General features: G+C 44.6%; 5 protein-coding genes across 7 annotated transcripts in view; 3 read left to right on the top strand and 2 right to left on the bottom strand.

The window, feature by feature from the left end:
• Positions 1 to 216, top strand: part of LOC142563235 (uncharacterized) — a 7,654-nt gene extending 7,438 nt beyond the window's left edge. Inside the window, exon 8 of the mRNA XM_075673787.1 lies at positions 84 to 216. Coding sequence (XP_075529902.1) covers positions 84 to 216 — 133 coding nt within the window. The remainder of the gene's footprint in view (positions 1 to 83) is intronic.
• Positions 217 to 3,229: 3,013 nt separating this feature from the next.
• LOC142564603 (uncharacterized) lies at positions 3,230 to 5,198 on the top strand. The gene is made up of 2 exons (XM_075675661.1): positions 3,230 to 3,529; positions 4,944 to 5,198. Exons 1-2 carry the CDS (start codon positions 3,265 to 3,267, stop codon positions 5,171 to 5,173), a joined length of 495 nt encoding a protein of 164 aa, XP_075531776.1. The 5' UTR covers positions 3,230 to 3,264; the 3' UTR covers positions 5,174 to 5,198.
• Positions 5,199 to 9,562: 4,364 nt separating this feature from the next.
• Positions 9,563 to 12,236, top strand: LOC142564049 (uncharacterized). Its single transcript, XM_075674867.1, has 2 exons — positions 9,563 to 9,889; positions 11,564 to 12,236. The coding sequence occupies exons 1-2, from the start codon at positions 9,625 to 9,627 to the stop codon at positions 11,785 to 11,787; spliced, it is 489 nt and encodes a 162-aa protein (XP_075530982.1). The 5' UTR covers positions 9,563 to 9,624; the 3' UTR covers positions 11,788 to 12,236.
• A 7,877-nt stretch (positions 12,237 to 20,113) lies between these two features.
• LOC142564565 (uncharacterized) lies at positions 20,114 to 30,404 on the bottom strand. Its single transcript, XM_075675613.1, has 4 exons — positions 30,291 to 30,404; positions 23,686 to 24,051; positions 22,375 to 22,470; positions 20,114 to 20,467 (listed from the first exon to the last, which is right to left on the bottom strand). Exons 1-4 carry the CDS (start codon positions 30,367 to 30,369, stop codon positions 20,151 to 20,153), a joined length of 858 nt encoding a protein of 285 aa, XP_075531728.1. The 5' UTR covers positions 30,370 to 30,404; the 3' UTR covers positions 20,114 to 20,150.
• A 12,478-nt stretch (positions 30,405 to 42,882) lies between these two features.
• Positions 42,883 to 60,708, bottom strand: LOC142564894 (venom protease-like). Of its 3 annotated transcripts, XM_075676086.1 has the most exons (9): positions 60,547 to 60,708; positions 60,344 to 60,406; positions 59,576 to 59,649; positions 53,977 to 54,074; positions 52,055 to 52,196; positions 47,282 to 47,396; positions 46,006 to 46,145; positions 44,267 to 44,329; positions 42,883 to 43,158 (listed from the first exon to the last, which is right to left on the bottom strand). In XM_075676086.1, exons 3-9 carry the CDS (start codon positions 59,576 to 59,578, stop codon positions 42,961 to 42,963), a joined length of 759 nt encoding a protein of 252 aa, XP_075532201.1. In that variant the 5' UTR covers positions 59,579 to 59,649; positions 60,344 to 60,406; positions 60,547 to 60,708; the 3' UTR covers positions 42,883 to 42,960. The 3 variants fall into 3 exon arrangements, with proteins under 3 accessions (XP_075532201.1, XP_075532203.1, XP_075532202.1); XM_075676088.1 differs by lacking the exon at positions 44,267 to 44,329; XM_075676087.1 differs by lacking the exon at positions 59,576 to 59,649.
• Positions 60,709 to 71,292: the final 10,584 nt, after the last annotated feature.

Here is a 71,292-nt window from a genome sequence, read left to right as displayed (position 1 = left end):
GCAACCACAGAGGTTGCCGGAGGCTACGCTAGTCTTTGGACCAGTGATTGAAAGTTTTCTCGCTCCTCGTCCAATGTGCGCAGGATCAATGGGGCCCTCTCCCAGTACGCACCGTTTGCCGTAAGCTTCTTCTGTCCCTACGGTTCTGCTTTGGCCAAGGAACCATGCGAGCTGTACCGTCGGAACACAAGAGCAACTGACTTATCATTAAAATGAAACCGTTGCCGATGATCAGACGATGATTAAGAATGTGGGCGTTTTTTTTTAATTCCTTACCTGGTTTACATGTGCAGGATAAGCAACGGGTTAGTATACTTTATCCGTTTCTTACGCTATTAAATAGATGAAGACAATACTAAAATCTGTAAACAATGTTTTTGAGGCCATGTTCTTTTAATGTTCTGAGATAATCAGTTTCTTGCTTCACAGCGTCATAACGTCGCAGAGAGTGGTGCCAACCATCATCTATACCCCCAATGGCTGTGGCGACATCATCTTGCAGCAGTGAAATGAGCCAAGTCGTTGACACTACCGGGTCCACTCGTTTTCAATTGACCGAGTATAAAGAACTGCTGGTGGCAGATGCTATCGCGCGTGCTGTCGCGGGAGTTCTTCGTGGAATCTGAAGCTTTAGATGGAGTGCTCGCGGGTGGCGCGATGCCGTGTCCACTCCGTGGTCACGTTACTTCGCCAACTGTACTGAGTTACGGGGCCCGTTTTTGTCGACAAAGCCCACTGCGAATATCTCTTTGAGATGCGCTGTTTCGTACTGCAGGGCAAGCGCAGCTTTGCGTGATGTTAAAGTGACTGCTCAGAGGTGTATGCAGCCTTCGTCGGATAAAGAAGCACAGAACATAGAGCAGCTGCGCAGCCGTTTTTCGTGCCATCGTCGCCATGGTGTCGGGGTTCAATTGCCATCATACTGTCCTGGCAATGCTGTCGTCATTGCCACATGCCCGCCGTCATCTCCGTCGTCCTCACGCCGTTGTCCTTGCGCCACTGGGGCCGTTGTCATTGTCACGTTGTCATGCCAGCCAGGAAAACATGTGTACAATAATTCGTGCCACCGTCGTGAAGCACCGCTATCGAGGTCCGCACTATAATGCGGATGTAATGCTAATGTGTGCATTTCATTTCTGTAAGCGGGCGTAAGCTGATCGCTTGTTTGGCTATGATAATACATAGTATTACAGTGCATCAACGCTGGTGAAGCATTCAATGGCACCCATACGCTTAGCGCAGCGGTCGTAGGTCCGAACCTCGCTACCGCCATAAGTTTTTGCTTTCGAATATATTGACACGTATACTTGCTTACCTTTTCCGGGTGACCGCTTGTCATCGCCTAACAAATGTTATCGCACAGCACAAGATGCGCCTGCATGTATCGGAAGTTTCTGGAATGTTATGGATGCATCTATCCGCTATCTGTCACCGAACCTTGTGTAATCTGATTGCATGTAGGCGCGACGCGAATAGTGTAGAACTTTGTGGAATACACGTGGGTCCCAGCGATTACTCTGGGACATTCGACGACTGATGTATAAAAGCCAACGCGCCTGTCCCGCTGATCAGCTTTTAGATTTTCGCCGAGTGTGTTCGCCACTATCGTTGTTGATTGAGTGCAGCCTGCATTTGAGGGTACAAGTTCGCCCAATAAAACACCAGTTTCCTTAATCACTGTTTTGCTGCCTTCATCGTCACTGCTACGTGACAATATTGTTTTTTTAAAGATTAATTTCTGCGTAGCGACTGCCGCGGATAAGTTAGAACGCATGCGAGAGCTTGCGCGAACGAGAAACGCACGGTTAACTCAGGCTTCCGAGAGCGAGAGCGAGGACGACCTGCCGTCGCGGCGAAGCATTCTCCACTCGCACATCACCTGGCGCCATCGCGGCAGCAGGTGTAACCTTTCGTCCGCTCTGCTCCGTCAAGGCGCGCACGTGGCGTGACGCTGCAGCCACTCGGTCTGCGCTGGTCTTCATGAATCTCTTTGGTGCCGACTCGGGTCGCTCTAGATGTGCCAGTTGGTATGGGCTCCTTTATAATGACAAAAGGATCCTTTAAAGCTCTGCGATGCTGAGCGGAACAAAACCCCTATCACAAGAGCTCTTCAAGAGCAGCAATCCGACGCCATAGCACGCTGTGTAACAAACGCCCTTCGCACTTATGTGCCACTTTTCAATAGACGTCTTTCTCCTCCAAGGTTAGGCGAGTTGCGCCATGAATCCACCGGGTATGTGTCGCTCTTCAATGAAACTCTCGCCAACATCGGTCACTAAGTATGTGTCGCTGGGTGCGCGCAAAGCCAAGAAACTATTATCGACGTTCGCACTCGCCGGCTTGCCGCTCCTCTCGCCTCGATGGCCGCGCGCAGACTTTTCGGCAGCACCACCACATGGCGCAGTTTGTCCAGAGATTTGCGCGAGGGAGGAACACGGATGCCGCATGACGCGTTTGTAAGTGTTCGCACGCACACGTGTGTTGTGCATTTTAAAGGCCACGCGCAGGGTCCGCGGTGACGGCGCTAGATGGCGTCGTGTGTTTCTACGAAAGTGCGACAGAGGAGTCCCTCTGCAGCAAAGGTCTCATGCAAAACTTGTTTCGACGGTGTCAATACGTTGTGTCGCTATACTAATTCAATGCTAAACGCATTACCGTCGATACTCGTAGTGAGATGGGCTCCGCCGAATTTCGTTTCAGTGTGTTCGCAGAACTAGTTTGGAATCTGATCGTAATTGAGCTAGTTCTACAGAAGTAAATATATATAGTTTTTAGTAAGAGTAAACCTTTTACTTCGTCTAACGTTTGGCACATCTTAATTAGGGCCGGTCTCCAGAACATGGGTACGAGAATACGGTGCGCTTCAGTTTGTTCCGTTTCTTTTGTGATGAGTAATTTGGATCTCGGACTGATCCCAACTTCCTCGTCGAAAGTATGCACGAACCAACCGTGCGCTCCTTTACAATGTACGTGGATAGTTGATGTATTAAGTACATATTCTTGCCTCAAACTACAGTTGGCAGTAGCATTCTTGATCCGCATGTGTTCTTTCTTAGAAATTTTCTTGCTATATTTCAAGAAAGTCTGGAACTGGTCCTGCAAACGTCATATCTTTACCCTTGCCTTGCGACTTAAGAATGGGTCAACAGTATAGACAAAAGTCATTTGTCAACCACCACCACGCCAGAGCCACTGTACCGTGGAAGCGAGGCAAAGAAGAAGTGGAAGAGAGCTCGCTCCGCCTCTCAGACGAAGCCAGCAATCATGGACGAGGAGCTCTCGGAACTTGAAAGCAGCACGGTGATGAGAGACCATACCCTGGATATGATGAACGTTTGCTATCTCGACCTGCTGGACCAATCGTCGCTCAAGGGCGAACAGCAGCAGGTGGCCATGGACACTGGCGCTGAGTGGTTGCCTGACACCACCACGCTGCTGCCGACGGCATCGGAAAGCAGCCTACCTCTGCGACGAAGCCTCTGCCACACTGCGCTTCCCGGTGACAATCAGCGACTGACCGATCAACAAGGTGAGTGGACCTGCACGACCAACAAAAGTGCTTAGAGTTAGGCACCGTATGGACTACTCAATACATGTTCCGAATGATAACCATAAGTTAAAATGCACGTAGAGGGCGTTAGATGAAGAAACTCATGTTTCTCTACGATTTTCGATCAGCGGTGGTGCCTTCTTCATGCGCGGCTATTACAATGTGCGGTCGTGAACAGCTCAGAATAGAAGTATTTGAATATTCACACTTACGATCCTACATGTGAGTTTCGCAGGTCGCTTTGTCTTGAAAAGCGCACGGCATCGAAACATATCATTACCGTATTGAGGTATATGTGAATATAATATACTGCCTAAAGAACTAGGCTGATAATACGGCCACTCTTCCCTATGTTCCGTGTGCGAGAGGCATATGACATCTTTTGGGATCTTGTAGCCTATTCAAACTACTAAAAACTGACCTAATGTCCGCATTAAATATACATCAGAGATCACTATGTCTTGAGCTACTATACGTATACTTCGTCCATAGACTCGTTCCTCCAGCGAGCCCCTCGCAACTAAGCCAGTTTTAACGTTCCTGTGAGGCACTGGACTGGGATACTTTAATCACTTTCTTATGTTGCACGTGGCGCTTTTTGTGTGTTGTCTGTGTATGACGGTCACTGTGCGCATCATTTCTCGTCATTTTATTTGTGGATTAGTGTGCTTGTGAAGTATACTTCTGCGGTTATAATTGAAGTTTCGTAACACATTCTGTTGCCTATCTTACACATATAGATTGGTTATAACGTTTTTACCTCTAAAAGACAGGCGGGTCATTGTTTCGAAAACTAAACGTATTTCTGTCAGGTGTGGTCGAATCATGTTTGGCGTGCTGGAAACGGCGAGTCGGCCTGCTATTTTTATACATGGTTTGCTGCATATCTGGCAGTATTTCAAGTTTGAGTTTATGCCGCGTGCGAGACACTGTGAGTGCTGGGGGATAGCGTAAATGAATTAGGAAAAGGTTAGAGTAGCATGAAAAGTCAATGGTTGCGGTCGTGTGACCTTCTATTGCATGTTCAAGTTCAATTCCATATGTTAATAGGGACATCTAAAACATTCATCGGAACCACCTAATTAATCAACTTCAGATTCTGATACACATTGCTGTATTCTTAAGTATCTCCGAGAGTATAGGTCTATTGAAAATGGAATTTTAAGATATTCAGGTGAATAAGGCAGGTATGTTTGAAATGTCTAGTCGATACAAGTTGCTCTTTTCTCAAAATTTTTCTTTCTTTGGCCTCGTCAAATATTGATCCGGACTTATTTTGTCGCTTACTTGAGCGGTATTTCAACTCGCATATGTATTAGGGGATCTTTCATTGTACGATCTGTTAACGCTTTCGAACAAACAAATCAAGCTGTCGCAATGTTTTATTCGGCAGGCGACAGTGCGGTCACGCCGAGCAAGTCCGGCGAGTTGAAAGCCACGGCCGGATGGCGATCCTTCCCGAGCAAGGCTCCCCGGCCTGTGGTCCTCATCTGCATCGTGCTGGCTGTAGCCATCGCGATCGTGTTCGCGTACGGGATCATTACCACCGCCCGCGTTGCTCCCGATCGTGCGAGGCAGGGCCTGGTGCAGTCATTTAACAACACGGATGCCGCTTCGGGCTAAATAATGCGCACCAATCCGCATAAAAAATGTCAATCCTTTTCGAAATATACTTTGTAATGATGAATATGATCTAAGACGCATCCATTTCGTTTTCCAATTAAGGATAGCACTTGACTCGAAGATGCTGTAACCAATTAGGATTAATCTGAAAGCGTTCACAGCGAAGGATATATTAGGTGTCGGATTACAGAACTTGGGAGTATTTGCTTACAAAATTGTGCTTTTCTGTGAAACAGTGAAAGTTGTTTTGGATTGGAATGTTTAAATGTTTACCTTGCTTTTCTTCTTCGCTTATCTTACCTATAACAATTATTCGTCGTAAGAACATGATAGCTTTTGCGGGAGAATATTCTCATATGTTGGTTGGACTGCAATATTTATTAAGGTTTATTATTTGCTGGGCCATTCAAACGTGTCCAGTGTTATTTACTTTTAGAAGCGAGCAAGAAGAGATTCGCCACTACGGATGTTGATGCAGGTAGTGCAACCTGTGAGCCGCCATCCCAAGATGTTTAGTTAACAAAGCTAATCCCGGTAATTAGTGCTGTTCTTGTAACCTTTACACTAGTAGATGCTTTTGCAACGAAGCATTTGAAACCTTATGATTATAGACAATCAAAAAGGAAATGAAACCTGTAAAAACACTCACAGCTTTGCTACAGAGAGTAGCTGAGGCTTTCTGGAGTCGAAAACTCAATATGACCTCCTACCTACGGCACACAATCGCCGCTATTATTTAAAAAATTCACCGCCAATCCACTGCGGTGAAGGTGGTTTGTCAGCGAATCTGAAGATATGTTGCGCCTAATGTAGGGCAACTTCTCAAATACTGATGCCATGATGTGCTCCCATTACGCACACTGCTCTTCAAAGAGATATATGACATAAATGCTGATTTCAATGCGGTTTACAAAGCCTTCTTTATTTATTATTTTGAAGTTGCTGTTATAGCTGCTTTGTGGTCGCTATGATACATACACCTGTATTCCCTTGTTATTTGGGAAATTATTTTGCCTAGAATTAAATCTTCATGACCAGGGTACGCTAGTTGGTTGAATCGCATCATTGACCTAACCGAGGCCAAACTCTTCCACGAAGTGGGTGAATCACTGCTTTGTTTCGGGTTATGATATTTGTGCTTTGTAGTTTCCGACAACGACTGCCGGCGAGGGAATGGCGGCAACGTACGTTGGACCAACACGGAAGTGCCCGCATCTCGCCATCGGTCAAGTGGTTTTATGGCTTTTTTTTAGTTTGCGGTTCGTATTGGAAACCAAAGCTGTGCTGTATGTTCGCTTCACGCTTCTGCCTCACGGGGGTATGAGCCATAGCTCCTGGCCCTGCAATGCCACCCGGATCGGCCCACTGGGCTTTCTGTCGATGTGACGGACGCGAGAACGTCCCGGGATCCTATAGCCATAGACAGCATTGCTGCAATTTGATTGTGTGGTCGTTTTCAGCTTTTCTAGGCGGTCCACATTTTCGCACGAAGAAACTATCGTACTAGTCTTGCCCGACGCTCCATTTTTTTCACAAGAAAGCGATGCACGAGAGATAAGGCTCACACGATATTGAACCGAACAATGCAGTGTGGCTGAGCGGCAAACTTAAGTTTACTTAAGTATTTTGTACATGTGACTCCACTGCAGGTCGACACTTTTTCTGTTGCCTTCATGTATGACATACCGTCAACGCCTACACTAAGTTCACTTTTAATAATCGCAATATGTTTCATATATATTTTCGAGCAGATCCATCGAAGATAATCTATTTTTCCGGCAGCAAAATATTTATAGATGGTACGCTTTCTTGCCGTGCCCTGGTGGCTTATGCGAAAGACGACAGCAAAATAAAGATTAAAGATTCTAACCGTAATGGAAGTATGCGTCTTTCACTGTTTCCCAGAAAAGGTAATGTACTATTCTCCACCTCACACCTTGCTAATGTCGCGCTGTAACTAAGGATAAGGTTTATACAAACTGCAGTTCATATGTGTGCTGCGTATTTTGCATCTGCACTTGGAGAAATTTAAGCGGAGGAGTTAGCATTGCTAGGAAATATAAGTACACAGCGCAGGATTATATATATATATATATATATATATATATATATATATATATATATATATATATATATATATATATATATATATATATATATATATATATGTTGCTACTTTTGAAGATGTGAAGTTCAGTACTTTTAAATAAAGAATACTATGCAATTTTCCTCGGTAAATAAAATTAGTACGATTGCTTATTATCCAAAAGTTTTTATACTGTAATACTCGCCAGCCTATATAGAGGATAATTAAAGTCCATAAGAATGGGGCAGCACAGGCCGCGTACACCATCTTCCGCGAGTCACAGTTGCGAAAAGCCCGTGTGTTGCGGGGCTTAGCACCGCTTGGAGTCACCAGTAGCGCCTTGCTGCTACTGGCGACTCCTAAATGCAACAGTAACCTTCACCATCTAGCGATTAACTAAGGCTACATTTCATGGGAATCAACGAAGCCCGGAACCGCTGCTTTGTGCACCATTGCATATTCGTCAAGAACGCGGTATTCCCAAGCGCCGTACTACTTTGAAACAAAAATCTTCGCCGAGCACATCTCCTCTTCTCGCGGCGATTTGCGTTTCAAATCTGAGCCAAGTGTCCTAAACATTTGCTCATACGTTCTCGAATATTCGACTGAAGCATCTAAAACAACCTTGTATTGTATTACAATACACCGGATTCGTGGCGTCCACAAGAAAACGGGTCTTGTGTGTAAAATTGAAGCAGAGGTGCTAGTGCTGTTCGCCAAAACTGATAAACGTCCACGCACGCAACTAATCAGCACGGTGGTTGCTCCGTTCGCAGTGCCTTCTTGCTTCGAGCGGGCGCACTGAAACTGTGCGAGTCAGGTTGCACATGCGTGTCCCTTGAAAAGGAAAAACAAACGTGATCGGCAATTAGGTTGAGGGTCAGGAATGATTCATTCCGGGAGAGCTGTGTTGTGCAGCTAGCAGCGGCAAGTATGAAATTTTCGTAAGATATCTGCGGGCGCGGCGGTCAGCCGTGTTGCTCAGGTCAGAACTCCAACACCAACTTTGGGCCGTCGAGCAAGCCATGGAGGCCGTACGGGCCTGACAGTTCCCAGTGGCCATCTACGTGGCCCCATGTCCGGGCCTTCGGATCGTCGGGTTCCAAATGAAGTTATCTCACTCATTCATACATAGCGCGTTGCTTGTGCTCTATCCCACTCGCGCTCCCTGCACTGCTTAACACATATAAATTAGGAAATGAAAATAAATTTTCCCGATGATTACACTATCTTATGGACTCACTTGGCTGTGATTAACAAAAACCAGGCCCTTCGGTTTCCCCTCTTCTCGTTCATCGCAACTACTATAAGCAGTGGTTCCTGCTTGAGCGTCTACGGGGCTGAATGGGCGTCAGTGCGTGAGGCCCGTTTCGGCGCGTTTACGACCTCGCTCCGCCAACTCTTCTTTGCTGAGTATCCGTTTTAGTGTCATTCTTAAGCTTCCATTGCATGCCGCCACGGTTTTGGACCAGCTAAGTAACTGGAAGCGGACCAATCGCACACGGCGGCACCACCCTCCGCATGCGGTTATCGATTTTCAGTGCGCTGGCTCGGCCCCATTGAAAGCCTCTCCACTTGAGCGTGCTCCTGGCCTGCTGGCAGCCAATTAGACAAAAGAAGCCGCACAGTGTAGGCAATGTTATTGGTTTTTAAAGGAAACAAAAGAGACATCCTACAAACGAGGAGAACGTTTGATTGGTATCTTCACACAACCCTGCGGGTGAGCGCCCGATGCTTGCGTCGGTGGTTACGCAACTTTGACGTCAGGAGATTGGAACAAAAACATGTTTGAATAGTTTTACATTATAGGGCCCATGATCGCAATTGAGCTAGTTCTATAGAAGTAAATATTTATAAATTTTTAGTAAGAGGCAACCCTCTTACTAAAACGCCTAACGTTTGGCGCATCCTAATTAGGGCCGATCTCCAACAAATGGTTACGACAAGACGGTGCGCTTGAATTTCTTCTGTTTCTTTTACGATGAGTAACTCGAATCTCGGACCGTTTCCAACTTCCTTGTCGAACGTCCGCACGAACCAACCGTGTACTCGTTTATACGCGAATTGTACGTGAATAGTCGATGTATTTAAGTAGATATTCTTGCGTCGAACTACAGTTGACGGTAACATTCTTGATCCACACGTGTCCTTTCTCAGAAATTTCTTTGTTCTATTTCAAAAAAGTCTCGAACTAGTCCTGCGTAGGTCGTATTTTTACCCACCCCTTACGACTTAAGAAGGGGCCAACAGTATAGAGAAAAGTCATTTGTCAACCACCGCCACGCCAGAGCCATTGAACCATGGAAGCGAGGCAAGGAAGAAGAGGAAGACAGCTCGTTCCGCCTCTCTGACGAAGCCAGCAATCATGGACGAGGAGCTCTCAGAACTCGAAAGCGGGGCGGTGATCAGAGACCATATCCTGGATATGATGAACGTTTGCTATCTCGATCTGCTGGACCAGTCGTCGCTCAAGGGCGAACAGCAGCAGGTGACCATGGACACGGGCGCTGATTGGTTGCCTGACACCACCTCGCTGCTGCCGACGGCATCGGAAGGGAGCCTACCATTGCGGCGAAGCCTCGGCCTCACTGCGACTCCCGGTGACAATCAGCGACTGACCGATCAACAAGGTGAGTGGACCTGCACGACCAACAAAAGTGCTTAGAGTTAGGAAGCGCATGGAGTACTCAATACATGTTCCGAATTTTAACCCTAAATGAACATGCATGTAGTGGGCGTTACATGAAGAAACTCACAGTTCTTTTCGATTGATCGAGCAGCGGTGGTGCCTTCTTTTTGCGCGGCTATTAAAATGTGCGGTCGTGAACAGCTTAAAGCAAAAGTATTTGCCTATTCCCACTTACGATCCTATGTACGAGTGTCGCAGGCCGCTTGGTCTTAAATAGCGCACGGCAAGGAAACATGTCGGTACAGTATTGGGTTATATGTGAATATAATATACTTCGTGAAGAATTAGGCTTACAATACTGCGAATCTTCCCTATGTTCCGTGTGCGAGAGGCATATGATATTTGTTTTATCTTGTAGCCTATTCACAGTACTAAAAACTGACCTAATGTCCGCAATAAGTATACATCAGATATCACTATGTCTTGAGCTACTATACGTATACTTGGTCCATAGACTAGCTCCTCCAGCGAGCCCATCGCAATGAAGCCAGTTTTAACGTTCCTGTGAGGCACTGGACTAAGATACTTTAATCACTTTTGTATGTTGCATGTTGCGTTTTTTGTATGTGGTCTGTGTATAACGGTCACTGTGCGTATCATTTCTAGTTATTTCTTTGCGGATTAGCGTGCTTCTCAGGTTGACTTCTGCAGTATTAATCGTAGTTCCTTGATGAATTCTGTTGCCCGTCTTTGAGATATAGACGGGTTATAACGTATTTACCTCTAAAGGAAAGGCAGGCCATTGTTTGGAAAACCGAACGTACTTTTGTCAGGTGTGGTCCAATAGCCTTTGGCGTGCTGAGAACGGCGAGTCTGCCTGCTGTTTTTATACAAGGTTTGCTGCATATCTGGCAGTATTTAATGTTTGCGTTTATGCCGCGTGTGAGGAACTGGGGGGGTTAGAAAAGAGCCTAAACGAATTAAAAAGAGGAATAGGTTGCATGAAAAACCAATGTTTGTGGTCGTGCGACCGTCTTTTGCATTTTGAGGCTATAGCTCCATTTTCCCTTTGTTAATAGAGAAATTTGAAACATTCATCTGAACAACCATTGGGTTAAATTCTCTCCCCCCCCCATTCTGATATACATTGCTGTATTCTTAAACACCTCCGACAGTAGAGGTCTATGAAAAATGGAATTTTAACATATTCAGGTGAATACGATAGGTATGTTGAAAATATCTCGTTGATACAAGTTGCTCTTTTCTCAGTTTCACCCGCCGTGGTTGCTCAGTGGCTGTGGTGTTGGGCTGCTGCGCACGAGATCGTGGGATCGAATCCCTGCCACGGCGGCCGCATTTCGATGGAGGCGAAATGCGAAAACTCCCGTGTACTTAGATTTGGGTGCACGTTAAAGAACTCCAGGTGGGCGAAATTTCCGTAGTCCTCCACTACGGCGTGCCTCATAATCAGAAAGTGCTTTCGGCACGTAAAACCCCATAATTCTTTTCTCCATTTTCTCCTATCTTTGGCCTCATCAAATATTGATCGGGACTTACTTTGTCGCTTACTTGAGCGGTATTTCAACTCGCATATGCATTATGGGACTCTTCATTGTACGGTCTGTTAATGCTTTCGAACAAGCAAGCCACGCTGTCGCAATATTTTATTCGGCAGGCGACAGCGCGGTCACGGATAGCAAGTCCGGCGAGTTAAAGGCCACCGACGGACGGCGATCCTTCCTGAGCAAGCTGACCCGGCCTTTGGTCCTCGTCTCCATTGTGCTGGCTGTAGCCATCGCGATCGCGTACGCGATCATTACGGCCAGCCGCCTTGCTCCCGATCGAGCGAAGCGTGGCCTGGCACGGTCATTCAACGACACGGATGCCGCTTTGGGCTAAATAATGCACACCAATGCGCATAAAAATTTTTTGTTCGAATTATACATTGTAGTTGTGAATATGATCTTACAAGCATAAATTTCGTGTTCGAATTAAGGATCGCACTTGACTCGAAGATGCTGTAACCAATTAGGATTGCTGTAATAGCGTTCTGCGCTAAGGGTATACTGAGTGTCGGATTACAGAACTTAGATTATCTGGTGAATCTCAACGTCCAAAGGAGCACAGCGGCTGCGAGAGAGTGCGTATGGTCGACGTCTTTGCCGACAGACGAAGGTATACGAGGTCTACTCCACGGAAAGGTTTCTACCTAGCGGTGCCTCTTTACGTTAGCCAAAGACTTGGCAGACATGCGATTTCGTATTCTGCAGGGGTGTCGGGAATTCAACCTCCCGGCATTGTGCTCAACAGAAAAATGCCTCGCTCGCGGAACCACCGCAGTGGACACTGTCCAACCTGCTTATGAAAAATACTGGTCATTAATATATATCAGACATAACAATTGCACGCGCCAGCACCGTCTTTTTTGACTGTTCTATGGTAAAACTCGCTTACTTGAATCCCTACGCGTCACTTTATCGGTTATCAGAGCGGATATTTGGCTTATGTGAGTCAGTTTCAAGAGAGAAAAGTGGCGCCATACGCCGGCGAAAGCGCAAGCCTCAAGGAATGCCTTTTGAGGCGCGTTTCACTTTGCGTCCGGCTCCCTTCGTCTCCACGGAAACGAGTCCAATGCAAGGATTACGCCTCATCGAGTTTCTTGCATCCAACAAAATCGCCTCTGTTTTAAGCAAGGAAAGTTACAAAATGGCGTTTTTCTGTGATACAGTGAAAGTTACTTTGGATTGGAATGTTGAAATGTTTACCTTGCTTTTATTCTTCGCGCAACCTGCCTATAACAATTATTCGTCGTAAGAACATTGTAGCATTTGTGGGAGAATGTTCTTATATGTGGATTAGACCGTAATAGTAAGTTTTCTTATTTGCTGAGCAATTCAAGCGTGTCCAGTGTAATTTACTATCAGAGGCGAGGAGGACGAGATTCGTCATTACAGATGTTGATGCCGGCTAGTGCAGTCTGTGAGACACCATCCCGAAATGTTTCGTTAACAACGCTAATCCCCGTAATTGATGCCGTTCTTGCAACCTCCACAATAATAGATGCTTTTGCAACGAAGGATTCTGAAGCCTCATGCTTATAAGCGATAAAGTAAACTAAACCTGTCAAAACACTTAAAGCTTTGCTACAGAGAGTAGCTGGGACCTTCTGGAGTCGACACCTGGAGTCGACACCTGAAGCCACCTGAATGGCTGCTATCAAAAATATCACTGCCAATCCACTCCTGTGAGGGTGGTTTGTGAGCGAAGCTGTAGATATGTTCAGCCTAATGTAGGGCAAGTTGTCAAACACTGATCCGATGATGCGCTCCCGTTACGCACATTGCTCTTCAGTGTAATATATGACCCATGGAAACGCACGCTTCAATGCAGTTTATAAAGCCTTTTTATTTATTACATTAAAATTACTGCTACAACTGCTTTGTGGTCGCTATAATAGACACAGATGTATTCCGTTGTATTGGGGAAATGTTTTTGGCCAAAGTTAAATTGATGCATGACCCGTGTACTGTACGTTGAATTTGATTGTTGAAGTAACCGAGGCCAAACTCTTCCATGGAGTGGGTGAAGCACTGCTTTGCTTGCAGTTATGAGAAGTCTACGTTAAAGTCTCCGACAACGACTACCGGCGAGGGACTGGTGGCAACGTACGTGATCGACGCGAAAGTGCGCGCACCTCGCCATCAATCATGTGGTCTGACGGCGTTTTTTGGAGCTGTGCTTTGGGAGCTGTGCTATATGCTCTCTTGATGCCTCTCCCTTAGGGGTACGAGCCATTGCTCTTGGCCCGGCACAGCTGCCCGGATTCCTCCGTTGGGTTTCCTGTTGACGTGACGGACGTGAAAAAATCCCGGGATTCCAGTCGTAGACAGCATTGCCGTAAAACCTTTATTCTGTGGTCGCTTTCAGCTTTTCTAGGCGGTAAATATTTTCCCTCAAAGAAACTAGCCGACTATTCGTGCCCGACGCTGCATTTTTTTCCCCACGGAAAAGCGATAGGCGAGAAATAAAGTTCGTGCCCTATTTGAACCGATCGATACAACGGGGTTGAGCAGTAAAGATAAGTTCACTAAATAATATTGCACATGTGGGTCCGCTGCCCGCCGCTACTTTTTCTGTTGTGTTCATATAGGATATGCCGTCAACGTCTAAGCTGTTTTTTAATATTCACAATACGTTCCATACACATTTTAAAACAGATCCATGGAAGATAATCTATGTGTTTGGAGAGTAAAATATTTATAGATGGTACACTTTCTTTCCGTCTCCCAGTGGGTTACGCGAAAAACACGAGCAAAAGACAGATTAAACGTCTTAACCCAAATGGAAGTATGTCTGTTTTATTGTTTTAAAGAAAAGATAATGTGCTGTTATCTCTCTTGCCCACCTTGCGAAAGTCTTGTTGTAACTAAGGCTATGATTTACACAAAGTACAACGCATATGTGTGCTTCGTCATTTACGTCTGTATCCGGGGAAGATTTAAGCAGAGGATTTAGCATTGCTAGCACAAATGCGCGGCCTAGTACGGCTCGGTGGTTCGTCGCCTTGTCGGTAATCATGAGTCCAAAATGCCGCATTCACCTTCATCATCCAGCGATTAAAGAAGACTAAATTCCATGCGCCCCCACGAATCAGCAAAACCGCACCCTTTAGTTTGTACACCGTTACACATTTTTCCTGAACGGCATTCTCAATCGGCGTACTACTTTGAAACTTTCGCTGAGCACATCGCCTCTTTTTGCGGCGATGTGCGCTTCAAATATGAGCCAAGTGTCCTAATTAATTGCTCATGCGTTCTCGAATATTCGACTGAAGCATCTAAAACAACCTTGCATTGTATTGCTATACACCGGATTCGTAGCGTCCACAAGAAAACGGGTCTCGTGTGAGAAATTTAAGCACAGTTGCTAGTGTTGTTCGCCAAAGCTGATAAGCGTCCATGCACGCAACTAATCAGCACGGTGGTTGCTCCGTTCGCAGTGCCTTCTTGCTTCTAGCGCGCGCACTCAAACTGTGCGAGTCAGGTTGCACATGCGTGTCCCTTGAAAAGGGAAAACAAACGTGATCGGCAACTAGGTTGAGGATAAGGAATTATTCATTCCGGGAGAGCTGTTTTGTGCAGCTAGCAGCGGCAAGTATAAATTTTCGTAAGATATCCGCGGGCGCGGCGGTCAGCCGTGTTGCTCAGGTCAGAACTCCAAGACTAACTTTGGGCCGTCGAGTTTTAGCCATGGAGGCCGTACGGGACTGACAGCTCCCAGTGGCCATCTACGTGGCCCCAGGCCCGGGCCTCCTAATCGCCGGGTTCCAAATGAAGTTATCTCACTCATTCATATATAGCATGTTGCGCGTGCTCTCTCTAACTCACTCTCCCACCACTGCTTAATACAATTCAAACAGAAAGTGGAAATAAATGTCCCGATGCTTTCCATGAGTTCATTATCTTATGGATTCGCGTCGCTGTGCTTAACAAGAATCGGGTTCATCGGTTTCTCCTCTTCTCGACCGTCGCAACTAATAGAAGCGCTGGTTACTGCTTGAGCGTCTACGGGGCTGAATTGGCGTCAATGTGTGGGACGTTCTCAGTAAAGCTTGCTTGCTGCATACCGTGTGCAGGCTCAATCATGGCACTGCTTTTCAAGCTTGGCAAGTCTCGATGACTTCTGACCTGTCTAGCTTGGAGCTGCTTTTGACAATTTTGGCAATTTCCCGGAAAAAAGAATTGCGGTCCTTGGACGAGTGTTTGCTGTACGTTTGCTGGACACTATTTTATTTCTTATCGGCCACTACTTACGGGCAGGCAATCAAAGCTATAATGCAGCTGGAGCGTCCCTGAGACGTTGAGAAAGGGGGATGAGAAAACAATTCGAACATAATCGGTGTTTTCTCGGTGCATTGGACAGGGAGAAAAGAATAGACACAGACAGCGTGGAACTACTTTATTTTTCTGAGCGCATCTATCAATGCGCTTTGAACCAAGAAAAAAGGAAAAGACAACAAAAGCAATACACAATTAATGCAACCTGCAATAAGCATCCCGCTGTACGTGTCACTTAATTTGCGATGGCAAATTCCGCTTTTCTGGATAACAGAAAGCAAAGCAAAACTGCCAAGCTCACTACCCCGTTTCGCACTTTCTTGCGCTTGTATGATTTCTCCTTCGATTTGCAAGCAGAAATGAAAGAAGCAAAAGGAATTTTGACAATGGCGGAACTGGGGATGACGAGCTGGTCTGACGGCGACAAAAATTGTCGTTGTGTGTCGCCGATTGCGAGGATGGCTGTCGCCAGCGTAACGGAATGTACGGACGGAAGGACAAGGCAAACCCAATATCGAACATTTAACTGTGGTCGCAGCAGAACGGCAAGCAATATCATTAGACGTAGGTATCCTATAAAAGAGAAAATGTCTTTGCAGCAAAATGTACAAACGCTCAGATATTAGTTGCCAAGAAAACGAGTCCTCGACGCAACTGTAGAGAAGAGGCTCAGGCTGCGCTATTGCGTTCAGACAAAGTAAATTTGCAGTTGTTGCAGAGATCACTGCCTCTCTGAAATGTGGAAATGAACGGAATACTCAACCAATCTTCCAGCGACAGATTCAAAGTATTCTGGATGATGAGCATGCAGTGATAGAAGTCACTTGAAATCCAATGCTCAAAAAGAACAATAAATAGATCTTTAAAATGAATAAGCACCAAAGCAAAGTTTTGCAAAAGCATGGCCATCAAAAAAAAAAAAAGATCGAGCTTAACAGCGGTACTCAATGCGGGAACATCACACCTTTTGAGATGAATTGCTTTACAAGGTCGACAGAAAGGGGACCTCTCCCACTTCAGTGCGCACTTACGTAAAATCCTGCACAAAGCTGTCTGCTGGTGGAGCATATCCAATCGAGGCCACATTCCTCGAACAGCTATGCCTGCGCTTACATATGCAGCAGTCTTACACTCATTGATCACGATTTGTACATGTGCATACGTAGCTGGGGAGCAAATACATTTCTGAAATCGGCGTTTTTACTATTTTCGAACGTACAAGCTTTCAGTAGAAAGGCAGATTGGTCGAGCTGGTTGTTTTCCAAAATGTTTAGAGAGCGCTACCGACACAAGATACAGGTAAAGGAATTGCACACACAGGGCATTGACTACTCACAAGTCCGTTTATAGCAAAAGTACGATTGCTTTTTGCGTGCTCGCGTGCTCGATGTCAATAAAAGCATTTTTCATTCCCAAAACATTGCATCATGGTCGCGGGTGATATTAACACTGTTGTTGACCCGTCTTCAACGTGCATATTTCCTTCGAAGATAACGCTATGGGAGTATGACTAACACAGCCACTACCTTTTTTCATTATGCAAAATGCTTGCGTCACTTCTCTTATACTGCTATCACTGTGCACAAAGAGGATTTTTGAGTGATCGAAGAACGGTTTACACTCACATTTGAAACAGTGCTTTGCCTGCCTTGTAGATTTCTTGTCTAAAGAATTCTGGTCCTCCGATAGCTTACCATTAATGTAACGGCCTGTCTGCTCAAGGTACGTATGGCCACAAGACAAAGTGATTTGGTAGAGAAGTGCAATCTTACAGGGTGGGACTTTTTTCCATGGTTTATTTAGGACCTGTGTTCTTTTCTATTACTTCTCTTTCTCTATGGACAGCTGTTCCAACCTTACCAGCTTGATTAAGAGCCGAAAACAAAACTTCCACATCACATATGGCTACTACTTTCTTAAATCTCTGTGGGAGAGTGAACGTAGGGCATTACCGCTACTTTTTTTACTCCTTTCAACTGGACTACTACCCTGCTCCAAGTCACGGGGGAGGGTTTTAACTTTGTGAGGATTTTTCCTGCACATGGGACGAGGACTGGGTCCTTGGAACGAGTCTTCCTGCATGGATGTACTTGTGCTTCGAGTCAAGTGCTGATCTTATGGCGACAAGATTTATTGATTACCACAACCAAGCATCTGACGATAGAATTTTTTACAAGTTTTGAAGGGCATTACCTGTAGTTCAACAGGAACTTCTCGCTCCTAGGGAAGTACAGCCAAAACAAACGATCTTGTTCGAAGGTGAGCTTTAAATCTAAGTATAGCAGTATTCTATGTTGTGGAACTTTATGCCTGAAACTGAGTCGGGATACGTCTTGTATAATAACATCGAGAGCACGTGGCACACTTTCAGGCTCGAGTGAATTGACAATTAGTCGTATTAAGATAAAAGTGAAGGAAGACTGGGCCGGTGAACTTATCCGCATATTTAGGTATGTAGATGATTTTCTTGTGATTGTCGAATCACCGTTGTACCGGAACGCTAATTTCTATTAATGCGCAAAAGAATTAGCTTGCCTAATTCACGATGACGCATTTTAAAGAAAATATGGCATTAACTCTTGCCTGTAATGAACAGTAACAACACAAGTCATATAAATTGAATGCATGTGGAAAGCACAGATTACAAGGTTTCCACACGCTCCAACCGAAAATTGAGGCAGATCATGGTATCCCCCATAGAAGAATAATCAACATTCCGTTTCTCGCAGGTTCGTGCGACTTTCTTTTTTCTCGTTCAGTAGCTAAGGGTAGCCTACAATGATACTATTTAACACTATATCGTAAACCTATAGCACTATATTTTAACTTAAAGCTGCAATATCATATGTAATTGATAAGGCCACAGCTAGAAGGAATATCGGCACCAACCAAGCCTAGCAGCAAACTAAAGAAAACCCCGTAGGAGATACCTTGAGTGAAACTTTCGAAAAATCTCCGACAGGTTTCTTTATTGGGCCCATACTGATAGCTAATTAGCATGCCAACTACAGTGCACAAAGCTACACGCCGATGCCGCGTGACACCACTGTTAAGAGTTTACACAAAATGCACTGCATGCATCAGCCACTTTAACCTTTATACCTGCGAATGAAGTAGCAAAGGTAGCCCATTGCTAGCGTAAGTACGGAATGCAGGATTTGATAATTTGTTGTTCTTCAGGCTGTGAAGAAAGTTCGCGCTTTTCCATAAGGAACACTATGTAAGTTTTATTTCGGTAAGGAAAATTTGTAAGAATATTATTCCTCAACCTGTTTTATGCCGACTACAGCCGCAAGCTTGCTCCCAGCTGTGTCTAATAACCGTATTTTCAGCTGACCCTACTCTACATTTGCAAATTTTGAAGCGAAGTTGTTAGTCTCTCGGTGGTCGCCATTTTTCGCGTCCGTCCTAGAGCCGAAATGATCATCATCAGCAATGGCTGATATCCCCCTTAGCAAGCCAAAATGCAGTGGCTCATCTCCCTCGTAAGGCAGACGCAACAAGTCCTTTGTAAAGTGAAGCGAAGAGTGCATACATTCATTGAAATAATTCATACAACACAAAGAACAGCACGCATATCAATAAAGAGCAAGCTCAAAACAAGCATCCGAACCATCAGTGAAGCATTGCATGCCCCCTTCAGCAGCGGTAGAGGTGGTTTTGCAACAGCTTCCCCGAGCATACGCTTACGCAGGGCGAGGATCGCGAATAAGTTTTCTTATTGACGCCATCGAGTTTTCTGCTACATTATACTTTGTCTAGCAATCTTTGTCACTGATCGCGTTTCTCTGGCTGACAATGGGTTATCTTCACTGGCGTGAGTTTCCACAATTCCGCATCTTCATATCATCCAGCGTTCACTGTATTGCATACAGCCGCCTCAGTGTAACGCGTCCTAGCAAAGAAATCACTGAAATTTTTTAAAGCCGATCCTTTCCCAAAAGGAGATAGCACGCTTGAGAAGTTGTTACCTATGAGGAAAAAAAAGAGAGCACTGTTGCGAGTTCAATTATGCACACATGTTCTACCAAGCACTGGGGAAATGTGTTAGCAGAGCTGAAAGACAAGAGTGTTAGAAAGAGATTTCAGGACACGCACAAGCAGGAACAACGCATTTTTAAACTTCTATAGAAACCAGTGAATCTCGTGAATTTCAGCAGTGAACATGTGTGGCCTTGAATAATGAACTACGAGTGCGACTACGATTGTGTTGTGTTCGTTATCCAAGACGCACACCAGTTCATAAAAAAAACGATTTCTTTAAAGTGTGTAATACCGTCTCACGGCTATCAGATATTTTCAATAGAAGGAAGACAAAAAGCTTGTTAGAGCCAGAATGTATTTTATAAAACTACGCAGCATAATCAATTATCAATGAAAGCGGCGGCATTGTCACCGCACTACGTGTTCCGCAACCTTGTGCAGTCAACTTTTGACAACAGAGACGAGGTTCCTCATGATCTTCATGGCGATGTCTTTGTACACGCCCTTGTGATAGAGAACGATTTGGCCACCGGTGTTATGGGAATCAGGCTCGGGGAAGTAGCCGGATTCAGTGTGTACTTCCGGCTCCGGAATTGAAAGAAAGTCATGTTGAAGGCCTCCGCTCGGAGCGCTCGTGAGACCATTACTGGCGTAAAAAGCTGATACATATGGCATCCGTGTAGTGAAGTCTTGAGACAATAAACCATTGTCAGGTCTTCGTGTCGCTGAATCGCTGTCGAGACCGTGGCGATGACGAACTGAAATGCAGAGCAAAACACAACGATTTGAAATCCGTTTCAGTGGTTCTTCAGTTACACTTAATTTTAAGCCAGCCTTTAGTTTTCAGGAAAATATTTGACGATGACATGTTCAGGCGAGACAAGTGTGATAGTGTTGATGTGAATAGACCATAGAATGTATATTAGGGCAATTGTTCGAGAAATAAAAAATATATAATGCACAAAATAGAGTGCGCTCACAAAGGTATTGTATTATTTTTCCTAACACTGCGATTGATAGTTCGAGGAACACCTGCTAGTGATAATGAGGAAGGACAAGAAACAGGATCCCACATTCAGTACATGTCCGAAAGGAGATGAAAAAATTTATGCGAATCTCTTACCGCCGGTCATGAGGGAATGAGTTCATTGTTCGAAGTTAATTAGCACCCGTCTATCCCGCAGAGAAACTGCCTTTTATATTTGACAAATGCCTTCAAGCGCCCACCTCCCTTTCCCATAGGTATTGTGTAACGTGCGCCATTTTCCTGCTGCACCTTGTTCTGATGCAATTTTGAGTTTTCATGGGCTATATTATTGTACTTGTAGCAAGCGCGGAACGCTTTCTTGAGTGTAAAAACTACTTTTTTCTTTCTCCGCTTTCACTTTACCGATGTTTGTCTAACTCGTAATGTATAATTTTGAACGTTTACTCCGTTTAGGGAAAGTCTTATTTTATTCCGTCATTTTTTTTTCGTGAAATCGTTTATAACCTCTGACGGGTTGTCATTCTGAACTAAAAAATGTGATATATTTCTTGTAACTCTCAAGAGTATTTCAGATGTCCTGGATTTTTAGAGCGCAGCTCTGAGGTGCCTTTTGCAGCGTTGGCGTCAGCGTCGGCATAACCAAGCGAACGAGCACTGCGAAGGATGACAGATCAAACACAGAGTGCAGCGGGGGATGAAAAATGGCGATAGCCACGATAGCGCGAGGTGAAAAGCGGAGGAGGGTTTGCGGAGCGAGAGAAGACAAGCGTAGTGCCGCGCAAAACGGGCACTGCGGCGACGAACGCTACGAGATGGTGCCAGAGTAGCGCACCGTGATCTGTTCGCTGATGGCATGCGGCGATACCAGATGTGGAAACAAAGCATTGCATGAGCGGATATCTGTCTGCGGCGGCTGCTGTGAATCGCGCCCACGTGTCACCCACGCGCTGCCTCTCGCGATCTCCCGGTCAACGAGGCAGTCGCTCAACCTTTCGCTCCGTTTGCAACGTGCCACAAGAGATAGATTATCCGTGCCAGCCAATACATCGCGAAATAAAAAAAAATGCATATAGAGCTGCGCTCATTTTCGCATTAAGGTGTTTTGTAATGCTAGGTGAATTTTTATACTTTCATACAATTTTTACTGTTTTTCTCTGCAATATGTATAGTCACATTATTTTGCCCCATTCTTGCGGACAAGAAAAGTATTTGGATATTGCATATTATACGTATTATGGGATATTCGTAAAGGGCTGATAGGACAATTCTCAGTACGTGTAAGCAAAGTTGGCGAAAAACGAGATAGAATGATGAGGTTATCAGATTACTGAACATTATTGCATTTTAATTGCTGGAATAGTGAACTTTATGCTCGCTTAGCAGCTACAGATTTCATAAGATTGTGCAAGCCCAGTAGACCTAACTAGCATACAACCACGCCTGCTTCTCAAATTACTTCCTATGCTCATATTTACATTGAGTTTTTTATCTGGAATATTATTGGCAAGAAATTTGTAACTCAAGACTCTCCGCCATTGTTCATAATGCAAGTACCTTGATGTTTTTATTTGCTTCTGCAGTTACGCTGGACATTGTCCTTACATATTTTAATGAAAATTAAGTTTGTACTGAGCCTGCCTTAAAGTTATTAACAAATTAGACGCAAACGAATCTTACCGCATGGCACCATCTGGTAGCGAAGTCTGAAGCCAGCGTACACCGGGCGATGTGTTCCATTGCTAACAAAAGTGATGATCATGACCCCAGTGTCCACTGTGCAAAAAAGAAACAGAGAGCAAGCTTCTTGATTAAGCTACTTGTTGAGAAGGGAGTATACGATCGCATATTCTGAATTCAGCGATCTTTGTCTTTTGCAGAATGTCAATATCTTGTCCCACGTACATTATTTTGCATTCTGACGATGAATGTTTTTTTTTGCCAACTGTCACAGTTATCCACTTTTCACTAGGGGCAAGACGCGTTTAGTACATCTGAAAAATCTCTGGTGCCATCGCAGATTCTGTAGCCAAAAATAGCCTTATCTAATCACACTGCACGTGCAACGTGATGACTGTGGTACATCCTAGAATGTATGTGAACTCGAGCGATTATTCTGGAATGTAGGGTGACTCAGGCATAAATAGCAGATTCAATGGGCACGTTGATTATATTTCGAAAAATGAGCGCTGTGCTTCACGCTATCATACCCTTTGACTGTTGCTTCTTCTTGTGTGCCTAAGTTCGCCCGGTAGAATGTAAAATTGTTAACATGGGCTTTAGGCAGCGCGACTATTCAGCATCACTACAAGTAATAAAAATAAAACACGGAAAAAGTAACCCTTTCCTCTTAAGTATACTGTTCATGCTTCAGACACTGTGGTTACTTTCATGAATATCTTCAACACGCATTTCATTGAGCTCGTTCCAGCCAATATCTGTAAAGAATGCACCGATTGCGTAAACATAGCATTCTCCAAAAAGCTGTGATCGAGTAATATAATTCCTAGCGCCTGCACTGTAGACCTATTTGTTTCATTTGAACGAGAACGTATGCTTCGTAAGATTGCAAATAATGCTTTTCTTTCTCTGTACCTTCACGAACACAAAATGCATAAAAGAAGCACATCATAGCAGCTCATCATGCAGCATTATTGATTTTTGCATTCTGGTTGTAGAAAGCATAACCAAGATAAGAATAGTGATGTCCCACCAAACAATTGATGAACATGAAATGGTCGCCAGTGCCCCAGTTTCTGCCTAGTGATTGTAAACGGCATTTTGCTGAGAATTTACACAGTTGATGCTCTTTAGTTTCTCACCATCTACGGCATTTCTAATCAAGTAAACCGATTTCATGACACGGGACGAAAAGGAAAGACATAATCTATGTCGTTTTTTGAGATGAGGCTCTGGGTCTGAAGTGTTTCTCAGGAAAGGTCCCTTTTCACTACCGCAGTTAACAGCGCTGATATTTCCAATACATATTACCAGTTTCGAGGGAGTCTGGGAAGTCGTCACCGCAAAAAGGCTGCACGCCAAGCATCAGAAAGTCTGCCTGAAGCGGTGACCGGAAGCTGAATTCTTCACAGCGGTTAACCACCGACCGCCCTCTTCCCGCGTCCGGGATGTTCCCTTGCGCCGGTTCGGCGTAGACTCCAAACGGACCGTCTTTCGCAAGGCGGAGAGAACACGTTCCAGCAGCCAACCGGAAGCAAATAGAGTAGCGGTTAAAGTTGGGGTAGCCTCTCTCGAGGCGCCCGCTTCCGCTTCCTGCGGAAGTGCTGTCGCTGCCGTAGTTGAAGCTCGATATGATACCCGTGGGGTCTTCGTGGTATTGCAGACAGCCGGAAGGGGCTACGCCAAAAAAGAAAACAGAAAATTCTCATTAGATATTCTATGCATTGGTGCCTTTTACCTTCTCTGTATATGTATCACCATTTATGGAATACCGGAAATGTAGATGTGAGCAGAAGCGTTTGTGGGTCCATCTTCTGAGACTGAGCTAAACCAGAGGGCATTATACTTTTCCTTCGACTAGGCCAAGTCTAACATGGCTACATGATGTATAGGCGCCATCAGCAAGATACTAATTTCCAATGAATGCAGTCGTGATTTTTTCTTTGAATAAAAACATCTCAAAACAGACGTTTCTGAAAATTAATGGCTGAAGAAACCACCGCTTCTTTCTTTATTTATTTACTTATAATACTTCCAGTCTCATATCGAGACTATAGCAGGTGGGCACATGATTATACATACAGTGCATGTTTTATATACCGAATGGTAAGAGAATCAAAACATCTATATGGAAATACATCAAACAGGTTCAACGCACAATTTTACAACACTAATAATATGAATAACAGGAGCAACTCACGTAAATAATACACTTCAGGTTACATGTACGTAAAGATTATTAGAATGTTCTAAAAACAAAGAATGAAGCAAACAAGGTAAGCGTTTAACTATAGTTGAGAAAATGGGAGTTCTGACGATTATATGTGCATAAGAACTAGTTTTTCCTAACTACTTATTTCATCTTCTAATAACTTAACAAAATGAGACTGCGATACTATGCTAGATATATATGCATCTAGGATATTTCACTCGCGAACAACACGGGAGAAAAAGGAAGTCTGAAAAATATCGTTATTACAAAGGAACTCGTTTAGTGTATATGGATGATTATGACGAAGCACGCGGGTTTTGGAAAAGGCAACCTATGCAGAGGCACCTATTTTTAGTCGGCTGTGTAGTATTTGATGCAGAAATTTTAGACAAGCTCATTTTGCTCCAACAGCCAAAGTTGCAAGCCCTGACTGTGTTAGAAGAAGAGTAGGGGAATGACTACGCCGGTATTTTCGGTGGATAAACCTAATTGCATTTCTCTGGACGCTTTCTATTTTAGATATGTTTGTTTTAGTATACGGGAACCATATATATTAGCATACTCAATGACAGGTCTCACAAATGTAATGTAAGTTAAAAGTTTGACGTTAGTTGGTGCCAACCGAAGGCACCTTTTGAGAAAGAAGAGTTTTCGCAATGCAAAAGAAGTAATGCTGGTAATATGTGATGCCCAGTTAAAGTCGGACGTTACTTTTAAACCAACATACTTATGCTGTTGAACTCTAGTCACGAGGCTGCCGTTAAGTGTGTAGTGGAAAATAGATGGGTGCTTTTTTCTCGTTACTGTCATACAAACCGTTTTCTTTGTATTAATGCTCATTTGCCAGTTATCACACCATTCGGTTATTTTTGCTAGTGCATTATAGAGCAGAACTTGATCCTCGTGATTACGTATTTCTCCGTATATTATGCAGTCGTCTGCAAATAGTTTAATTTTACAATCAATGTTATTTGTAATGTCAATGATAAAAACCAAAAATAACAGCGGACCTATTACTGAGCCCTCTGAGACCTCTTATGTGACAGACACTGGAGCAGATGGGATGTTTTCAATGACGACAAATTGGGATCGGTGAGATAAGAAGTTTTTTTATCCATGCAGTAATGGGTCCATTGCCAATCACAGCTGTAATTTTGGCAGTTTGTCTAGTATGGCACACACAATCAAACGCTTTACTGAAATCCAGTAAAAGTAGGTCAGTTTAATTATGATTATTAATACGTAAAGCAAGATCGTGTACCACCTATACTAGCTGAGTGACTGTCGATTATCCTCTTCCAAAACCATGTTGAACATCTACTAAAATATGTTCTTCGAATTATGCGGTTAGGTGTTTGAGAATAATCTGTTCCAAAATTTTACATGATGTGCTGGTAAGTGAAATTGGTCTGTAGTTAGATGGTAGGTTCGTATCGCCAGACTTATGAATCGGTACAAATTTAGCAATTTTCCAATGTTCAGGTGGGTCTGACGCCGAACGTGACTTGCGGTAAATAAAGCCAAGATATTTACTGTTACATTCAGCATATCATTTCAAGAACTCGTTGGGAATATAATCGGGAACGTTTGCTTTCTTCACGTCTAAGTTAAGTAACTGCTTAAATATTTCTGAGCCGTTTATTGTTAATGTGTCAATAGTAGGGAATGATGACGGTGTCAAATATGGAATTGTGTCGTTATTTTTAGTAAAGACTGAGTGAAAGTGCTGCTAAAATTTATCAGTGAGTGCCAACTTTTCCTCGCGTGGACGATATGGTGTCGCTGCGGGGTGTGTGCGAAAAAGTTCCGAAAGCGATTAGGGTTGTGATTAATAAGGTTAGGCAATGTTTCGTCAAAATATATATGCGTCGAAAGCTTAGGGTTTAACTTGAGTTCGTCGGTAGCGCGAAACAGTTGGAATTTTTTGTGTACTTCACCTTTCTTTTTCATACTACGCCGCAAGCGTTTTATTCTGCGCTTGACGTCAGTTATATCGCGTGTTATCCAAGGATACTTTGTTTGTTTGATTTTTTCATTTTTTTGGGGATGTAATGACGCATGCAGTGCGAGACTATACGCTTGAAATGAAGCCAGAGATCATTGACGTGAACAGAACTATTGTTGGCAATTTCATAAAATTTTAGTTATTCGTGCGCTAAATAGGCTAGTATAGCAGAACCATCGGCTATCTCAAAATTAAGGACAATAATTTGAGTAGTTTTGGCGGTTGCATTGCCTCCGAGGGGCAGCTGGCATTTTGATATGTTGTGGTCTGAGATAACGTTTATGATCTCCGAGTTTAGTAGATCAAGGGGGAAGTGGTCACTAATCAATATTAAGCCAAAGATGTTATCGCTTGTTCCTTGTGTTCGCGTGGGAGAGGTTACAGCTTGATGAAACGAGAAATTTTGCGTCAAATCAATGAGCAAATTTGATGAGAGCGAATTGTGGTGCATGGTATTCCAGTCAACATCAGGTAGAGTCTCTCATTAGAACAACTCGGTTGCTAGCATGTTTCTGCATGAAAGCCTGTACAGCAATAACTCTTTCCTGGCCAGAAAGAGGACTTCTGTAAAAGCAACCAATAAGTATTGCAATATCATCGCACATAATCCTGCAGAACACAGCCTTGACATCTGGAACGTCGGACATCAATACAAAAGGTAAGGACTTCTTAATAAGCATAGCTACGTCACCGCGTAGCTGGTTGATCTTTACGGATAACTGAGTAATTTCGGGGTGCTATTTTGTGGCTGTATATTTCTGGCGAAAGCCATCTTTCAGGAATAGCAACAATGTCAGGGCTGTGCTCGAGTAAGATGTTTTCTAATGCTTCAGTTTTATTTACAATACTCCTCGCGTTCACGTTTTGGTAATGTTATTTCTGTGAATGTTTGTGCCTTCGAGTTACTGGTCGATTTCTTTCGGCGCTTTTTTTTTTTGAACTGCGACTCTCACGCTTCTTTCGCCATCCCAGACAAAGATGCTGTCGTTTATGTACAGTTTATCAAAGAATAGGGATACTTTATCACCTTTCTCACGGTTTGGTTTAGTACTTTCCCAGAGTTTTTTCTCTTTTCCCGCATTCTACGACTGAAGTCTTCACCAATAGAGTACTTAGTGTTCTTGAATTTGTAGGCTTCCTTCAGTATCGTTGATTTGTTACTTGAGACAAATAGCTTTAATATGGCCGGTCTCTTTTTATCTTTATTCGGCGCGCCTAAGCGATGTATTCGTTTGATGGCAACTGGCTCCAAGCCAAGGGTATCCTTGATGATTGATTGACGCTACGTTTCAATGAAGAGCTGTTTTCGCCCTCAACCTGGGGAAGTCCGTAAACAATAAGATTTGATCTTCTGCCGTGGTTTTCTAAATCATCAACTCTGCTTTCTAATCTTTTAAAAGGTTTTTCCAAGTGCAGTATGTTCTTTTTCCATGAGATTACTTTCTCTTAAAGGTTGAAGAGGGCGTCCATCTTCTCTTCAATTTCGGTTAGCCGATCTTCTTTGGTATGATTCATATCGGTTGCGATATCCTCTAGTTGTTTAGCAACGTGACATTCATGGATGTCGCTGTTTTTCATGTGTTAGGTATTCAGTGAACTGCAAGCGGTGGGCAGATAAGCTAACACTCATAAATGTGAAAGAAAAAAGACGGCACAATGAACTAGCTTTGACCACAATAATCAGTCACCGTACTTACCTCATTCTGAACCATTGTTTTGGTGAGCGTGAGTGCGCTTGAAGAGCTTGACATACGCGTACGAATATGAAACGTGAAATCTGCGCCGGCTGCGTCGATATCCTGGGCAACTTAGCAGCTCGTACGATAAGGTCAACGAATGCAGTTTAAAGCGTGCGCAACTTTACCATACTGTACTGTTCCATGTCGTTGTAGCCGGCCATCGTAGATACTTTAAATATCATCTATCGAATACTCATAGAAACTTCATAGAAGCCCCAGTAGTCTCTGGCTGGTCTGTACCTGCAATACCCTCACCCCTCGACAAAGATTCTGAGGCTGCCTGATGGCGTTGAGCACAACGATGAGATATTAACTGCACCGCCAGTGTTGCGCGATGTATTAAAGCTCGGGCATGAACGAGACCCATGTGTACCACGGTCTTGTGCAAGCCAACAAGATTATAAATTATTGCACCTAATAGTACTTGGCGACAGCTATATAAGGATAATTTCAAGGCAATTAGTGTCTATCTATTTTTTCAAACGTACCCAAACAATTAGTTCTTCCCCAACTTCGTCTTTAGTTATCGGATTTCTCCGTTCCATATAAAATAATTTACCTGCTGATATTTCTCATGCGTTTCACTTCCTCTAAGGAATTGTGCTTAGGTAGAAGCAGCGTTAGTTGTGCCAAACTTTGCAATGACCAAACAAGACGTGAAGTCAAGCACTGTGGTGGTTACCATCTACAAAGGTTATTCAAGTTCTTGAGAGTTTCAAAGATAGTGGGTTACAAGGCGATGAAAGTAGGGGAACCAAGTTACAATGAGAACGAGGGATAGATCAAGTAGGAATCGGCACAACGCTATGAAAACTAACACGTCGTAACCACGATATGAAGACGAAAGCATGACAACAACGGAACGACAAGAATGTCACGCTAATGGTATGAGGAGATTAAGATGACAAAGAGTGTATGATGACGATGGAATAAAGACTAATGTAAAGGAATACGAATCTTCCATAACAATGATTGCGTGACGACGACAGCGGCATGAAAAGGGTGACATATTCACGATTGAATGGCGGCAGCTAGAATGGCGTACATGGAACGATGGAGGTAGTATGACGATGACAGCATGACGACAATGAGATGACGTCTCTGAAGAGATGATGATGGGACACCGTGGCGACGATGCAACGAAGACGATGTCACGGAAGTGGAATGAAGACAATGGCATGACGATGAGTGTATGCGACGACAGTGGGACTACTGCATCTCGAACACCATATGACAGCGATGAGATGACGACGACAGTATGACGAGAGTCGGATGACGAAGCGGAAATGAAGGAAATAGAATGACCATGACAACATCATGGCTTAGGTATGACTAAGAAGGCCGGACAATTGGATGATCACAACAGTGCATGCGATAACGACGGCTTGAAGACAGTCGGATGAAACAACCACAACAGCATCGCGTCAACGACCACATACCTAGTGGAACAAGCTGGTAGACTACTTGGGCAACAGGGTCGGCGTGAGAGAATAGATAGAGAGGCCAACAAATAGCTCAACCGGCTGATTTATTGATAGATAGGCTGCCAGTGCTTGAACCATTCAAATAATGCTAATCGTATTCAAAATGGTAGTTAATAAGCAGGAAGTGGCAGTAGGAATGAGAGAGAAAGCGTATACAGCTAATATTTCATGCTGGTCATGATCTCGTAGCAAATGCAATAACTATGAAACCGATAATCTGTGGCTTGATGGAGTAACCGAATGAGTGCTAAAGGAATGTATAACAGTCGTTGATGGCATCGAATTATTCGTCGTGAATGAGGTTCACAGAGCTCACTGGAAATCTCTGGTAAAGGACTACGTCCAGCTGCAGGCATGAAATGGGCTCATGATGGTGATGGTGGTGGGGCTAGAGTTCAACATGCATCATGAGCTTTCTGAAAATTAAGTAGAGAGTCAATATGAAACCCAAACACATTGCCGATAAAACTGCTTACCTAATCTCCCGCTGCTGCATGGCAGCTGGATGACCCTAACCTTCCAGTTTCGGTGGGTAGCGTTGGGAGCCAGGAACATGGACAATCTCACAGGGCCACTTGATTGACTGACGCTCACGTAGACTGTAATGAAGATATTAAATTCGCTATATCCGGTGCGTCAGATGGCGCAACTTTTTCGCGGGCATAGCTATTGCACTGAGGTTAGTCGATCTCATTTACGCTTCCCAGCTTCTCTCATCCACTGCATCCTATGTATGTCGCGATAACAATAAAACGCTTGGAAAAGGGCTTGTTTTGGCTTTCTTGTATGGCAGAATGCTTTAATAATACCATTGAATCAAGCGCTACAAGTGGGTAACGTGCCCTTCAAGAATTAGAACTTAAATTTTTTAACGTGCTTTCTGTCGGGAACTTTGCCATCCTGCTAGCTAACTTGGCTGTAGCAACCGAAAGCCTCTTTTATTACGCATCTCGTTTTTTGATAGCATTGGACATCGGGTAGTCACTTTCGCTTTTACGAGTGGTTGAATTCTGTCACTACGAACAACAGTATATAATTCAGATACTATTTAGGACGACGAACGTTTTTAATACAACGCATGGAAGCTCGAGCGTTGTAAAAGCACTTCGTACGAGTGTGAATGAGATACTTACGGCATACCATTTTCTCACAGAAAACCACACGTCCCTAGTACCCGCTTATTTGGAGGCACATGGACCAACGGAGACCCAAGCAGTTTTTTGCTTTCGCAAAACAAATCAAAACAAAACAAAAATTTACGCAAAAAACTCATCTGGGAGCTGTCTAATTATGCGTAAGCATTGTGCCAGTTGCTGATCTCCATGCAGCCCAGTGTCATTATCAATGTTACGAGACCTTATCCGACCCATATAATCGACAACCCTGCGGCGACACAAACTGTTGCGGATGGTGGCGCAAGGTGAATTGATGGCGCAAGGAAACTACTGCAGGTGGTGGTACCAGGTGGACTGATGACGTTCCAATCATTATAAGCTGTTATCGCTCTTCAGCACATTACCCATCCTCGTCGAATTATTGTCAACCGTGAGGAACCGTACTGTTCCAGTGGTTGCGTATGGCGCGGGCGCGCAAGGGATGAAAGCGGGGATGTAGTGCACCGTCTTCCATCGCGCGCAAGGCTACGGGGGGGGGGGGGGGGGGGAGGGAGGGGAGGGGGGGGCAGGCGTTGTACTCTGGCAGCGGATGCATATGGCGCGGCCGCGCGGCTTCTATTTTGAAAGCGATCTACGATTGGAGGAAATTGTGGCGAATGCTGATAGCTTTGTGAACACTGTGTCGTCGCAGCTTAGTTTGCGTTGAAACGAGAGCCGACACTCAGGTGAAGTTGCTCGCAACTCCGGGCCTTACTTGAAAGCGATCGTCAGGCATTACGTAAAGGACGGAAGGACGGAGGAAGCGGCGGATGGAAGAATGGTTTTCCTCGTTGGATGAACATAGAAATGCTGAAGCATTTAAAATGTGCTCGCTCATGTAGAACATTTGTCCGCAGAACGGCACTTTCGAAGCATGAGCATTGAACGGATTTTGCTGTTAATGTACTTGATGCACTAGTAATATTTGGAGTTACTATCAAAATAAGTGTCAAGAATGCCCCTTAGGCCACTTGATTTCAGCGTGTTGCGTTGCTTCATTTATTGTTCAGCTGGCAGTCACAGCTGCATTGGTCCAACGGCTGGGCGGACGGTTTGTAGTGAAACCGATGCCAAAAAACGCTTCTCAAACACTTATCAAGGAGCGAAATTTTTATTTTGCAGTTTCGCGATGCAAATACGAGCTTCAATTACTTGCTGCAGTTTCGGCTACATGTCAAGTGGCATAAAACCGGTCGCGGATGCGAAGTGGCACGTCACGCTTTTCGGATATGTACTGAGTGATACGCGTAAACCTGTGGCCCGATTTGTTCATTCAGCACCATACGCAGTCGCAAATAGTCAAATGCCGTTGTATGCTACAAGACAGCAGGAAGTCTTCTATTCGGGCAAAAACTCATTGGCAAAAATTGTTTACTCAGCAAGACCGCAGCCGCTAACTCCCGCAGAGGGAGAGGGGAGTCGAGGAGGCAAAAGGCAAAAGAGGCTAGGCTCTGAAATGAACGCGGTTAGTTTCCTTGCACAACGTACTGAAAATGAATTACCATGTTGTCCATTGTTTACTCCGCATATTAAGGGTACCACGCTGTTTTCATCTTGACCGCTGATGTGGAAGGCATCATGGCTGCATGTTCCAGACAAGTGGGACACGTCGGGCCCAATCACATCGAAGCGCTCCAGGTTCAGCCTCAGCTGGCATACTGAGGGGTCTGCCTGGCGAGAGTGGAAGGCCAAGGGTCACAGTGGAAGGTATATCAATAATTTACCAGTTTCGTTAAATTTGGAGAATTGTACTTGAGATGCTTTAGAGTTTATGAAGAAGGTTGCTAGAAACGGAACAAAGCGAGCATGCTGATGTATAATTATGCTAACAGACTTACGTTTGGCGAAACATGCTGTGTAAATTTATCATGACGATGTGAATGCCTAGTGTTGATGACAATATATATATATATATATATATATATATATATATATATATATATATATATATATATATATATATATATATATATATATATATATATATATATATATATATTGTTCACCATTCACCCCTTACCATATATATTGTTCACCATCCGCTCGTCACCACCATATATCTGTTCACCATTACACCCCTTAGTGAGGCATATCACCTTTTAAATAACCTTGTTTTGAATCTTGAATTATGAGCAATTCGTTCCTTCGGCGTGGAGCCGACAGTGCAAAAGTTGCAAAAAGTTTCAATTTAATTAAGATATGCCTAATAATTAAAACCGAAGAACAGCAATATAGGTGATGTTTGTTTCACTTGATGAAAGTTACCGTCTTCATCATTTTTAACCACAGACGTGTGAAACGTTGTGAAAGCAAAACATACACACAAGAGTGTGTGGGTCGTCAATTAATTCGAAATTGCACAATGACATGACAAGGATCGTTTTATCAGAAATATTTAGTTACAAAGAGAGAGAGAGAGAGAGAGAGAGAGAGAGAGAAAGTAGAGAGAAAGGAAAGTAGGTTAACAAGATTTTAGAAAGGCGGAGAGCTCTGTTATTGCGTATATGTTCATGGAAGCGCAAAGATACACACTGCAAGCGCTTACTAATGCTCGTTTATTCAAACAAATGAACAAGAATACAGGCGATATGCGAAACAGATAGAAGGAAGGTAAACAAAGGAACAACTGAAACAAAAACATGAGATTAATTAGGTGGCAACAAGAGATGAAAATGCAGAGTGTAATGAAGATACAGACGGACAGCTGACGCACAGGTCACGGTTGTTCCTGACAAAAATTATAGTGATGTTTGACTTCGTGAACGCCGCCTATGTGCAAGCGTATGGGTTCTATTCCTTTTTTTTTGCATTGGGCTAGGAACGTTTGCATTTTTGCAAGTCGCCTAACATGTTCCTCGGGGGCCTCACGGGCACGCCAAGCCTGCGCCTCTTGGCGGACTCGTTCAGCTCGTGCCCGGATCTTGGCGACGACTTGGGGGTTGGTCGACTAACGTTCCGCCTACTGCCGATTCCGTGGCTTCTCCGTCCTCCTCGCTTGGCACTCGGCTTCTCGTCCACAAGACGAACCCGGTACGTCCGTAGCGCACACAGAACCTGCAGCGACTTCCAGGGGAGGTCTACCTACCGCGTTTCCACATACCCTCCGGCTCCACGACCGTTCGCCTCCTTTCTCCTGCCCCGCTTCGATCAGTGCCATTGAAACTTCTCTCTAGGTGGCGTTGCTTTGCTGAGCATGTATTACTACTCACGCCAAAAAAGTGACGTCGCAAACATGCAGAGCGAACGCCTTGGCGTCGAAGCAGTGTCGAAGCACAAACGGGAAGAGCACGACCTCTGGCGCAGACGCTACATTGATCGCGATGGTGCGACGCCTGGTTCCCCGGTGCATGATGTCCTTCGGTGTCCTTCAAAGTCGTAGCGTGTGGTGCGCACCTGTCTGTGCAGTGTAAAGAATGCGGGTGCATTCCGTGGTCTAGTAGAAACGGTTGTTCTTAGCGGCCACCACGGTGGCTTAGCGGCTATGGTGTTGCGCTGCGAAGCACAAGGTGGCGGGATCAAGTCCCGTCCGCGATGGCCGCATTTCTATGTGGCCGAAATGCAAAAACGCTTGTGTATCGCACAGTGGGGGCACGTTAAAGATCCCTCGGTGGTCGAAATTAATCCGGAGTGCCCCACTACAGCGTACCTCATAATCTTGACTTTGGCACGTAAAATACCTGAATTCAGTTGAATCTATTGCAAATCTGTTGCAGAAGCAGGACAGATTTTCGTAAAGTCAGCCACGTGTATTAGTGTTCCCTCCATAGCGCTCACGGATAAAGAAATAGGCTTTCTGAATTGGTTACTTTAGTGTCTTTAGAATCATATGATATCAAAGGTTTTTATCTTTAGCCCTCCTGTCCCTGTATGAGTGCACTTTGTGATGTGTTTACCTGCACATGCGCGAAATACTACTTTCTTGAATAACTTTCCAATAAACATCAGGTGTAAATGAGCGTCTGTCCCGGCAAGTCTTTCTTCATCCCAGCCATTCACCCCACGACATATCGTGTGGTCATTAGTATCATGTTTGTTGATATAAACGTTTTCTAAACAGCATGGCGTTCATGAAAGTATGCAGGGGTTGTTGGTGATGAATCATCAGTGGGCCAGCTCGATTATTCGTCCCTGATGGTCCCGGATTGCGCGAGGCGGTATTTTGAGCCAATGAACTTTGCATATCCAGCGTGTCCGACAGTCCGGGACTGTCAGGGACGAATATAAAAAGAGGCCCATTAAGAAGAGTTAATAGAGCCCTAGTACGTCAGAAGGGTGTGACAACTCGCTTATACAGCTCCGTTTTCTTTCATGCATCATTTCGTCAGACTGTCATACATTAGAGAAGCATCTTTTTTAGCCCATGGTTGTATGTCGTTTCTGGAACTATCTATTTAGTTATAAGTGACGTTCCATATTAGGAAGCAAATGCTATGAATATGAAAACACCAATTTCAAGGCTTTTCAATTTCGTACGGAAGAACTCACGAATAAATAGGTAGACTGATTTGTCAGCACTGTTTGTGGGCCTGCGATGCGCGCAGTCTGCTCCGTTTTCGCACCGCTTTGACTCTGACCGAAGGCGGGAGACCATGGCCTCCAAGACTGCAGGCAAAAGGCGTGCTGCATACGAACTCCGTGCTAACAATCTCGAAGGCGATGCTCTGATCTTTTGAGCGCTGTACCCACACATAGAGAGACGACTCTGATAGACGCGTAATTGTTGTGCCACGCAGAGGTGCGACAAAGAGCAGTGTGTATTATTACCTTGTAGACGGTAACTGAGCAAAGCATCCCGTTTGGACCAGGAGCCAAGGAACCACCAACGGAGGCGGGGTCTACGAAGTAACTGTTGTTTCGGGATATAATCTGGCCGCAAGTTCTTGACACTGCAGAAGGTGTGAAAAAGTGGGTGAACATTTTTGAGCTTCGTATCATGAACGACACATGCACGGCGCACGACTGCATGACTATAGCCTCATCACAGGACACTAAACGTATTACATACATGTGCGCACGGTTGACACTCTGACAAATCACTAACCATCGAGTTAGTCGAGGAAAAGAAAACAAAAACGGCAAGAAGTTAAACCACCGAGAGTTTATGGTTCTCTAACCGGCACGCAGGCGGGGAAAAACTGGGTTCCAGATAAAAAAAAGGAAAGTAAAGATAATGTTCGTGGGCCACTTCCAACGGTCTGTGAGGTCCTCAAAAACACCAGTGACACGCGCGTACTTAGTTTTAGGGGCACGTTAAAGAAACCGAGGTGGTTCAAATTATTCCGGAGTGTCCCACTACGGCGTGCCTCATAATGAGATTGTGATTTTAGCACGTAAAACACCATAGTTTAAATAATTTTAACACAAAAGCCATTCGTGCCCCAGACAAATATAAAATAAAGGGAGGAAAGGAAAAACAAACTCACAAATGGCTCAATCGCATGATAAAAAAGCATTTTGAGTTAGCAGAAAGCACAGCTGAAACATTTACGCATTACTGATCAAATATATTCAACACAGGATAGTGCAATAAGTACGGATCAGTAGGGAAACACAAGAAACCTTTCTAGGAATGTCATCCGGTAAGCTTTGTAATTACGTAAGATTAAGCGGCAAAAGATGTAATGGGAAAACCACCGAGTACAAAAAATGCGCAATGATATCCCCGCAGGCTAACCTGCATATTCTGCAAAAAGGCGTCAACCTAAATGTTAGTCAGAGAAACTGACAACATATTAGTTATTTACAAAAGGGACTGCAAGAATGTAGCGTAAAGCGCAGTTTTTGGAACTTGTATGGTGGTTGAACGATTACAGCGCGAACTTTGTGCTGTAGTGCTGCATGGAACTAGCACTTAGTGTACCACGGGTGCAGAAAAGTCATAAGCATCTATATCTTCGGAAGACGAAGTTGCGTTCACTGATCAAGTGAAAATGAAAAGTGAAGCACAGACGTCTGGGAGCCCGTACTGGCTCTATCGCCACGCTGAGTCACACGGTGTCGCCAGGCAGTGTGAATCGGTCACTCGAATTGTTACCAAGGGGTCCTTCGAGCACCGAAGCGTCTATTTTTTTCTTTTCACCGTGGCTTAATCAGAGACCGCAATTTTCACGGTCACGATGTCACATGACACGACCAATTATATTCGAACCCTCGACTACACCGGTACCTTGGCAGCAAACGCCGTAGCCTTGAGCACAGCGTCCGTTCGCGATGCCACCCTGTAAGCTGCACTCGGAGCTTGTGAGACAGACGCCACTGAAGCCGTTTCTTGATATGCAAGGCTCGTTGGCGAATTCAACCCAGTTGAAGAATCCCCCTGCAAATGGCAACACGCCCCGTAACCCGCGCATGGCATGTGAATCCGAATTACGTGGAATTGCTGCCGCTGTTTCACATTTCTCCTGTAGACAAAACAAGGTGGTGAGATTCCTGGTGCATGCACTGCCAAGGTGTGATGGTTGTGCAACCTCCACAAATCTCGTTTATTTCTATAACCAAACTCGGTTCTGCCCTGAACGCGTTAGGGCGAGTTTTGATAACAGTTTTCGGGCATCAGTACTGCAATCCTGCGATGAAGGCTGGTGTGTGGCGCTGTAGTCAATATCGAACGTCAATCAGGGAAATGCCAGGTAGGCAGCCTATGTCGGAGCACCGAATTTGCTTTAAAACTTAATTATTAAAGGTGATCAAAATAGGTGTTTCTTTGCTCTCGGACATGCATGAATTCCTTTTTGTGGTATAGTTTAGAAAGTAATTTAACACTTTTGTTTCTTACGCCGCCTTTTACCGCCGCCAGTAAGGACCTCAGCTCGATGGGGCCCAGACCTGCTAATAAAATGGATCACCTCTGGGACTTTTGGCTGAGGTCACCTTTTCACCACTCACGTGCGCTTACTCAACATTTATTTACCAGTGTGCATTAGAAGTATCAGTGATATGTGCGTATCATACAAGCGAAGCATGAATAAACTTTCCCTCTGTTTTTTATGGGTACGTTTGGGACTACCGTTCATTCATTAATTTTAGAGGAAGAACACAGGCATACGCACAAAATTTGGATATAATGAAAGAAGTACACAGGATATATTTAGGTGTCTCCTTGTTCCACCTCAAGTGTTTGCATAGTCTTCGGTAGATTTCGGAAATTGGCAAAACGTATCTCTAGGACTTTAAAATGGTGAAAGAACTCTCTCGTAAGGTGTGGCGGAGTGAGCTTTTCAGACAGGAACAGAGCAAGGTAAAGTAATAAGCGGGAGTGCTCAAGAAACAAACCAATTTCGGTGCCTTGATCTGTCCCTGTTTTAAATGCGCACCCCGCTGCAGTATGCAATTCTAACTCGCCTAAAAAGCAGTACCTCCCTCACAAGTTTCCGCTGTTTTCGATTTACGAAATGGTTGGATTGTCAAACATCTACGAAGGTATCTTTTTGTAAAAGACACGAGACAGTTGCTCATATTATTCAACCCTGCCACTGCTTCTGCTTCATCGGAATGTTCATCTAGTATGCCATAAGTAATCTCGGTTTAACTTAATCGACGCTTATTCTATTTTCGCTTGGGAAATCTTGTTGGGTGCAAGCCGCGGGTGCAATAGACCAACGTTGCATAATTTTCAGCCATGCGTCCGGAATGTTGCACCGCTAGACCGGAAAATCGCTCTGCAGCTTTGTTTTAATGCAATTAGCATTACTCAGGAACTTCACCTAGTTGTCACTAGGCGAGTTCGACTTCAACTAGCCATTTTCCCACAAACTTCAGTCACTGGGTCGTTCATTCCAAGTGGGTAGAACATCAGGCTGCTGTCGTTAAGGAACAGGGTTCAAACCCAATCGTCGGACCTACATTGGTCACTGTATATGTGACACTGGGCATGTACAGCTCTTCAACAAACGCTTTTCACGCCAACTTGGATAACTGAGGATGTGCCACCGGTTATGTGTCGCACCTCAATGAACATCTTCGAGGGCACATCGGGTGACTTATCGTGTACCACTCGGTAGGTGCCACTGCTCAATGAACCTCATTGACACTAACTTGGATCACTTGGTATGTGGCAGTAGGCATAATTCCCTCTTAAATTGCACGAAAAGTATTATAAATTTAACCAGCGCTTGGCGGAATCGACGACCACTCGTCATAATGTGTGTGCACAAATGCGGGGATAAATAAAATCTATACAAACACAAATATACATGCAGAGAAAATGTATATGTTCACGTCTTTAATAAAAACACACTGCCCTTGTACTTGTTGCAAGTCTGTCTCCTTTATTACTTCCAACATCACATCATATAAAATATTTCATCAGCAATGGTACCTCCGTCAAGGGAAAGACTGCTAATGATATTACCGCCACCAATCATCTTTGAAGTATTGAAGCATTGCTAATTTCTGTGTAGTTTTTTCAAAATTATAATTTCTGTCATCGTATCACCTAATATTTGTTTTTTTATTGCTATTTTATAACACGTCATTGGATCGAGACAATGAGAATGATTATCACAACGGGGTGCCAAACTGGACAACGACAGCGACTACTTGAAACAGGACTCATTCGTAGACGAGGTTTCTTTTTGGGGATTCTTCAGGCGAAATACATCTGCCTCTGAACCAGAGCACTCGGTCAATTTGAAGAGATATGAGCGTCACCGTATATATTTCACGTAACCATGTTTTGCAATGTATATGTGGAACAAGGGGATGCGGTGTCCTCAATGACGAGGTGTGGGCCCTTTGCATAAAAAAACACTATACGAAGTAAACGAAACATTTCTACGAGCATACAAAGCGCCTTTCTCTCAGTGTTCAGGCTAAAATAAATTAAATAGCATTTCAGTCTCCAACTACCCTTACAGACATTGATAATAAATAGAAAACAGAAGACCGTTTCCTTCACTCACATCTTGGCGAACGACGAGGCGTCAAATCTGGAACCTCAAAATTTCTCTGAAGGTCTGCGCAGATTGGCACAGTCACCAAAAGGAGGAAGAATGCTGGTGCGTAGGATTTCCTGAAACATCCAATAATGTGACTGAAAGGTCATCATAAAAATTCGGAGCTTTATTATTATAAATATGAAGGCTAATGACGCGCAAATTGTGTGCAGATTAAACTGTACCTGAACCAAAGCGTTTTCTTCAGTCATTTCTAGAACGGCTAGGCCAGCTCAGTTGGTTGAATTGTGGATAACATTCTGAGGTAACAGACATTACAAGCAAGTTTACACCATGTCACCAAGCACTGTGAAATAAGACGCAAAGACTCAAAGAAAGGGGGCTAACGACAGCTTGACAAGCGCATAATTTTTTTCCCTGAATCTTTGCGCCTCTATTCCCAGTGCTGCAACCATATAACTTGTACAGCCAGCCAGCCTAACCTTAGCTATTTTAGCATTCTGCTCAGCGATGATCCTGACCTTCAGCACTGGCTGGTGGGGAGGGCCAGCGCAGCAGTAGTAACCAGTGGGCTACCGGAATAGGCGGCCCACCCACGAGTTCTACGAATATCCTACAAATAAATATGTTTTCCAGATAGCATTACCCAAGCCGATTTCAACCGCGTATAGAGTGCATGTAATTAAAAAAACATTATTGAGTGAAGCAAGGTTCAAGACACTTCTCAATTATCACGCTGTTCCACTAAAAACAGATAACGTTTATGAACCGGTTTAATTTTGTGCATTGCATTCTTGTCATAAAAGTAATCATGGTACACCCTTTTCATAGAGCGCATATAAGCCTGAAAGTATGGCCACTGGCGCGCACCCTTCTGGATATGCAAGCTTTAGACATACAGTAATCAATGTGAGGTGGCAACGAAGGCTCCCTCTAAACAAAGAGAAAGTATGGAGATACTCACCGAAACATGGATGCCGTGAAATGCTGGACAATAATGCTAAGAGCGTTGTTTCGTGCAGGGCCACAGAATATTCAAGAGGTAACCGTCCTACCTCGTGCCTCTCGTAGTACTGCTGTACACGTATTCTGGCATCGCGGAGCGCCGCAAAAGAAGAAACGTCAACGCTGAAAACAAAACTTGACAAACCACATGCGCTTGCTCGTTTGCGCTTTTCCACAATGTGGAGTGTTTCCAGTATTAGGGGCAGTGTAGGTGGGCTGGCAACAGGGAAATCACATTCCCACCGTTTACCAGGACATGGAGTGCAACTAAATAACTATGAGGCAAAACGAATCGCTAAACAAAAAAACCACAACTAAAACATCAGCTGCGGTTCAAAGGAACATAACGCGAAAAAAGCTAGGCACATTGATGTCTATTATGCTGCTCTCCATCGGAGGGCCATTGTATGACGAGGAATGGCCGGGCGCTTTAGCAAAGAAGACAAGAATGACGGTCGCGTTTATCTTTAAAAGTGCCGACAGAGGGTATTTGCGAAAGAGGCGTGGACGATTCACGCAGCAAAGTTTGCGAAGGTCAGCAGGCGTTGCTGCTTGCAATTCAAACTTTCAGGGAAAGACCGAGAGGGTGTGGTGCCGGAGGCTCACAGTGTGATGATCGCAAGCTAGAGCATAGCAGATGTGTTTGTCTGCCTTTATTTTTGGTCGTCTTTTTCGTACGCCCACCATTCTAAATATCAATGCCGACGTGCCGAAGGTGGCGGTGTGAATTTGGTGGTTGACGTGAACTGAGCCGTTGGTGCCGGTCGCACTGAATGTTGCCGGGCATTCAAGTCAAGTCAAGTTTATTTACAACATGTACAAGGTACAGTGTTGAAGGCCACCCTGGCAAGAAAGCTGTAAACATACAGCTTGACGAGGCCAGGGGGCCACCACCAGGGAACATCAGCATCGCACACATCCGCAGTGCAAACAATAAGCTTTCGTAAGTAGCTGCAGTAATACAACACGTGGTACATATCCACTTCCCTGGGCATGAATAGATCTTTATACATACATAATCATTAAGAACGCATTGAAATTCGGGTGGATAACGTTAGCGCCACGGAAATATATACTGTTACACTTTAAAAAATGAACATTATTAAAAGCAATAATTAAAAGGAAGTTAAACAACAGTTAAGAATGTGCACGTGCAACTTAAAAGAAATGAAATGAATATACATGTGATGAGTACATTGTGAATAGGTATTCAGAAGTTGAGACACCAGGAAGCTAGCAATTGGGACCAAATTATACCATGTTCCTTGCACACTAATAGCAGCGACCTATTTTTTTGTGCATAGGTCTGAAGAACCATCAGCAAACGCTTTATGCGACATTGTGGCTTGTATAAGAATCATAATTATCTGGGCATTTGACACGAATATGTTGGCGCTGTTTTCAAAATAAGCGTACTCTTAATTAAAAAATTATATTCATGACCTCTTCGTCTGGTGTTTCAAGGCTAAGTGTCCCTGAAAAAAAAACTATCTGAAACCGATCCCACGTTATGATTGTAATGTGCAACGTTTTGTACCTCACCAAAGAAAGTACTTTATCAAGTAAGAATACCGCTATTTTGCGAATTCATGTTCAAATTTTGTATTTTAATTATTAGCAGAAAAGGAGCGTGGTGACTGGACTCTGATAAGTCAGGATATTAGAAAAATTGATTCCCGTCTTCTGAATAGTCATTGGGATCGTATCCTTTTACTGAAATTTTCACTTGCGTTTTGACATGTACTTGTTTAGTGAGACGACACTAAAAGATAAAACACTTGGTTAAACATCTAAACTTTAACCTGCCACTTCTTCCTGATATGGTACGCAGTTATGTTTAATACATTTTCACACCAGGGCTCTTACCCACTTTAACTGAGCAGACTCGTACTGTTTCATTCTTTTCTTATCTCCGCGTTCACCTGACAGAACCGGTAAGGGCACACGAGCAAGATATGCGATAACGTCTGAAGCATTCGGGAGGAAATTGAAGAGTGAAGGAAAACAATGGAATCTGCTGTGAAAAACGTTTATTCGCGTGCCAGACTTTAACCTTCCTTTTTGCTGGCTTGAGTGAACCAGCGAGATGTTGCTCACTTGTCTTCACCTCGCGGGTACAAGATCTGCCACGTGCCGTACAGCACGTTGTCAAGTATCCAGGGCACCAGCGCATCGAGTCGTGTATAGACGCCCGGAACTTTGCCTGCACAGGCAGCGCCGTAGGAGACGATGCCCACTTGCAGGAAGCGGTGGTTGTCCGCGCGTGCAATGGCGGGTCCTCCGGAATCGCCCTTTAAGTGAGCAATGGAGAGAGAGCAATCTTGTTGATAAGTGGGAAGGCTCTTCAAGCGAAAAGCTTGACGTGCTTCTCTATGGATGCATCAGACGACGAGGGATGAAAGAAAGGGTTGTAGAATAAAAGGAAAGAGAAAAAATCAGTGGTAATTTAGCGGCAATGGCAAGAGATATGTGTTGCGTTACGTCGCACATCCTTGAGGTACCACCGGATCGATGAGTTAAACGACATTCGCTGCATTGCAAAGTACTATTCCTTCTCTACCTTTACCACGGGACCGGATTCCCACGCGTTACACATACACACTTCTTTCACTTTGACGCTCCTGATGCAAACACAATAAAGAAAAGCAAGCATGCACGTGGAACGCACCATAGCGCATGTTTTTAGTTGTACATAATGTCGCTAGTTGGACATATATTTACAGAACAGACGTGCTGCTGGAGCGCAAAACGGTGCAGAAGCCGCTTGAAGTGGCACACGGAAAGCCGGCAGCGCGACAAAGGGCAAAAAAGATTTCTGAAATATTTCCTGAACATATTTTAAAATATTTAGTTTCTGTACTTGTATATAAGGCTTTAGCCTAATTTCCCACAATCTTGCTAGTAGCCTGCTCTGTTTTCTGTCACATTCTAAGTGGTTTGCGTTTCCCTTTGCCCGGCAAAACAATTGTTTTGTTCCTAAAACTTTTTAAAGGTTGCTGCGGCCCGCGCAACCCCAAGATGAGCTGCGTAGTATGCAGCGCAAGTGTAAGGAGCATTGTTTTAATTTTTTTGGTAATGAGTTTTATTGCTCTATTACAATCTTTCGCAGAGACGCAGAACAACCACATTATGCATATATTTACAGTGTCTTCAAAATTAAGCTGATAGTAATATTAATGAGAGAGCATTGGGAGCTAGGCAAAATCTTGCACAGGCTGTTTATGCACTTTGGTGGATATAATTATAGCCATCAGGTCGCCTTATAAACAACAATTTCTTTACTTTTTCACTGCCGTGGTTATGGTATATGGTTATATTTGAAACGTTGATACAGTCGTATTTACAGACAACTTATATTTATTTACTTGCTCTTGGCTGGCGAAACAACCAACTACTGACCTTTTCCCACGAGTGCTCTTCGTTGTAATTGTCAGGCTTGGCGTTGTGTCGAGATCCCTGACCCTGAATGCGAAATCCGCTGATGAATTTCAAATTTGGTGATGAATATCTCAAAACAGAAGCGCTCCAGGAGAATCAATGGAAGTTAAGTTGTCTTACACTACGATATTCTTAACGCTTCAAATATAAACACGTACAGTTACCTTTATAGTAATGCATTATTTACGCAGTTATTGCCTTTATGCGCCTTATGACTGAATAGTTCCAGAAAACTGAGGGGAACCAAAGCCCAGAAACTGCCTATAAAAGCAGGTTTATAGCATAACTGGCGTCGCGTTTTTCTTAAACGTAGCGTTAGAATAACTTTGAGGACACTTTGGGAACCTGGGTAAAATAGTAACAGTTAGTTATATAAACGCACATGTATCGAAGAGAAATAGATGACTATAAGTGTCAGCGTAAAATGATGACGCAATGGTAGACAAAGCGCTTAGTCTGGCTTAAATATAAACGATGTCACCAGCCAAATGATGGGCTGCAATAGAGACACCCTTCCATGCAGCGGTAAAGCGCTATACCTGACAAATGCTGTAAAGTCACGTACGGAGTGATGAGAAAATTTAAGAATGATGACAATGATGTTGCCGGCGAGTACCATTACTGCAGGAGCGCGAGAGAAGAAACTACAATGTCATAAACTACCTGTAGGGCAACATTTACCTAAATATGCAGCGTTGTACAATAACTTGCTTCAAGTGAAACAACTCGGTTGTTTTTAGTACAGGGGTAGCCGTAGTCAGTACGGCGGTCGATTGCACGTATTTTTTTTTGCATTCGAAGCTTTCTTCGGCTCTTCTGGTTATATTTTTACTCAGTCGGCCTTGTCTGACGTCTGTTTCGGGGAGTAAAGTGGGATCACCGCGGAGACAGTGTAAGCAAAGGTGGTCAATGGTTGGGCCGATCCTGTTGCCAGTGCGTGATATGCCTCTTCGCAGTAGTTTCAACGTGGTTGGTAAGGCGGCCAGTTCTTGAGGTAGTGCAACGTGGCAGCGCGTAGATGCCCCATACCCATCCGAAGTTATCGCTTGACTCTAACAATCAATAATAGATATTTGTTTCTCTAATTTCTTCGAAGGTACGGGCGTAAGTGAGGCTATCTTGCCTGATTGCGAGGGTGCGTTGCGAGATTTATCGGGACTCCCTCTTTCCCTCACTTTGTTAAACTACGGCCCAACCTCCGACGTTAGAACGCTTTTGAGCATGATGGGCTTCATGAAAGTGTTCCGAGATCTATAACGAAGGACTGGAGGACTGTATACGCAATGTTGTAGCGGCGGTAGCAGAATCTTTGAGAGCTTAGTGTTGTCTTACTTTTGATTTCTCTCATTCTCCTGTGTCCCTGTTCTTATCTAGCTTGGGGCAGCGAAGTGAACGCTGCTTTTGATTATCTTTCCTGTCTTCTCTTTCCCTCTCGACCGTCGAACAAATGTCATACTCTGGCTACTCACGTACATTGCTAATTTGTACAAGCGCGTCGACGAGAAATCCACTTTGTGTTTGTGCGTGGGTGTTTGTAGGTCTGCGAGTGTTAATTCGCATACTTAAGATGTTACGGTAGATTCTGAAATCCAGCCAAGATTTCCAGTACCGTCAATTAAACAAATCGATTCTGAATGTCAATCCGCGCAGTTACAACCATAGTAATGTAAAATCTCAAAAAAAGCCGTATTGCCTCATACCTCGCATGCGTCTGTTGTATCTTCGTACGCGCAGAACTGCAGCGTTATGTTGTAGCCGTTGTTGCCAAATTTTCTCATGCACACCTCGTCGGACAGAACACGTAAACTTGTATAGTAGAGGAGTCGCTGAGGAGGTCCAACTGCAAAGCAAGGGTTAAACTATGAACATGAAGGTTCATCCAATTTGCAAGTAAAGAAAAATATTGCCGCACATGAGCGTCGTTTTGGGAAACACTTTTTACTAGTGAAAATATGCTTGCGAAGGTTTACAGTATGATAACAGGATAATCATCGACGTGGAAGTATTGTAAATACTTAACCCGTTGACTGCTGCTCCCGACATAACTCGAGGACTGACTATCGCACAAATGCAATCACTCTCGAGCCTACTTGTTTTGTGTTTTCAGCACGCATCCTGCCTCTACCGAATCGAGTCATGCAAAGAAGACCCCTATGATTTGTGTGTCATCTATGCAGAGGCAAATTAAACAGCAAAGAACTTGCAAGTTGCATTTGGGACAGCCGGTGGGGCAAATGTCTCGGTGCTCTGTCCCTCAAACTCAGCAGGGCACACATTACGAAACAGTGTGGTAGGTCCATCCGCACGTTCACACCAAGGAGTTGATGAAGTGTTGACGAACTCTTATTTGGGAGATGGCAACGACGAAGAGGTTGATTTTAAGCAGCATGAAATGCTTGGCAAAGCAATACGTAAGGAGAGCCCATCCGGAGCTGATCATCAGTGAAAAGAAAACAAGATATCCAGCAGTGAAAGGGATAAGTGTTAGGGTGGCACAATGGCCCCTGAAATAAATGAAGTCTTGAAAGTTACATCGTGAAGCATTCTGCCAGATCTATATGGCTTTCATATCTAAATCATTTCTTTTTTCGAGATTACAAGATGTCCATAACGGCTTATGCACATATTCGACACATTTATTTTACATTTTCGGAGGCGAGCATAGACAGTGACAGAAGTTGCAAACGTGAATCCTGCTGAAAGCAGGGTTTTGCATCAAATGGGAAGTGACCAGAGCAGGTAGCGCTAATGCGAAAGTAGAATAAAAATACCAATTTTCAGTATAAGTGCAAATAAAGTAGAGCGCTCCATCGAATGTGTACCGAATGCATTTCTGCCTTCCTGCATGATTACAGAAACTTTCCGTATTTCGCTGTTAATGTTGCCACAGTATACATGATAAGCATATTGCTCAGCAAATGTGAGCTATTATCCGACGGTATGGCATTAGTAAAAAGTGCTAGTAAGTGATCTCACATTGCTTAAGACGGCCCCAGCCAGCCACACGCACATGCTTGTGGAAAATGTCCACGGGTTCCAGAGAGATGCAGATAGGGCGCGTGGTCATCGTGAATGAGAAGGGCTGTTCTACCTGAAATGTATGAAGATATTGATAGGGCAGAGCAGTGCGGCGAAACATCTATGCAATAATTGTTTTGGTTTATATTGCCCTTTAAGTTATCTTCAAAGTGAACAGATGGAAAGGAAGTGCAGCGTTTTACCACATGTAGACTTGTGCTCTTAAATTTTGCTCTCTGTTTTTCGGTTACATCAATTCTAGAAGAATCTGAAGCACTGAATCGTTCAAACGGTGTTTCCGAGCCCAAAAACCAGCTGAAATTGCGAACGAACCTTCTTGATTGCAGAAGGCGGTCTGTGTTTTAATCCATATATATGGACACTTCAAGCGCATGTCCGCCGTCGGCGTCGGCGAAAGCATCGGCGTCACCGTTGCCATCCCCGTCGCCGTCTCCGTGAGGCTCCTTATAAAGTACAAGGGCGACAGCACCGTCACCGAGCGCCATACGCTGTATGTGCGAGTGAAGACGTGCGGGGGTAGTCGACGATCACGTTTCAATCTCGCCCGCGCCAAAGAGGTGAAAAAGGAAAGGAAGCACGCCGCCTTCCGTAGTGCGCAGGGCGCCCAACGTGGCGAGGTGCCGGCGGGGGGGGGGGGGGGGAGAGAAGGAGGGCGATGTTCTACTCCGGCTGCAACTGAGCATGTGGCGCGCGCGCGAGATCGCGCGACCGTGTCTTGTGGGTGGTTTGCGCTGGAGGCAGAATCTTGGTGCGTCGGCGGCTCGTAGCTTTGTGCGCGTTGTGTGTTCTCGATGCTCACTTTGCCTGGAAGCGATGGAGAGCACGAATGTCACAGGTTCTGCCGCATTTGTTCATGCCAGCGTTTTAACAGCTAGTTTCCGCGGTCACCGAGTCAAATGTGTTGATGTTTACTTGTGCGTGCGTGACACCATGCTTGTTATATTAGTTCGTGTACCTATGTTTACAAGCTTATGCGGCCGATAAAACTACTATCCTTACTTCGTATAGCTGTCCACTAATTTGCTGTCGCAATGAATGCTTCGCCTTTCACGCGAAACTGCGACTCTATGAGATCTCATTGGGGATCATCTAACTAAATCCCTCTATGCATACCACGTGAATATAAAAACGAGATATGTGCAACCTCTTCGAAATGTAACTGCATATATTGAAGTTGTGGCAGCGGTGCCACTAAGTCCAAGTCACAACCACAGTGCCACAAGTGCATATATAGTGTATTTTTTTTACCTGAAACGCTTTTTTCTCAAAAAAGGACAACAAAGGTTACTCAAGTTAGATAACTACAGATTCAGTATCTATACCCAAGTGTATATCACTTAAAACAAAACAATCAAATCACTCCGCTAACTAAGCTAATCGGATACAGTAAGTTCTCAGTAACATAGGGCACTTGTTTGTATAGTTAAGTTGAAGAGAATCGTCATAAAAGTCTAGTTCCGCTCTTATTTAAGAACGGCCGTGTAAACCGAATCAATAGGTCTAAAATTAGTCGTTTAGTTTGCGCGATTAGGCACGGAGCATTGCGAAGCGAGGCTCAGGGTTCAACCCTACCGTGGCGCAGCAGGGTGGCATAAAATGAACCTGCCGCCGCACTTCCGCCTTCTAGCTATGTTATTCTGATTGGTGCTCTGTGCAACTCTCCATAAGATGCACGGTCACTTCAGGAGCAGAGGAGATTTGACCGCTTTGTCGTGCCTTATACCCTAGCTTGATTTTACGCTGTATTGCTACGTCGCACAAAGGTAGCACCGCGATCAGTGCTTTGCAGTGCTGCGGCCAGTCAGGTTAACTCAACGAACTTTATGTGGCGAATTATTTCTGTTGCAATACCAATCTAAAACGTTGAGACGCGGAACTAGACTACTATGACAATTTCCTTTAACTTTCCAATATAAGTATGTTCCGTAAAGGTTATAAATAAAAAGTGAAATAATGCAATTATTATTTGTAAATTATTTCTTGAAATCTTGTCACAAATTAAGTCCGTCCGGGCAAAAATTGTGTAGTAAACTGGTTCGAGTAATCTTTACGGGCTTCATTGTTACCGACTTTCTGGACTTCCTTGAATTGACTCGACCATTATGTAACCGGTTACTTTATGGTTGAGTCGGTTGGTGAAGCCCCCATTTAACAAATCAGATTATTGGGTAACAATGCGTATGTATAGACGTAGGCATTCAATATATTTGCTAACCATTTTTACTGAATACCTAATGTTAGAAAGCGAAATCTGACAACCTAAAATTATACGGCCACCAGCTGACGTCAAGGTCAGTAGGTAACATGTAGAAGTAACAGAATACATTCAAAAGAGGACACATCTATGGGCCAAATGTTTTAGGACGCAGATCTTAGGCGCCCGTTTCTGCGTTCAGTTTCTGCCTCGGCGTCCCTTGGCGTAACCGAGTGAACGAGCACAGAGAAGGATAAAAGACCGAACGCGGAGCGCAGTGGGGAATGAAAGACGGCGAGAGGGAAGACAGAGCGAGGAGGAAAGCGGAGGAGGAGGGTGCAGTGAAAGCACGTGGACGCAAGTCGAGGAGGGTAGTATGGCGAAAGGGTGAGGACAAAGGTGAAGTGCCGCACGAGAGGTGCTTCACGGCGGCGGCCAGGCATGAGGCGAGTGCGTCCGCCGATAATGCATAGGAAAATAAAGCGCTAGTGCGGGCTTCGGGCCCACTGCGCATGCGCTACTTCGCCTGCGCCGCCGCCGCCGCTAGAGAATGCGCTCCACGGGAGCCTCACGCGTTTCCGCGTTCACGCTTTCTTTTCTGAACAATGAGCGACGCAAACTGTTAAAATTATTCCTCTGCCGCTGCTGCTAAACGAGCTGCCCGAGCAGAGGCTCAACACCGTCGTCGCGAGGACCCTGTCGTTCAGAATCGAATTCTTTGCCACAATATGTCGCGAATTCAAAACACCTAAACAGTTGCGCTCAAAATTTGCATTATGGAGCGTCGTAATCGTCGGTGAATGCTTTTATACGGGCACGTAGTCTGTGCAGCCTACAAGATTTTTTTATTAGCGAGCGAATATTTATCGCATGGCCTGTCAACGGTATGCGCGAGCGCCGGAAACGCGCTCACTTGGTGGAATAACCCGCTGATGTTCCTTTCAGGACACACGCCCCGCCGGTGTTATCTGCGCAGTGCTGCTTACAAAAATTATTTGCACAAATGGGAGGTGTCTGACTAAGATCAGTTACCTACAGTTTGTGTTCCATTTCTCCTGTGGATTACTGACACCGGCGTATGTGCCCGAGAATTAGGGTAAAAAAGATAAAAAAACGAAATAATTTAGCGCGTCCAATGTATTGTCATAAAAAGAAGGTTAAGGGATGATCGCAAATACTTATTGCTGAGTAGCCTGGCTATTTGCCCTGGTGTACGATAGGACCTGGAGGAAAAAAAGTAAGATGTGTGCACCGCTTTAGCGAACAGCGCCGTTGACTTCTGCCTACTATCGCAGATTTCGCCGCTTCTTGCCGTTTCGAGAGAGAGAGAGGGAGAAGAAGAAGGAAAGGCAGGAAGTTTAGCCAGAAGGATGAATATGGTTTGCCACCCTAAACTGGAGAACACGTGATGGAGTAAAACATAAGAAAAGAGAGAGGGGGGAAGGAGCACGGACCCACGATTACAGCAGATAAGTGTCCCGGCGGTCTATCATAGCAGAGTTATAGCACGCTGAAACGCTGCACTGTGGACACTCGCTCGATAATATCAAAAATACGGGAAGGTGCACATATTAACCTCAGTGGCACACAGTGTTAGCTTAAGTCAGGTCATACTAGCTCACTCACAGCGCAGGCAGTGCATACCGCAGCGAAAGAGTCAGCACAAATATATCCTCAATGAGGGGGCCATATAATCCTACACACATTGGAACACACAAAGACAAAAAGTGAGAAAAAGTTGCACCACTCATTAAGCACTGGAAATAAATCGTTCATAATATATAAAGTAAATCTACGTAAAAACGGCTGCTAATAATAGCACTTTCGAACCCTAGTCGCTGGAACATGCAGTACAACCATGCAAGCAATTATTTTATATCGCTTCGTAGTTACTTTCATTTAGCACAGAGCAAACGCCTACCAGCCACTGCCTTTTGTGCGAAAACAGGTGCACAATCTTACAAATGAATTAAGTGGTGTACCAATTAGTATCAAGGAAACATTGTAAATAACAAAGCAAAAGCAATGAAAACGCTGAAGCCACGCGTTTTTCCACACTTCCTTGACTATTTTATTCGCTAACAAGGTCACAAAATCCTCTTCTTCGGGGATTCAACCATACGTGTATTCCGCAATATTACTTAGAGATAAATGTGTTAAATACTAGAAACCTTCAGCATTGGCATTAAGCAACGCCAGCAGCCACAATACACTGAAAACTCCCCCATTCTTCTAGTAGCCTTGGAGGCTAATTTAAGTGGCATACGGTATAATAAGATTTATCTTATCTGTAAGCGTAAGAATTTTCTAATAATTGTCATGAGGGTGCTATGTAATGCCTATCAGAATTGTTTAAAGCTTATAATTTTATTGCAACCCTTATTCTATGCAAATATGCAGCGAAAGGTTTCGTTGTTTTGTATTAACTGTGAGCGTTATTCCAGTGGTGAATGTTACACTTCCCTAATGAACGCCCACAACACTGGAGCATCAGGTATCGAAAACGATGTTCTCACCCGTAGAATAGCGATGTCGTTGACAAACGTTGTTTCATTAAAATCTGGGTGCACTTTCATACGGTCTACTCTCCAAAACGCACCGTCCAGTTTTTGTGTACTGTTGTAGAAGGCCACAATTCTTGTCGGATACGTGCCATTTCTGAATGCGAAAGAGGAGCAACAAGCACTAAGTTCTCGGGTGGTCGGTTGCAGTAATGCTTCTAGAATATCATCAATGAGAATTCAATGCAATGTGTTGAAGAAGGCACATGACAATTAGAATCAACCAAGGCAAAATCTCGGTCAGCTGTTTGAACGTGTACAACAACTGAAGTTTTTATAACACTCCATTTTTCTTTCACATTGTACTTGATAAAATTTTTTGAACTACAGGCTTCTAAGTATGACCGGTGCTACGTAAAAGAATTAGCCTGAGAGTTTCTCCAAAGTTAGAAATTACTGAAGAGGGTATCTAAAATTGAAATATTTTTCGCTCGCAGAAGCCCCTTACGGCTTCATTTGGCCTACCTGTGCCTAATATGCTGGCATAAATTGTGCCTACCGAATTTGTACAATAGAAAGAAGGAACAGGGCCAGGTTGAATAAAGGAATTGTGCTATATTGCTGAAAGAAAATTTTGAATTGCGCCAAACATCACCACTTTTTGGCGCGACGTACTCCTTAATTTATTCAGTCTGAGGCTTCATTGAAGATTGTAATAGATACCTATCACGCGCACTGCATGTTTGCAGGTCCCGAACCTTGTTTTGCGCTGGCAGTAATGTTGACTCACGGCTAATCTCGCCAAACAGTAATGCAAAGCCAGTTTGACAACTTAGCCGGTTGTCAAAAGTAAGTTTCACGAATGATTCCAATTTAACCGGCCTCCTCTGCATAACCCATCCCTAAATCCTGCCCCCACCTGCCACCCCCCCTCCCCGTTGGCTCGCCCCCTGCTCTTCCTCTGCCTCCAGATGGTAGAAGCAACAGGGACGGCACTGCAGCACAGCCCTAGAATATTATAAAGGATATGTTTTCTCTCTTTCTGCAAAAGTTAAAGTTAAAAAACTTATGTTCATTCATTTCTGCCTGCCCGAGTAGTAAGCTGGAATGTTCCATGCATTGCAAGTGGTGTTCGGATGTTACAGCCTAGTGCAGCGAAGAGTTCGCAAAGAGAAATCAGTTGCAGAAAGTAGGCCAGTCACGCTGAGTCAGAGTCAGTATTGGACTAAATTATTTAGTTCGGCTTTGAGCGCCTTTTGGTGAGCCTTCTTGAACGATGAGAAAAGACATACTTATTCGTTACGCTTGGTTGAAAAAGTATGAGGGCACCAGATATTTTTATTAACAATAAAATTAAGTGCTATGGTCGATGACAAAGATGAGAGTGTACAACGTGAAACTTATTAAATGTGAAATTTTATTCAGATCTACCCAAACAACATGCGCGTGGAGAAGCGAAAAAATAAAAATAAATTACAAACGCAGAAGAAAACTACTGAAAACAAAAGGGTACACCGAACGTCTCGAAAAGGCCTTTGCAATATGCAAATAAACTCACATGTGACAGACTGCCAGGCGTGAGGCGTTGCCTTTTCTTTGCGTTGTGTACTAATTTTCAGTTTTTTCTTGTTTTCGTTGCCACTTGTTTGTTTCTGTAAGTCTATTCTGGGTAGATCCGAACAAAATCTTTGTTGTGGCAGCACTGGTGTCGCCAACTCTTGTCTTGCGCTTCACAATAACGAAAAATATTATTTCAGATCATAATCTCAACCAATCATGCCCGATTTGCTCAATTCCAACTTCTTTGTTTTGCGCCGATTACCACGTTCAGTGCGCGCCGGAATAAGGGAATATGATCTTACACCCAATTACCTAGGAGTGCCAGAATTGAGAAATATATCGTATTGCCGATAAAGAAAGTGGAGAGCTGAACTCACTGTTTTATACAGTGCGCGGCCGTTAGAATATTCCTTTGAGTCAGGATAGTCCCAGAACAAGTTGTGTATTCTCCGTTGATCTTTACTGCCAAGAATACCTGCAGAAATAAGTAAAGGAAGACTTCAGTTTCTCTTTACGGTGAACTACAATCTTCAGCATGCAAAATTGGGGGCGAAAAATTTATGCTGCACGAATACACTAGGATATGAATCAAGGAAATACACTGCGCAGTCCACTTAGTTTTATCTAATGAATATCATAAGTCTAGCGCAAATTACTTGAAAGTGCCACTACAGCCGTTCCATTGCGTGGCGTTCACATAAAAGAGCATTCTCTGATTTAGCTATTTCACAAGAAAGACTACGACAACTCCACTTTTTGCTCACGTAGATTTCTGCTCCGTAACCTATTTTCTACAGCGATCATGCTCAGAAGGCCTGAGCACCCAGAAGAAAGGGCTACTCATTGTTGATAGCATCTAAACATTGCAACTTCATTCCAATGTAATTAAGGAAAACCACGGACCTCAGACACTGAATATTGCATTATTCATGCTTTTTGGCGAGATAGCCTGTTGAACGTATTGAAAGTATCAGCATCGAAATGGGTTTTTAAGTGTAATATTCTCACGTCTAATGAACATTTTTCGATATAACTTTTTTGAATTAGACAACATTCGTTATTTCCATGTTTTTTTTATTTTCAATGCCTACATATCTAATAGCGCGATTATTAATAACTCCTTCTCTCTGCATTACGTATGCACTTGATGATATAATAAATAAATAAATAAATAAATAAATAAATAAATAAATAAATAAAATGGCAAACTTCTCGCGATATTCGCACCATTGTCAGCAGTGTTAAGGTTCAATGTCGTGATCTTCCAGCTATATGCGGGTGAGACGTGTCAGCGTAGCGCAGTGTGCAGATCTCGCTGTGCAGAAGGAACAGCTCCCTGGAAACTAGCTGGCGTCTTACATTGCTGGGTTGATGAAGGGCCACCATAGCAGGGTTGCGGGTGCCAAACTTCAATGTGCGTTTGGCCGTTTTGTGATGAGTGTGCGGTTAGAATTTAATTGGCGAATATGGCGACTCCTTTTTAACACTGTAAATGCGCAATGGGGACCTTGTGAGAATCGGTGAGCGAGAATGTGAAGCACAAGGCTTGTCAGAATTCTTATAAATTGAAACGTTTTCATCGACTGTATTTTTTAATAAACAGGAATGTTTTTGATTTCTTCGCGAGCAGCGAGCCGTTTTTACTGGCAATACTTTCCGAAGGTTTTCCACACCGAAACAGTTTCTTATAGAAGCGATTCAGTTGATGTTTTCAGTCAAAAGTTTGTAAACAAGCTTCGACTTCACGCTCCGCCTGTGTAGATTTCGGCAAGCTTGTATACGCGCGAGAATATGCAGAAAACTCTCGAATATTTTATTTCTTGTGGCGACAGTTTGTCTCATCATAAAAATGATACTAATAATATTTCTAATGATCGCAATTCCTGCATAGAGAACAGCGTATACTCCTGTTTAAACGCGTACTGTTGCTCGAGAACACTACCGCATCTTCAAACCAATGAACATTCAATTGCACGGCCGACACCATCGCCAAGGCATCGCGATGTTTTAGGGAACGGTTATATTTTCACGAGACCTAATTCACTTCGCGAAAACGGTATCGACTCGCCAAATAAATTCCGACAGAAACAGTGAGCAGTAGAAATTACAGGTCGAACATAATACCTCGTCGATTGTACTCTTCAAATCACTCGGACGTGTGGATTCGGCTCAAGAATTCTGGAGCGGTGCTGTTACGTGCAAACATTACCTAGGTATTAGGCCAAGTCCCTTTATCACGTTTATAACATCTATGGTGCGTTGCAGGAACAGCAGACACGGTTCAAGTCGCGGATGGTGATGATGGCTTTGAGAATGGTGGCGTCTGGGCATGTGTTTTGTTGTTTTGGAAGGCACAGTGAGCAAGACCTTTCTGACAAAGGATATATTGCGTACGTTGTAAAACGGAGACAAATTCTACTAAAAGGCACATGTGAAATAAGATATTCTCGGTAAGTACACAAACATTCCGCGTTTCTCTTATGAATTTAGTAAATATATAAACAATGGTTCTATTGTAACCTGTAGCAACAATGATGGTTCTCAAATGTATAGCAAGCTCAAAACACATTGCGTTTAATAAATATACCAATACTTTGATAATTCTGAGCTCAAGTTCAATTGCAATAGAAAACAAAAATGATATTTTAAGCGTCCACTCCATTGCTTTGTGACTGTATAATAGAACATGTGTTTGTGTTATATATAACATCGATGGAACCTCGAGAGTGACTGAGGTTGCAAACATGACACAAGACTCGATAAGCTTTGTCTTTGAGGCACAAAATGACGATTCTGAAAGGTGAAGCAGACACACGAAACGTTAGTTAGCTGCTTCGCACTGGTGGAACTCGGACTTGCTCCCGCTAAATTCCTTACCTTGCTAACGTCTGATCAGTTTCCTCAATAAATATTTATATTTTCAAGTAGGTAACGTTACTTTTGCTTGGTACTCCAATAAACTAATTGTTTTTTTTTCTTTCTTTTCATTGCAATGTTCGCACTGCACCACATTCTGTTTTCTTCATTGATCCTTGTTTGTTCTTCTACCTTAAAAATAGCATATCTTTTACACTTCCGTTGTTATTTCTGTTACACCACATGGCATTAGAGCATTGTTTGTTGGCTTTCTTTGTTTATTAACATTTGGCTATGTTGTATATAATATTTAACATCATCCACTATTATACTGCCAACAAGTGTATAATCCTGTTGCAATTCAAACATAGTATCCGGTTTTCAATATTAATACTTTGGGACCCTCGTGTGTATACTGATTTCTGAATTTGTTTTCCGTATGAATAAACTCAAACTTTATCTTCAACCTCATAGGGAAATAGTAAGGTCACTGGGGGACGCACGGTAATCGCAACTGTCAGTAAGGGCGTCATTGCAACAGCTATTATATACAGGCACTGGCACCGAATTCGACTAGGCGACAAATTTAGGGGGTGCTTTACTTCGTAATATCCTTGTGAATAGGAAATGGAAATTTATTGTTCTTCCAGGATGCAGACAGAAGGAAAAGCGTTGGCCTCAGTCAGTGCCCAGGAAAATATGAGGTAATGTTAGTTTTATGCTTACTGCCTGTTTCACTCGTACCGTAACCTATACACGCTGCAGCTCAGCAGGAACGCTTATAGTATGCGTGAGCAGAAAAGAACAGAAAAGGACATGTGCTGAGGGAGCTCCTCAGCAACACTTTGCAACGTGGTGAACTCGGTGTTCAAATGATAGATTTGGGACCTCAAAAAGGTGCGACGTTATGCTAATGCATTTTTCTCGCATTTCAGGCTAAGTCGCCGCTGAAATTTTGGATCGTTCACTGGCACAACAAACTCGCGAACGCGAAAAAGAGGGTGAAATTGCCCGTGAAACTGGATATTTCAGAAACATTCGCAGTTACGAAAAGTACCTGCACACAAGAAATAGCTGTACACAAAGTCAAACTGCGCATTTTTTTTGCGTTCGCACATCTTCTTTTATTCCGTGTCGTTGGGCCTATACCTAATGAGTGATAAATTTTTGTAAGCTTCCTACACGTGGCACCTTCACAGAAAGCTGCCCCCTTTAAGGAAGAAGTGTGCCGCAGGACCAGCTGGTTAGAAACATTGGCATGGTTAGGTGCACAATATCAACCTTCCAAAACAAGGTGATAACGACAGCAAATTTCAGTAGCATTCAAAAGGGCAAATCTCATGCCTGTTTTCCGGGAATTCTACCCTTACTGTCGGAGCTTATGACGTGGCCAAGAATCAGAGCGAGAGGTCTAGTAGTTTAAACAGTAGGCACTGTTTTATCATTTTGCACTACATTCATTCGATTATCAAAGGCCTTTGAAAGTCTTTGCACTAATCTTGGCACGTCGGCGTCGCAAAAACGAAGGCCATTTATTATTCTTTTAAGTACTCTGTTAGCCTACTAAGTGATGCTAAGCGCTTTTGGACTAGCTAGATCAGGAATACGAGCGGCTCAACGTTTCCTTTTTCCTTAGCTCCCATCGACCTAATAATAGCACAACAAAAATGTCTGTGATGCAGCTCCCGTCTTAAAATGCCTGGTGGGGGTCGGACGTGGGACCACTGCGTACAATGCCATTGAAATCAGTAGCACAAAACATCAATACCATGTTACTGTTACAGGGGAGCGCTAAAAATAAGTGATGTTCCGCATATAGATGTACCTACAAAAAATATGAATGCCACTCAGCACCGCCGCAGTAATGTAATTAGAGTGCTTTGCATCCGAAATAAATAATTAGTACTCGCTTTTGTTTCACACAATTCTGAGGGTAGCTTCGGCTGCTGCGAATTGCAGTCGGAAAGAAATAAAGAGTACTCTCTTTTTCCATACACTCTAAGCCCGGTGGATATCGTTGTATTGAATTAGAGTGTATCAGAAAATTGATGTTGGGAAAGACCTTGTCGCTGAAGTGCGAAGCATGCATGTCGTTTCTTATTGCGTCTTATGCCCACATTTTCTTCACTGCCCTAAATGACAACCACAACGGACGCTCACCTTTCTTGGTGTTCAATGGTGAAAAAGAAGGTGCTCTGTGTCAGACAGCTTCTCCTAAATGTCAGTGTAGCCTACAGAATCCTGTTTGCCAAACCATGCAGGCGCTGCTGTTCAACATGCAGCACCAGTACCACGAGCAACGAGAGAGAGAGAGACAAAGAGAGAGCAAGATCACACACACTGCTATTCGAGTGCCATGAGCACGGCCGTGGCAAATTCTTTATGGCAAGGGGTCTTAGTCTTAGCAAGGCGCAGCTACGTTGCCTGGCGGAGGTTGTCAGGTCTCGTAGTCTCATTTCGCCTGAAAATTCCTTTTTGCACGGCCTTAGGTCCTGTGGAACACCTTTGTGAAACGATTCAAAGGCGCGCATAAGCATTTAACCTGGCAGCTTCTCCTGCGGGGCAATTCCCTTATCGTCACAGTGCGGGGAAAAAGTCCGAGGACACCTAAGCGCTTCTTGTGAGTTGCGAATGCGAAAGCACTAATGTAGCAACGGCGCGCAGCTGATCGGTTCGTCGAGTTTTGAGCTGGGAGAAATGTTTGCGCTCATGCTCGTTCCGGCCGCCGTGTATTGGGAGAGCTGGCGATGATGGAAGGTTTCGCTGCTTGCCTCCGCTCCCTTACTTCGTCTGCGGTGTACTGGTGTAGCCGACCCCGTTTCGCTACTGCCGAGGTTGCGGCCGCCGACGATGTAGATGCATCAGATTACGCAGCGGTAGGCGTTGCCCGAGCCCGAAAGCTCGGGACGTGGCGTCGCAGCCAATGGGAATTTAGGCGCCGTTTCGGTGCTACGGACGCCGCCGGCTTTCTCGCCCAATGGGCCATTTGATGCTATGGCATCAAAACGCTCACATGGCGTCGATGCGCCGACCACGGCTTCCCGGAAAACATTACAAGCAGGTGACTTGCAGAAAAATAGTGTACTTATCAGGAAATGAGCCCGGTCAAAGGCAACTTACCATCCAAGGGAGCTGACTTCGAGCAGCTAGAAGACCATTGACGATTCTTGCCGTAGGACCGGCTATACCGCACTCTGTGTTTCAGAATGATAATTGTAATTATTCTTAGAATACAATTATAACCAAGGAAGTCAAGGAATATACCGAAATATAAAGAATTATGCGCGACACCGCGCATATGAATCTTAGTATTTTAAAAGAACGCTTACATGCGCTCAAAACTAGAGCAATGCTGCAAATAGAACCTACATTGCTTTTGATGATGTTGCATTGTGACGCCTCATGATCGGCACCAACCTTTTTTGCATCTTTGCTAAATCGGATAAACACATTCGTTTACTCCAATGTGAGTAATATCATTTGTAATGAAAATCTCATCATTAATAAAGAAGGGGATCCATGGTGTGACATTCCTGATAACAGCGCCGATATTCCGCTTTTATTTACCAGATATTAAATAATGTTCCTGCTTTGCTGTGTCTGCAGGTACATAGCCGCGTTTATTTCGGCACTTCCTCAATCATGCTTGCTTCCATTATTATATGCCATATCTTTGATTTAGCCATGCTATGTTGATGAGCACATTAGGCCACAATTTTTCGGTACTGAGTCTTCTTGCCCCCGCAATGAAACGAATCCACAGTTGCGTTTTTGTGTAAAGCGTTATAGGTTAAGAAGCTGCAATGGTCGTAGAAGAAATTGAATGTATTATCTGATTTCAGCTCGAAAATGAGAATTCTGCGATGTACTTCATGACGATATACTCACCATCTGAATTTATCGAGAGCTCCCCGTTGGGAAACTGAAAGCCGATGCGTGCGTCTGTTACTCCTTCAAGAAAGTAAAACAGACAAAACAATTGACATCTATGATTGGATGCGGCTAAAAAAAAAGCTACTGATAGCCTATAGCCCTTTGAATACTTCCGACTGATTTGAAATGCTGCGTTAACGCAGTGAGACTTGACTTGCCTTAGAAGAGTGCAGCGATAATACGTAACATAGTGTCATTAGCCACGAGAGAACGGTCTTCAGAAGGTAGAGCGAAGAACTGTTTTCCGCCATCCCTATACGATCACTTCTCTCAATGCGCACTTTAAATTTCAGCGCGTCCAAATAATGCTGTGGGCGAACACAAACTGGGCAAATAGCGCGAAAGAAAGCTTTGGGTGCCTCGCGATACTTATTTCTTTCTTCTGCGAAATGATAGAATTAGGAGAAAAGGGACGCGCATATGGTGGTATTGTTCAGCGTGGTTGATGTTGCTTATGTCAGTCAGATATTGCGGAGAAAACAATAAAGTACAACGATTGTAGCCCAGCAGGTGCAACATAGTTTTTTTATTTTTTTAATTCTAGAATCACAGCTGGCGACAAACTATTGCATTAAGTGCCACGCTGCTTTGAGGTCGCCTAATGCAGCATGTATTCCAGCTTATAACTATTACAGCTATTGATCAATATATCTGGTATTCCGTCCCAATCGCAGCCGATCACGTTTCGCTTCAACATGAACAATATTAAGATCATAGTTCCGTTACGTTCGATCATAGAGTCTGGATAACACAAACTTACAATCAGCTGGTCCCTACCGCGCTCTGACTCGGGTTTCAAGTCTACCAAGCCTGACCTTGGTCTGAGCCTGAGAAGCGTGACCGAATCGAACGTGCAACAGCTCGCCAAAGCAATCGGAGGCCGGAACAGGAAACACGTCAGGCGCGCAGGCGCGCTGCAGCTTGCGCGTGCATGAGCAAGCTGCAGGATCCACGTGACCGGAACTGCGTCAGTTTTTAGGTTGAAAATAAGAGTGCCTCCCAGCGCCTTTACAAACAGCGCGGCGCTCAGAGAAAAGCAGCTGAATGTGTTCCTACTGGTCAATTTCGATGAGCCGAATTTAATGCACACCGCCATGGCGCTCTGGAGTGCTCGAAACGGACCCGTCAAATGTACCATAAAACACGTCACCACCGGCTGCTGCTTGGCAGTAGAAACGACCGCACTCTACCTTATGTGAGCCGCTGCTGTAGCCATCTCATGCAAGAAGGTTATGCTTTGTTGCAGTATGGTCTTGCTGCGTGACAGCTATCGCTTTATAGGAACATCTACTTTGTAGTACTGGAGAGTGGTACACGGACTGACAGCTTGCAAACGCTGAAATGTCAGAAAATTTGGGTGAAGTCGAGAGTGGCGACTGGTGACAGTATTAAGCCGGTAAGCTAGTGCGATCGCGTCATTAAAAGCTCTTTGTTGTGCTGAGCGTTCACCCTTACTCATTTCTGAGGATTCGTTGGCGTTTCAGACTAACTATTTTCCTCTCTATTTAACAGGATTCGTAGCGTGCAGCCGCCAAATACGACCGCCCAGATTTCGGGCTCCATATACAGGAAGAAATAAATACAGATCAATTGAAAAGGCACACAAACGTCTGGTGACAATTTTTTTTGTCAAACCATGCTCAAACTACAGAAAAGCGTACGCGTACACTGTTTCACTGCCCGTGATACTGCCATGGTCAGCCCTGGACTCGGTAGTTACAGTGGTGGGTGGCGCGGACGTTGTATTTGGTGGCGCACTTCGGCTTCCGAATGATGCGATGATGTAAAGCAAGGCTCCCAGGACAAACATAAGCAATAGTGCTTTGAAGATAAGCAGCTCATTTAACATTCGGTGAATTGTGCGTCGCTGCATCTGGAAGTCTGCGCCCACGGAGTTCTCTTTTGCTATGGTTGCCTGCAGGTGGAAAGGTGCAGAGGGTTTGCAATTATGCAACAGAAGAAAGGAAGTTTGACTTGACGAACGGAAATAAATGATTGAAAATTGTTTAACAATGAAAAGAACACGCAAATATTTGTATCCATGTGGCGCATGCAGGCATGACAGTCTAGCGGAATCACATATGTTTCTGCATGACCAGTTTGGATCTGGTACACATAGATGCTCCTGATTTCGCAATGTACATGTGCGCTAGTTAAATGACGCTGATAATGGAGCATGATCCTGGTAGATCTGAACATCAAAATCGCATTCTTTGAATAGAAGAAAAGGTAGCGTACCTTTTATCAATGCTCGATCATGATTCGTGCGAGGAAGTCGAATGACCTCTATTGTATCTTGTTCTCCAGTGCGAATAACCACTAGCTCATGTTCTTTGGTACGCATGTTCATGAAAAAAATGGTTAAACAATTTTCGCAGTAAATACGCAGAAAGGACGAAGTGTCTGCAACACGATGTAACGCTTCTTGATTTTCTCGCAATGAGGGCGAGTGAAACTAACGTGTGGCGTTCCAGTGGAGTCAATGCAGAATCAACACAGGGGACATATTGCAGAAGCTCCAGCAAATGCGGCTCATGACGCGTCAGTATCCCGCCTTATACAAGTGTCACGCCGTCCCACAGGTGGTGCTACTTATAAGCCTAAGGATATAACTCTGCCTGAAGGAGAGTTTCAGACAACCCAGTATAATAACCACAGAGGCCCTTCGTCTTGAGAACTAGTAGCAACATCAGCGTACACCGCATTTCTATACCCTCTTACATCCTCAGCAACTTAGAACTATTTGTACCGAGAACTTCCAGTTTCGAATGAGGTGGACCTCGTCTACATCTTATCTGTGCGACAACACTGAAAATAGATAAACCTTCTTTTTCTCGACTGTCTGAAGCACATCACGCGTAAAGAGCGATTCGGGCAAGAGCGTCTCCGACTTCTCCCACATTGACTTGTTACACGTGCCGAGGCGTTAGAGCCATGGCCGCTAAAATAAGTGCACCGCGAAGCAATGCGTTCACTTCAACACTTCTTTAAAACACTGGTGAAAATGATGCATATTCAGTGCACCGATCTGTTTTCTCCCTGTGAGTGCCTCCATCGTGCTTCCGTGAAACACGCTTGTGTACCTGTGACATCCACACACTTAGGCAACACTTAGCTGAACACTTCCAGACTAAAGTCAATACATTTATTTTCGTTCTATTTGAATAATAACTAAAAAGCTCATTTGTATTTCTTCCTTACATATTTTGTCGTTTATTATCTAATAACCAAGTGAAGCGCGTTGCCATTGCCAGCATCGGACGGCAAAAAATCCTGTGCTTAAGCCGGAACAACAGTCCGGTGAGTAGTATCGGATACATTCATTTGTACCAAGATAAGTACTATCTCTCATACCTAGTTCACGTACTAGAAAAGTTCCTGGCACTCAGTGTTCTAATTTACACCGTCTTCAGGTTACTCGATATGTAATATAATCTACGCTGCAGGGAATTGCATGTCATACCTGTTTATTCGCTGAGTTCTTCGACCACGGTTGGAAGCATCGGTTCACTATGAATGCGTAATAGCAGCACTACGTGCGATGGCTGCAAGAAGTCTTGAGGATGTTTATTGCAGGATACTATAAAGACAGAGGACTGGGATAAGTAATTGATGTAATAGACGCCAATACAGTTAAAAATATATGGACACCTGCTGTTCTTCCGCAAACGTTCCCCCCTTCCCCCTTCCCCCGCTTTCATTAGCCTTGGGAGCAAAGAAGCGAACAATTAGGTTTTCCTGAAGAAAATGGTATCGTAAAAAGGCCTTGCTTGAAGGAGGCTATTCTCTCATGTCTCTTTATTAGGCACTCGTTTGAATATAGAAAGAAAGATAAGTACGAGTGTAATATAGTTTGTTGGAATTGTTAATGCAGGCCCTTTAGATTGTGTGCGAAGAGAAATAACACACGTTCGCAGTTTTCCACAAGATTCTTGATAAGACTTTTAATATATTAATATAAACAAATCATACAAATGTCTCCATAAAGCTGGCGCCTTTATGTGGCAGTCTCCGCGCAGCTAAATAGATGTTATAACGCCTGTCCCTACATTAGCTATAGCAGGTTTTCACGGTATACACATATGACACCCAATTACACGCATACCTTCGTTCCCATAGCAGCTCTTTACAATGCGTTTTTAAGATTCTGAATCCTCAGGCTTCGTCTTGTCCAGAACTGCTCAAAGTTCAGCCTCTAATTGTTTCTGTTTTCACGCTAAATGCACAACTCAAGTGACGTGGTTTTATCTTGTGTTGAGCCTTGCGAAAGACCGCTATGTTTCACAGCGATGTTGGTTTCTCTCACGCATAATAGTTGCATTGCGAAACCTGAGACATCAAATAGCGGCTAGGTTCAGGCCAAGTGTCTATTTTTATTTGATGCAATCACACATGCTGCATATTGTCAGGGCTCACTTGAGACAAGAGCAGAGAGCGTTATTTTAATCTAGACAATTAGAACAAGCGTTCAGTTTTAGCTTCTTCTCTAGCACGCTCGCTTGCACACACGAGGTCGTCGTTCTCGTCGTCAGCGTGGTTGGGCACAGATGGCGTCGTGGCATTTGCCCCCCTTCAGAAGGAGCATCGTCCCGATGCTTGGCGGGTAGCACCCGGTGTCCAGCCCACCAGCAAGTGTCCATGTCATTCAGCCAAATAAGGTTTCATGCGCACCACGTGCACAGTCTCAGGCAGGTCCTGACGGCGCCTCGAGCAGGATTGGCTGTCAGGAATGACTTCATAGTTGACGTCGCTAAGGCGTCGTAGAACCTTGTACGGTCCGAAGTATCGGCGCAGAAGTTTCTCCGCGAGGCCTCGGCGGCGTACTGGAGCTCAAATCCAGACTCTTTGGCCGGGCTGGTAAACGACGCATCGATGGCGTTGATTGTAACGTCGCGCATCACGGTCTTGCTGGCTAGTTATGCGAACGCGTGCGAGCTGTCTTGCTTCTTCGGCGCGCTCTGTAAAATCTGCGGCGTTATTCTCGGAATCGCTGGAATCATGAGGAAGCATAGCATCCAGCATTGTAGTCACTTCTCGACCATGGAGGAGACTGAATGGCGTCATTCTTGTTGTTTCTTGCCGAGCCGTATTGTAAGCAAACGTTACGTATGGTAATATTTGGTCCCAGTTCTTGTGTTCCACATCGACATACATGCACAACATGTCTGCGAGAGTCTTGTTGAGGCGCTCCGTAAGTCCATTGCTTTGCGGGTGATAAGCTGTCGTCCTTCTGTGTGCTGTGCCACTGAGCGTGAGTACAGTTCGCAAAAGTTCAGCCGTGAATGTGGTTCCCCTGTCGGTTACGATGACCGCTGGAGCACCGTGCCTAAGGACGACGTTTTCGATGAAGAACTGCGCGGCTTCGGCTGCTGTGCTGCTCGGAAGTGCTTTGGTTTCTGCATAACGCGTAAGGTAATCTGTCGCAACTATGATCCACTTATTTCCTGCAGTTGATATTGGGAATGGGCCCAAAAGGTCCATCCCAATTTGTGCAAACGGTGTTTCCGGCACTTGAACGGGATGCAATAGTCCGGCAGGTTTCGTAGGTGGCACTTTTCGTCGCTGACAGTCAAGGCACGTTCGAACGTAGTGCTTCACGTGTGTTGCTAGCCGTGGCCAGTAGTATTTCTCTTTGATCCGTGCTAATGTTCTTGTGTAGCCTAGGTGGCCCGACGTAGCTTCATCGTGACAGGCCTGCAAGATTTCACTGCGGAGAGTTTTAGGGATAACCAGTAGATATCTCTTCCCTGTTGAAGAGAAGTTCCTCTTAAAAAGAACACTGTTTCGTATGCAGAATGATGACAAGTTCCTTGAGAACAATCTGGGCTTGTTTGTGGTGCGGCCTTCTAAGAAATCAATTAGTGAAGCGAGCTCGTGGTCATCTTGCTGTTGTTGAGAGATGGTAGCTGCACCAACAACTCCTAAAAAGCCTGCGGATTCGTCATCATCTCGGCCTGACGACTCGATCGGTGATCTGGAAAGGCAGTCAGCGTCTAAGTGCTGTCTGCCCGATTTATAGACCACTGTCATGTCGTACTCTTGAAGCCGTAGGCTCCAGCGTGCCAAACGTGCAGATGGATCTTTCATGTTGGTCAACCAACAGAGAGAATGATGGTCACTTATGACTTGAAATGGGCGGCCATATATGTACGGGCGGAACTTGGTAACGGCCCATACTACAGCCAAGCATTCCTTCTCTGTGGTGGAGTAGTTCGACTCGGCTCGCGACAGTGTTCTACTCGCGTAAGCGATGACTCGCTCAGCGCCGTCTTGCCGCTGAACAAGGACGGCACCTAGACCCACATTGCTGGCGTCGGTATGGATCATTGTCGGCGCATCCACGTCAAAATGGGCAAGAACAGGCGGAGTTTGTAGACGGTGCCGCAACTCGTTAAATGCAGCCTCCTGTTCCTCGCCCCACATAAACGTGACATCTTCTCTGGTTAGGCAGGTGAGCGGTGAGGCGATGCGTGCAAAACCCGCAATAAATCGCCGGTAATATGAGCATAGGCCCAGGAAGCGCCTGACTGCCTTCTTGTCCGTAGGCCTTGAAAACTTTGCGACGGCTGCGATTTTCTCAGGATCAGGTCTGACACCTGTGTGACTTACAATGTGGCCCAAAAACTGTAGTTCTTGATAGCCAAAGTGGCACTTTTCAGGTTTTAAGGTAAGCCCAGCGGACCGTATGGCTTGAAGAACTGACCGGAGCCGACTGAGATGTTCATCAAATGTGGCAGAATAAACAATCACATCGTCTAGGTACACTAAGCAAGTCTTCCACTTAAGGTCTGAGAGAACAGTATCCATTAGTCTTTGGAACGTGGCTGGGGCGGAGCACAAACCAAAAGGAAGAACTTTGAATTCATAGAGCCCATCAGGCGTCACAAACGCAGTCTTTTCGCGATCCTGCTCATCGACCTCTATTTGCCAGTATCCACTTTTTAAGTCCATCGATGAGTAGTAATGTGCATGCCGCAGCCTGTCGAGGGAATCGTCGATGCGTGGTAAGGGATACACATCTTTTTTCGTAACCCGATTGAGCTTGCGATAGTCGATACAAAACCTCAGGCTGCCATCCTTCTTCTTAACGAGTACCACGGGCGATGCCCAAGGGCTTTTCGACGGCTGGATAACATCATCGTCCAGCATTTTCTTGACTTGCTGCTGTATTGCTTCACGCTCTTTCTCAGCCACGCGATACGGATGCTGTCGGATGGGTATTGCTGTTTCCTCCGTAATGATGCGGTGTTTCGTCAGTGGTGTTTGACGCACTCGGGACGTTGTAGAGAAGCAGTCTTTAAAATGGTCAATCAGTTCTCTGAGCCCTTGTTTCTGTTGCGGCGCTAAACCTGGGTCAACGTCGACGACGGGTGTAGATGGCATCGTATCGGTGGTTGATTCCTCTTTTACAGCAAAGCAGTGTTGGACGTGGTCAATTTCGTCAAAGTACGCCACAGCCGTGCCTTTACTGATGTGCCGGCGTTCATTGGTAAAATTTGTCAGTAGTACCTCTGTGCGACCACCGATTAGGCTGACGATACCCCGAGCGATGGCAATACCTTGATGGAACAGAAGTGCAGTTAGTTGATCGGCTACACCGTCCTTGTCAAACTGTTCTCCGCAACTTACGGAGACAAGACTGCATGATAGTGGTGGTATGCAGACGTCGTCGTCGGCGACACGTAACGATATACGTCGGCGCTCTTCGTCTTGGCTCGTGTCTGTACTAGTTGTCAAGGTTATCTCGCCGTCCCGTATGTTAACCACGGCGCCGTACTCCCGCAAGAAGTCCATTCCAAGGATGAGTGATCTGCAGCACTCTTTTAAAATCATAAAAGTGGCGACAAAAGCTGTATTTCCTATCTGGAGCCGTGCAGTACATTTTCCTGTAGGTACCATTATCTGGCCCCCGGCATTTCGAATATAAGGGCCCGTCCATTGCATTCTGACTTTCTTAAGCCGGTCTGCCAACTGCTCACTCATTATCGAAAAGTCTGCACCAGTATCAACTAAAGCTGTCACGTCGTGCCCATCAATTGTTAAGAGTAGGTCGGCACTTACAAATTCGTCGGCGTCCCGTTTCTCCGGTTGCTCTGCTCGTTTCTCAGTAATAATGGGGGATTTTCGGCGGTTCGACGACTTGCAACCTTCCCCCCGGAGGTCGCTGATTTCAGTTTCCCCGCCGTGGGCTTGGAGAGCGGCCTCGTACAACGTCGGCGAAACTGCGACGGTTCGGCGAAGAATAACGTAGTGGAGACGGCGAGCGCGACCGCAGATTAGCTGAGCTGCCTTGTTCCTGACTGACACTGTCGTCGAAGCGTGGATGTCTCTCTGGAAACTGGCGCGGAGTGGCAGGTGACATGTCCTGGATGCCACGCTGGCGATGAGGGCAAAAACGATAAATGTGCCCTGGTTCGCCACAGTGAAAACACAATGGTCGGCGATCAGCAGTGCGCCATACGTCGGTCCTGCGAGGCTGGGGTCGCCTGAAATGCTCCCTCTGTATCCAGGCAGCAATAGGTGGCCGCTGGTGGTACTGCTGTACCGGCATGCTGTACTGCTGTACCGGCATACGGTACTGCTGTACCGGTGGTACTGCTGTACGGACAGCGTCTGCGTAGCTATATGCGCGTGGCTCGAAGCGCGTCTCGGGACTCGGTTCAGGGAGCGGCTCAGGAGGTGCTAATGCTTGCCGAATTTCTTGGCGAACAACTTCAGCGACCGAAGCAACAGTAAACTCCTTCGGTGTCACAGTTTGCTTCGCAATCTCCTCGCGCACAATGTCTCTTATCAGTTGACGCAGCGAGGTCTCGTCTGTCACTGTGAGTACTGCGGCTCCTGCAGGCGCATCGTTAGTCAGGCGTTCGTATTGCCGACAACGCTGCTGGAGCGCCCGCTCGATTGCTGTGGCTTCCTTAATGAATTCTTCCACTGTTGTAGGCGGGTTCCGCACGAGACCAGCGAATAGCTGTTCTTTGACGCCGCGCATGAGATGGCTTAGCTTCTTCGAATCCGGCATGTTGGGATCCGCGCGACGAAACAAACGAGACATGTCCTCGGCAAACATGGAGACACTTTCATTGGGCTTCTGAATTCGCAACTCGAGAAGTCGTTGTGCATTATCTCGGCGATCAGTGCTTCCGAAGGTGTCAAGTAGCCGACGGCAAAATTCGTCCCACGTTGTCAAATGTGCCTCGCGGTTTTGGAACCACGTCCTTGCGCTACCTTCAAGAGCGAAGTACACATTGGAAAGCTTCTGCTCCGGACGCCACTGATTGACCTTAGCTACGCGTTCGTACTGGTCCAGCAAGTCTTCGGCGTCTTCGTACGTGTCACCGTGGAAGCTTGAGGGGACTAGATGGTTTTGGATAGTCACCTGTGTTGGGCTTGCAATCGCCATTTCCTGAGTCGTTGAGGTCGCTGACGAAGTTCGTTGCAAGAGACCAAATTCCGGGCACAGACCTTGCAGGCGGCGGCTTGCACGGTGCACAGGTGTCTCGACGCGTGGATGATGTCTTGAAGGGCTGGACGCAGGGCTACTCGCAGGAGTCGTCCCTATCATTAGGCGATGATGCGATACCCAGCACGTCCACCAGTGTCACGGCTCACTTGAGACAAGAGCAGAGAGCGTTATTTTAATCTAGACAATTAGAACAAGCGTTCAGTTTTAGCTTCTTCTTCTCTAGCACGCTCGCTTGCACACACGAGGTCGTCGTTCTCGTCGTCAGCGTGGTTGGGCACAGATGGCGTCGTGGCAATATTATATTTACATGTGGCGCAACTGGTTCTAAGATCAAAAGGTTAGCGATGTCTCAATAAAACTACATCCGTCAACTGAAATCTTAGCGAAACACAAGCTCTACTAGGAGTTTCTGTGACCGTTACAAATGACTTAGTAAGCGAAGTACACACGCGCAGACGCACAACATATATTTATACTGAACCTAAACAGATCTATGAAAATCTAAAAAGAACGCGTCAAGATAAACAAGAATTCAACTGAGAATGTGCTATTAATTGCCAAAATAAGGACAACTTATGGCAGACAGCACTAACATTTGATCCCTGCTTTAGGGAATGATAGCAGCACTATAACTGAAATGCAGCAAGCAATATTTCTGAAATATTTAAGAAAGCTACTTTGCAGAGGTCTATTAATGAACCGATCCTCCTCTTGCTAAATTTTTTTGCAGGGTTTAGGTAATACGAAATTAGGTAACACCAAGCCTGCTTTGAGCTAATCAGCTGTGACTTCATTTATGAGGATCGAGCATTTTCATTATCTAGATTATAGCTTATATTTTGAATATAACTACTACCTCTATAGTGTGCAGTTACACACACGCGAAACTACAGTGGCTCAACTCTTGCTTGTTCTTAAAGCGAAGCTTGAACAGCAAGCAAAAGCTCTACTCTTTTTGTTTTAAAAGCGTGAGCATTTCGATGCTAGCCAAACTAGAAAACCGTCCGTCCCTCCGTCCATCCGTCCAGCAAGACGACCGCTTTCGAGATAGCGCCCGAAACAGCGAGCTAATTCACCTTCGTGCTGCCTCTCGCATCAACTTCAACGACACTGCGAGAACACAGTGCTCACGGAGCTCTCAGCCCACGCCTCACTCTGCCACTTTTGCAGACAGCTTTCAAGATACGGGCCCGCGCCTCTCTCTTCACTGCTGAGCAAGCGGCGAGAACACAGCGCGCTAAGCTATCAGCAGTCGGCACTCTTTGTCGGCATCGCAGATCGCTTTCAAGGTGCGGCCCGCGTGGTGGTGCCATACGGAGCCGCAGCCTGAGTATGGTTGGTCGCGGTTTATAACTTCATAACAGTGCTAAAGAGGGGTAACGGCTTATAATTATCGGAACGTCATCAGCGCACCTGGTACCGCCACCTGCACTACTTCGCA

Source organism: Dermacentor variabilis, chromosome 11, assembly GCF_050947875.1.
Source record: "Dermacentor variabilis isolate Ectoservices chromosome 11, ASM5094787v1, whole genome shotgun sequence".
In the NCBI taxonomy this organism is placed as follows: Eukaryota; Metazoa; Arthropoda; class Arachnida; order Ixodida; family Ixodidae; genus Dermacentor; species Dermacentor variabilis.
Note: the sequence above shows the minus strand (reverse complement) of the source record. Positions and strands in the feature narration are given on the sequence as shown.

Bases quoted from the DNA above. Each gene is read 5' to 3' on its own strand.
- LOC142564565 (XM_075675613.1), bottom strand. From the start codon at position 30,369: ATGTTCCTGGCTCCCAACGCTACCCACCGAAACTGGAAGGTTAGGGTC. The intron at 24,052-30,290 runs GTAAGCAGTTTT...TTTTTGGCGTAG, and splicing joins ATGCAGCAGCGGGAGATTAG to CCCCTTCCGGCTGTCTGCAA. The intron at 20,468-22,374 runs GTAAGATTCGTT...TCTGCATTTCAG, and splicing joins CTACCAGATGGTGCCATGCG to TTCGTCATCGCCACGGTCTC.
- LOC142564603 (XM_075675661.1), top strand. From the start codon at position 3,265: ATGGACGAGGAGCTCTCGGAACTTGAAAGCAGCACGGTGATGAGAGAC. The intron at 3,530-4,943 runs GTGAGTGGACCT...TTTATTCGGCAG, and splicing joins GCGACTGACCGATCAACAAG to GCGACAGTGCGGTCACGCCG.
- LOC142564049 (XM_075674867.1), top strand. From the start codon at position 9,625: ATGGACGAGGAGCTCTCAGAACTCGAAAGCGGGGCGGTGATCAGAGAC. The intron at 9,890-11,563 runs GTGAGTGGACCT...TTTATTCGGCAG, and splicing joins GCGACTGACCGATCAACAAG to GCGACAGCGCGGTCACGGAT.
- LOC142564894 (XM_075676086.1), bottom strand. The intron at 52,197-53,976 runs GTGAGTTCAGCT...TTTCGCATTCAG, and splicing joins GCCGCGCACTGTATAAAACA to AAATGGCACGTATCCGACAA. The intron at 44,330-46,005 runs GTATGAGGCAAT...TTTCGCATTCAG, and splicing joins ATACAACAGACGCATGCGAG to GGTCAGGGATCTCGACACAA.